General features: G+C 39.8%; 7 protein-coding genes and 1 pseudogene across 9 annotated transcripts; 4 read left to right on the top strand and 4 right to left on the bottom strand.

The window, feature by feature from the left end:
• Positions 1–1,082: 1,082 nt before the first annotated feature.
• LOC116264984 (U-box domain-containing protein 4) lies at positions 1,083–4,023 on the top strand. Its single transcript, XM_031645478.1, has 2 exons — positions 1,083–1,554; positions 2,952–4,023. Exons 1-2 carry the CDS (start codon positions 1,286–1,288, stop codon positions 3,757–3,759), a joined length of 1,077 nt encoding a protein of 358 aa, XP_031501338.1. The 5' UTR covers positions 1,083–1,285; the 3' UTR covers positions 3,760–4,023.
• Positions 4,024–10,380: 6,357 nt separating this feature from the next.
• LOC116264677 (protein ACTIVITY OF BC1 COMPLEX KINASE 1, chloroplastic) lies at positions 10,381–17,063 on the bottom strand. 2 transcript variants are annotated; one of them, XM_031645020.2, is made up of 15 exons: positions 16,794–17,063; positions 15,487–15,895; positions 15,152–15,358; positions 14,943–15,032; positions 14,652–14,798; positions 14,387–14,551; positions 14,077–14,217; positions 13,755–13,934; positions 12,793–12,988; positions 12,146–12,273; positions 11,869–11,940; positions 11,377–11,489; positions 11,160–11,307; positions 10,978–11,047; positions 10,381–10,892 (listed from the first exon to the last, which is right to left on the bottom strand). In XM_031645020.2, exons 2-15 carry the CDS (start codon positions 15,868–15,870, stop codon positions 10,828–10,830), a joined length of 2,106 nt encoding a protein of 701 aa, XP_031500880.1. In that variant the 5' UTR covers positions 15,871–15,895; positions 16,794–17,063; the 3' UTR covers positions 10,381–10,827. The 2 variants fall into 2 exon arrangements, with proteins under 2 accessions (XP_031500880.1, XP_031500881.1); XM_031645021.2 differs by having other exon boundaries at positions 15,487–15,887.
• A 9,041-nt stretch (positions 17,064–26,104) lies between these two features.
• LOC116264219 (protein WVD2-like 7) lies at positions 26,105–31,429 on the top strand. Of its 2 annotated transcripts, none has more exons than XM_031644317.2 (10): positions 26,105–26,577; positions 27,750–27,812; positions 28,038–28,721; positions 28,872–29,252; positions 29,356–29,399; positions 29,498–29,596; positions 29,697–29,769; positions 29,856–29,927; positions 30,673–30,783; positions 30,863–31,429. In XM_031644317.2, the coding sequence occupies exons 2-10, from the start codon at positions 27,759–27,761 to the stop codon at positions 31,304–31,306; spliced, it is 1,962 nt and encodes a 653-aa protein (XP_031500177.1). In that variant the 5' UTR covers positions 26,105–26,577; positions 27,750–27,758; the 3' UTR covers positions 31,307–31,429. The 2 variants fall into 2 exon arrangements, with proteins under 2 accessions (XP_031500177.1, XP_031500178.1); XM_031644318.2 differs by lacking the exon at positions 26,105–26,577 and adding an exon at positions 26,620–26,703.
• Positions 31,430–35,315: 3,886 nt separating this feature from the next.
• LOC116264221 (rust resistance kinase Lr10-like) lies at positions 35,316–41,286 on the bottom strand. Its single transcript, XM_031644320.2, has 2 exons — positions 40,851–41,286; positions 35,316–35,923 (listed from the first exon to the last, which is right to left on the bottom strand). Exons 1-2 carry the CDS (start codon positions 41,284–41,286, stop codon positions 35,409–35,411), a joined length of 951 nt encoding a protein of 316 aa, XP_031500180.2. The 3' UTR covers positions 35,316–35,408.
• An 862-nt stretch (positions 41,287–42,148) lies between these two features.
• LOC116264220 (rust resistance kinase Lr10-like) lies at positions 42,149–46,097 on the top strand. Its single transcript, XM_050080362.1, has 4 exons — positions 42,149–42,377; positions 44,645–44,662; positions 44,763–44,819; positions 44,918–46,097. Exons 1-4 carry the CDS (start codon positions 42,149–42,151, stop codon positions 46,084–46,086), a joined length of 1,473 nt encoding a protein of 490 aa, XP_049936319.1. The 3' UTR covers positions 46,087–46,097.
• Positions 46,098–57,026: 10,929 nt separating this feature from the next.
• Positions 57,027–60,084, top strand: LOC116263780 (rust resistance kinase Lr10-like; annotated as a pseudogene).
• Positions 60,085–63,428: 3,344 nt separating this feature from the next.
• LOC116264349 (rust resistance kinase Lr10-like) lies at positions 63,429–64,419 on the bottom strand. The gene has a single exon (XM_031644492.2). It carries the CDS (start codon positions 64,312–64,314, stop codon positions 63,430–63,432), a length of 885 nt encoding a protein of 294 aa, XP_031500352.1. The 5' UTR covers positions 64,315–64,419; the 3' UTR covers position 63,429.
• A 646-nt stretch (positions 64,420–65,065) lies between these two features.
• Positions 65,066–65,605, bottom strand: LOC116263576 (putative RING-H2 finger protein ATL21A). Its single transcript, XM_031643313.1, has one exon. The coding sequence runs from the start codon at positions 65,603–65,605 to the stop codon at positions 65,066–65,068; it is 540 nt and encodes a 179-aa protein (XP_031499173.1).
• Positions 65,606–70,500: the final 4,895 nt, after the last annotated feature.

Genomic DNA, 70,500 nt, shown 5'->3' with positions numbered 1-70,500 from the left:
TCTGATGATTCATTAGATATTGATGATGCAATGTAAGTTATGGGCACATATTTATGTGCTTAGTACTATCACATTTTGCCCCAAGAGAAAAAACAAAACAAGGGGAAGATCTAGAAATTTATAACTTTAGATTCACCAAATACCAACCCACTAGTTATGTCTCCTAACTGCTCTGCAGAAAAGTTGGAGAGAGGGAGAGAGCCATTCTTAGGTGCAGCAGAATACATTCTTCCCCCATGTGGAAGGAATGTGGCAGCCGCTTCTGATCAGAGACGATGAGGAGGAGTATGCTCACAAGCACTATGAACGGGTCAGGAATGCACAGGCCCATTCGGGTGGGTCCAGAACCTTTCTCTTGGGTTGGGTCCACTTTACTTTTCTGGGTTGGACTTGGATCCAGATTAGTTATATCCAATTTGGGCAGCTACCACTGACCGGGCAACAGGCCAACAGTGGAACGGGTAGGGATCCAGATCTAATTAACGTGTTGGATCCAGGTTTAATTATTGTTAAAAAGAGGTCAGCCACCAAACCATAGTACCAAACTGTCACCAACTTTTTATCTCCTCGTATCTTAAATCTCGGTCATTTTGACAATGATTTTTCTTTTTTTTATATTGAAAAAAATAATATTTTTTAATTATATAATGTATTTTTTGTATTTGAATTCAGTTTAGTCTTACCCGGATCTAAAAGTCAAACTATCGGCTCACAAGAAAATCCTCATTTTACCCCTGAAAGCAAGGCCAACGACCCAAACAGGTTTGGATCTCACAGAGTTCGGGTTTGTTTTATCAAATAAAGAATAATTTTGAAGGAACAATTTCGGATTCCAACTCGGACTCCCCAAGGAATTTTTCATTTTTGAACTCAAAGTCCAATTCTAGATATAAGCTCAACCCGACCCGTTTATAGGATTGAAGGAGCCAGACCGGAGCCGAGCCAACTCCGTTCGCCGAAGAAGAAGCCGAGAGCTTCGGCGAATATGATAACGCATCGCCGTTACCGTTACTTGACGTCACCTTCAACCTTCATCTGTTCCGGGGCACACGATTACAAAAGCCGGCCGTTAGTGGGTAAGACTTCTCATCCGTGTTCGTCTAACAGAGGCGGCAGGCAGACCCGGAGGGAGCGAGTCGACAGAGAAGAAGAAGAAGAAGAAGAAGAAGGATCGAACCCAACTGAGCTTGGAAGCCTCTCTACGATTCGGGATCAACTCTAGCTTTCTAGAATTGAGTCCGGCTGCGAGTGTTCCAGCTCGTTCTGTTCCCCTCTCTGGGTTCCTATGGCGTCGGACGACGAATTTACCGGGGAGGACCACCGGCGGACTGTCGTTCGGGAGACGGTGGACCTGGCAATCTCCGGCGAGCCGGAGATGGAGGTCCGGGCGGCGAGGGAGATCCGGCGACTGACGAAGACTTCGGCGAGGTACCGTCGGTTGTTTGCGGAGGCGGGAGTGATTGAGACGCTCGTGAGGATGCTCGCCTTGCCGATGGACGGCTCCAAGGAGGCCGCTCTCCTTGCGCTTCTGAATCTCGCCGTCAAGGACGAGAGGTGCGATTCTTCTTTATCCTCCTGATCATTCTGTTTGCTCATCGTTGTTTTGTTTCCCGTGGAATTGTTGGAGAGGACTGGACATCATTTTCTTTGCAGAGGAGACGCGAAATTAGTTTTTAATTGAAGTAAACAAATCTATAGGACTGATTCTTAGCTTCAATACGGAGGCAAATATGCCTTTAATCGTCCTGCTTTTGTTTTTTTTTTTTTAGTTCTGCTGGCTTTGTTTTTCTTCTGCTTTCATTGATTTTGATTTTCTTCCCTACTCTCGTTTTTCCATTTCCGGATTGGCAAATCCACCATTGCTGCTCTGCGACTTCAAAACGTGTTTTAATCCGTTATTTTTCACGGGAAATTGATAATTTCGATACCTTTTTGAGCAAGGAATCGGAGTTCCAGCTCAAGTAAGCATGTTGATTTGGGTATTGGGTTCCCAGGGAAGGGAAATGAAGATGTCGGCCTGAATTCAAACGCGGCAGCTGAACTTTTCCGGAGTCGAGATTCTGGCAACTGATTTCACGCTGAAACGACTCGGGGCCTAAATCATATCGCCTTTTAAAGTTCTGGCATAGAATCCGCTACGGCATGCTGCTCTGGGTACCTACTACAATGACTAGTAACATTTGTTACTGCCGGTTCCTGCGTATCGGATCCAACCGAAACGATGCAGGGGCGACACCAACAAATATCAGCCAATATGCCAAAGTAACCGATTCAGACTATATTAGCTAGTCCTCTTTTTACTAAACAAAAACAATTATATGTTTTTCCAAATTTTTAGTATAAAAATTAATTTTGAAGCTACTGACTCAGCGTCATATGAAATAGAACTGTTTTACATGTTCAGTAAAAAGATACTGGTTCTTCAATCTATTAGAAGCATCTGCAGAAATATTTGAGCATGGTCATCTTATCCAACAAAAATGGGTAGCTAATTGGATCTTCTTGCCTTTTTCTTGAAAAACTTGTTCTGGTCTCAGCTTCGAGAACCGAATGCTACAAAGGAACGAGACATTTTGGGTTTTGTCCGCCTTCGGCCGCCATCTTGGGGTCCGTTTATTTCAAGTGCCTTAAATGCTAATCCACGACAGACGGCCTACTCAGGCCTTTCAGGGAGGTCCCTTTCTCGTGCACACGCGTCTCGTTGCAACTTGCAAGGCCGAAAGCATAAGGATATTTCTTTTTTGTGTTGGATGAAGAAATCGATCTGCGGGGGTTTTTGCTAAGAGACAACTAACGTGACGTAAATTCTGCCGGGCGGTGGCAAATTCTCCCACGTTCATTGAACCTGTGGTTTTGGTCTGGCGAGAGAGGGAGGGAGAGATGATTTTTGGCTTCTGATACAGGCTCTCTGACACGGTTTCTTATTTTTTGTTTTGTTTTTTTTTTTGCAGAAACAAGATGGCAATCGTAGACGCAGGAGCGCTTGAACCGATAATTGGTTTCTTGAAGTCAGAGAGCTCAAATTTAAGGGAGTACGCTACTGCTGCGCTCCTCACTCTCTCTGCCTCCACCACCACCAAGCCCATAATCGCTGCCTATGGAGCCATTCCCCTGTTGGTTCAGATGCTACAAAGTGGTAGCCAACAGGCCAAGAGTGACGCCCTCATGGCACTCTGCAACCTCTCAACGTATCCTGATAACCTGCACAAGATCCTCTCGTCTAAACCTATCCCCCCTCTTATTAGCATGCTGAAAGCCATCAAGAAATCCTCAAAAGCAGCTGAAAAGTGCAGTGGCCTGCTGGAATCTTTGTCGGAATTTGAAGAGGGCAGGATGGCAATCATGGAAGAAGAAGGTGGGTTGCTAACGATGGTGGAGCTCATCGAAGACGGGTCTTTCCGAAGCAGGGAAAGTTCTGTCGGGGCTCTCTTGAAGATGTGTGAGAGAGATGGATGCGGATTCAGGGAGGCCATACTGAACGAAGGGGTCATTCCTGGTCTTCTTCAGATGACAGTTCTGGGGAAGCCAAGGTCACAAAGGAAAGCAAGGTTGCTTCTTGGGTGGCTGAGGAACTCCACTGCTGAATGTTTGAAGGAGGAGGAGAGCTATGTTGGGTGCCAATTCAGCAAGGAGGAGGAAAGTGATAAAGCACGGAAGATGCTGGCTGAGATGGTACAAGTGAGCATGGAGCAGAGTCTAAGGCATCTGCAGCTGAGGGCCTTAGTTGGCCCTCCCAGCGAGCTGCATCTGGCTAATTGAGATTCGAGAAGTGTGTATTCTGCTTTTCTTTCTCTTGATCTTTTCCTTTTATTCTCGATGCTGTTTCTGAGAACCAGAGGGAGAACGAATGTCATGCCAGTCCGGGCCTTTAATTGGTACCAGGTGACTGGTTGGTTAGTTTGTCAATAATGTTTGCATTCAATCGCTTAGCTTTCTGTATAATATAGTTTTTACATTGAACCTCTTGTGAAAGCTCTGGCTATTACAGATGAATGGAAAAGAAGCACAACTGGTTTTTCTTCATTATTGGCATCTGTACAAAATATTAATTCTGGGAGCTGGGAGAAAACGAAAGTGAGACTCTCATGTGGACCGTGCCGGTACAATGCTGTCTCAATTGAAAACATTGTTGTTAAATACGAACAGTAGAAGTTTACATTCATGAATTCTTATGTCTCTGAAATAATATCAAGCTTAAAATCTGTATCCCATCTCTGAATGTATTTGTGGCGCGCAGAGTGCTCGCGGTTGTGATTTTGGTATTTTTCCTAATCAAGCTGGTTCTCTCCTTCGTTCCCATGTCTGGTGTGCACACAACTTAAGCACCAAATGATTTCTAATTTTCTATTTGCAACAAATAGCAACCATTTCTTGATAGCGGCAATCCAAGGCAAGATAAATGAATCGTGAGACTACGTAAACTACTTACTTCTTTGTCGTTTAAACCTTTTGAGAACTCAAGTCTTGGTAGCGCGGTGATCCACATGAAAATTCTAATTCATCTTGGATATTTTACACGATCTTGGAAAATTGTTTTTTTGTCCGACAGCCTTCATGAATTTTCAAGGAGCTCCAAGGCAACCCCACCGAAAGTGGAACTTCATATTCTAATGGCAGCATTCAAGCAAGTACGTCATGATGGAGTTATAGTTGCGTATGCCAATGTTTTCTAGTATGTGTTAAAGCTGTAACGGATATCACCATACCGGTTTCAAGGATACAAAACAAAGTCTGTGTTTCTATACATCAGTAGAGATGATTCATCAACAGCACGAATATAATGATTTGGAGCTGACAGGGGAAAGAAGAGCCCCTTACCGGAGGAAGAGAGGGTAACCCAGGTGGTGAAGCGGCCGATGAAAGAAAGCACAGGAAGCAAAAAGGTGAGGAATATGCTCAATATCAGGGCTATCCCTTGTCATGCCTTTGCTAGCTTCAATAATTTTTGGCTTGCTTTCTTCGATTGGTGGTTATATGAGTTCAACGATGGGGAGATCAAGCTTGGACCAGTGTTTACGCTCGGGCTCTTGTTCCTCAGTCTTCATGATGCTTCATGTTAGTCAGAACTTCAAACCATAAAAGAACAAATTTTGTATAATATTGGACAAATAAACAAACATGTAAAATGACTTCATTCTTATATCACAATCAAAAAGATGCAAAAAAATTCACAGAAAAGATTACATCCAAAATCGAATGACGGATGACTAAAACGACCCTAAGACTGTCATGAACCGACCCTAAAAACCTCGCTAACAGATTTCTAAAGGATAGGCAAATGGTATGTATCTCATTTTGAATTGAAGCTAAGGTACCCAAGAAAATACATCTAAAAAATATCTTCAGGATCAAAAGTTATAGCCCTTCAAAAACATGGTTTTGTCCTGTTTTTTCTCGAAAAGAGTTGCAGAAAAACAGGGTTTAGAAAAATCCGACTTTGACCCATCAAATCAAGTCTAAAATCCACCAAATTAGGACAGTATATAAAAAACCTTTAAATTGATATAGAAATTGCTTCCCAAACATAAGCCAAAGGAAGGGACAGAACTCTGCTAGCCACTGCTAACTAGAAAAGTGTTAGCCACTGCTAACTGGACTGGCCTACACTCACTCACGACTAGTTCCCAATTAGGGTTGGAGGGCCAAAGACTCAACTAATACACGGTTGTCCCTCAATTTGACTCACTGACCGTATTTACCTATTTATAGATATATCTACTACGTTAATGGACCGACCCGGCATGTGGCTAACAATTAGCTCTCCCCTTTGAGAAACACCTGTTCAAGTGTGTCTGGGAACTTGGAAGCGGTTGTATTGGAAAAGGGTCATGTTCAGAAGTGGAGGTCTTGGAAAAGGGCCATGATCAGCATAACACCAGATCTGCACAGGAGTCCTGCTCTTCCAGTAATGAATAGAAGGGATGCATTTTAATCGGATGCTAAACAGGAGCCCTGCTCTACGCAATGAGCAGATGACTAGTGGGGAGAACTCTGAGAGATTCACATTCAAAAGGCACTTGGAGATTCATATTCAAAAGACACCAACACCAATTAAGGCCCTGGAACACTCTGTCTCATGTGCATGGACACATCTACATGCTGCCAGAGAGGCAACAGCAACAGCTCCGGGCTTTCCCATTTTGAATACGCCCTTAAAATGTGGACCAAGTTCCTCCCATCTCAAGAGAACTTGATCCTTGTGTCTTACAGAAATAATAATGCATGACTAGTGTCAGGTGCCACTTCAAGGATGCCCTCCCCTACTTGGTGGCAGGCAGTATCTTTAAATAAAACCAAGAATTCATGAAGTTTTTGCAGTGTCCAAGTATTTCCTTTCTTTAGTAGCACTAAAATGACAGCATCTGAGGAGCATGGGAATTATATGGCAAATCTCTTGGTCATTCCCTACTAGTAAATGTAACTTGGTTTGGAGCATGGGAGTACTGTAACTATTAACTTGCAGATCTGCAATATTATTTCTGGCATATTCCAAGATTCTCCCTTATTAAACCTTTGAACGAATTAGGAGATTCGGCATCACTCGTTGATTCCGCATGACCCCCTTGCACTACACCATTTGCAGCCTTATACTGACCTAAATTTCGTTCAAATTTGTCATATCCATGAACACCGGGATTAGATTTTAGTGGATGAGTGGTCGTTCCAATCCCCATAACTATCCTTCCTGCCCCAGATTGATGGACACTAGGGAAGGGACCTGAAAAACCAGTATGGCTGTGTATGTATATACATGTACGATTATACTGCTAACATCCTAAGTTCATACCTGCCAAAGATGACCATCTGCTGTCATGCGAGTGGAGTCGACAGATATTTGAGAGACGGAGTCTAGGCAACATATCTAAAATCAGAAAGAGTTTGTAGCAAGATAGTGCAGGCAAGAAAAGCAACTGATTGCAAACTGTAAAATGAATTATCATGAAGCCTAATTCCCACATAAAGTTCTCAACATACTAAGGAGAGAGAATGTGTTGCATGCAAACAATACTAACATATGAACAAAAAAAAAGACGGATAATGGGTACCCTTAATTCTGGAAGCTAAACAAACAATTATGCATGCTGATGGAACTTAACTATTACCTTGATGATGAGATGGGAATGCATGTTGCATCGACGTTTGGTCTTAGATTAAGTTGATGGTCACATCGTGAGAACGTTACGAAGTAGCAGGAATCATTTACATGAAATGATGCACCCCTATTTGTCCAAATAAATGCGACTCTAGGAAATTATGTCCAAATTTATCCTAGTAACAGAGATGTTCAATGTCCAAACACCCTTTCACATATTTAGCATGGTAGGTTTCCACTGGTGTAATCTATTGGAACATGTACTTCATTGAGCACTTAGAGAGTTGGAGGTCGTCTACATGTGGAATATAAGAAAGTCATCCAGTAATTTCTTTCCGTTACGGTCATGAATTATGACTTCTTCAATGTACCAATTGAATTCAACCAGACATTTTAAGGTCAACAACTTCTGAAAGAATCCTAGAAACTTAAAAAATAAATATATGTGATGGTTAGCCTTGGGAATTTTAAAGAAAGATACTTTTTTTTTTTCGTGATGAATATAAAGAAACCAATGCAGTTGGTAATAGAACCCAGGGCAATCCAGAGGTGCTTCGGACAGATGAACTCGCTTAAGTTAAGGAATTAAGCTTGAGCTAAGCAAGCACTTCTCAGCTAAACCCAAATCTGCTCATGAAAAGAAAATGGATAGAAGGCATGGCCTCATATTGTCATAAGTAGAAAGCTACTTCAATCATACTAAAAGTCAAGTTTTTAATGAACGGCTCGGCTAATCTCAAGCCGAGGTTAATGAAAGGCTTGGCTAAGGTCAAGCCAAACTTCGGCTCTAGCTGAACGGAGCTGAGTTTGAGCCAAGCCAAGCTGAGATTTGGCATATATATGGCGCTCGAGTATAGTTCGAGAGGAGCCAACTCTGCTTTTGATGCAAGATGAAATCATACCCAAATCTTGTAATTGAATCTAGTTAGATTTTTAGTACTTGTAAATGGGTCCAGATCCACAATCCATCCCTTTTTCTATAAAACAGGACATTGGGTCATTTTGTAAGGGGTCATCAATTGAAAGAAATGAAGTGTTGGTTAGTTTTCTTATGTTCTTCTTGTTCCTTTGATCGTTTACTTGAGTTTTAGTTAGTTTTAGTTTAGTTTTAGCTTAGACTTAAATGCAGCTGGATTAAGATCAGTTAATCTTAATTCTTCTTGCATCATTATACCTAGCAGGAAGTGGAGAGAAAAACCAAATGTAACGTAAACCCTCATGATCCCAATAACATGGCAGGAATTATGAAAGGATTAGTCCTTCCAATAAAGTGGCAATCACGGCGGCGTCCGGAGTTGCAATATCTTCCAGAAAATGGTGCCATTGGACTCGGCCATATCATTAACATGAGTATCAAAAACTAACCAGCATATTCACCGTTCAGGTAATGAAATCAATGAGGGTGATCTAGTAAGTAAACCCACATCGCGTGTGCCCGCGTCCTCTTCTGAATCGCGGTGATATGGGCTGAAATCAACATATATCCGTTGCAAATAAGTTCTCTTGTAGAAAACAGATGGCCAACATGAAGTGGTTATTTTTACTACAACAAAATAGTGATATTTATAAGGGATTCTTAACCATTATTTGCCACCAGGTGACTGGTTGGTCAATTTGTGAATAATATATGCATTCAATCGCGTAGCTTTCTGCAATATAATTTCGACATTGAACCTCTTGTCAAGGTTCTGGTTATTACACATACATGGAAAAGAATCATAACTGGTTTTTCTTCATTGTTAGTGTCTGTACAAATACGAATCGTGGAGCTGGGATTCTGTCTCATTTGGTCATTGTTGTTCTAACAGTTAAATGCGAACAGTAGAAGTTTGCTTACATTCATGAATTCTTATGACATCGGACATAATCTCAAGTTGCTGTATCCCATCTCTGAATGTGTTTGTGGCGCGCATGAGTGCTCGCGCTTGTGATTGGCAGTTTTCCTAATCAAGCTGATTCTCCACTTCGTTCCCATGTCGGGTGTGCCACGCTATTTGAGTAAGCACCAAAATGGTTTCTAATTTCCTATTTGCAACAAATAGCAATCACTTCATGATAACGGCAATCCAAGGTAAGACAAATGAATTGTGAAAGTTCATAAATATTTTCTTTTTCATCAAAACTTTTTGAGATCCCAAGTCTAATTGGAAGCCCAGTGATACCACATGAAAATTCCAATTCTTCTTGTTTTTTGTTCTCCAACTTTCATGTACCTTCAAGGAGATCCAAGACAACAAACCCCACTGAAAATAAACCTTGATATTCTAATGGCAGCATTCAACCGAGTACGTCATCATGCAGTTAAAGTTATAGCTGCATAACCATGTTATAAGAGCCAATATTTTCTAGTATGTGTTCAAGCTTATCACAATACCAGTTGCAAGGATACAAAACAAAGTGTGTGTTTCTCCTCCCTCATCTCCCTATCACCCTCCGTTTGTGGCTTCTCTCGCCTTGGTTTCTTTTGTTCGATTTTTGTACATCGATGACAGCATGTCACCCGTTATCTATAATGCATCTTCCCATTGTTTTGCCCATGTTAATTACCGGACATCCGATGTCGCGATATTTAGCTATATATATATTATGTACTGATTACTGTTTCTGGTGGTGGATTTGGGTTATGTGTGCGTGTGTTTCATATATGTACACACACATACGGTCTCCAAGATACCATTTCACCAACATAAAAAAAATTGCAATTGTTTCTAGCAGCTGCTGAACTAGCAATGTATATCTAGGATAAGCAGTACGGTTGTCGACGTTAGAAGCCCACAAAAATTGGGTGGTTTAGATTCATGGCTGTGTAAGTGGTTTTGCATAGTAGCAGCATTCCCTTTCCGTCAAAACTTTCAGCAGAAAAATAATAGATTGCCAAAAAAACATACAACGGCCAAATTAGGAGAAATTATACCTTAGTAGAGACAAAAATATTAGCAAACATACAAGTCCCGACTCAAACACATTGCAGATTTGTGTTTTCGATACCTACTCAGATTCAGTCAAATCCCTGATGAGGTCAAGACGGGGTAGAGAAGGGAGACACAGTCTTGGTACTGGCACCTTTAATGGATATCTGAAATGCCCGGTTTGGGGGCCTCAGAGCTACCGCCAGTTTCTAGCTTCTCGGTACCAGGATTCATAAGCTATCTGGAAGTTCAAGGCGGACGAAGAGTTGGAAAGAAGAAAGGGAAAACTAGCTAATCTGCACTTTCAAGAGCACAATAAACTGGACAATTGGAACCTTCCCGAAAAACTTTATAATCATAAAACAATGTGGACTCATATAAAGCAACAAGAGGATACATGTATAAGAATGATTAGATACAAAAGTATCGTGTGAATTACATATTATACAAAATTTACATTTTAAAAATGATCGCCCAAGGAAGCACGTATACAAGAATATAATGCATTTCCGCATAAATATCTAATAGCTAGAAATGTGCGACGGGGACGTTGGAATATTCCATCACACAAACATGCAGCCTGTAGAATCTTCGTGTTGATGCATCAAAAATAAATGCAACTAGTACATTGCATCTTCTTGATGGTGCATGGCGTCAAACTAGTTCAGTGGATGCGGCGCAACAGATTGTTCCAGAAAGGCACGAGGTTGTGTGTCATAGATGGCAGGATTTCCTCCCTCTTTAGATATAAAGCACAAGCAAGCAAAGCACTTGTCCGCCAAGCAATAGCAAAGAAATTAATTACCATTGTAGTTTCAAACTGAATCAACGGTCAGACAGAACAGATTCACTCCAGGAAAGCATGAGGTCACGTGTTACAGCAGGCAATTCTGTAATTGGGAAAGTCATATTACCATAATAAGCCAATGCAAAGCCATCACGTTCAGAAAAAAGCTGCAAATAAACTGCCTCTACCTTGCAAGACTTGAAGTGCTACAGTCGGTATATCTATTTCATCCTCCACCAATCTATAGACATCCACTAGCTGCAGTTGTGATGAGTTGTCAAAACAAATAGACAGTAGAAAAAGGACTAGTCTCTGTCTCCAAATGCAAATAACAATTCCTGGATTTCAAGCAGAAGCTGTTCATACGTACCTCTTGGATGTGAAGCCTGGAGTCTTCAGTCAAAGCCAGAAGAAGTTGTCGTCGAATACCAGAATCGATCATAAACATCTTTGCCCCATCCTTGATTGTATCAGTTAGATCTAGTTTTTTTTCAACTTGCACATCTCTTGAACTTCGCCTGAAGCATATTCAGCATCAGTCTAGGACAAATTTCAAGAAACAGATCAGATCCAGTGAAGCTACATACATGTTCCTCGTTTGCAATGCAGGATTGCTGTTCATTTTAGCAACATTCTCCTTCGCTAAAGTTATGAGATTCTCAAGCCGTTTCCATTGAAATGCTCCATCTTTAAACAGAACCTGCAGAAAGCATGTCGCAGGTGAGCAAGAAATAACTAGCTCTGAGTCATGAACAAGAGCAAAGATACACTTATCCTTGTATATTGATCATTCGCCAGCCAAAAGAAGAAAAAAGAAGGTGCACCAATTGCCTTTTGCAGAAGAAAATACATAGTTCAAAAATTTTCATTGTTAAAGCCCAAGATATTTGAGAGGCCAGGTGTATCCACCTTCCTGGCTGTCGTCGTGTAACAACAACTATAAGCTCTTTCTGCTTCCAGTTTTTATTCTTTTTACTATCTGATACTATATATTCTGCTTTCATAAACTCAGTCGTATTATTCATACAGTAGCTTGATAAAAAAAGCCACATATAACAGACAGCTTCATATTAAAGTACCTGAATAAGGCGCTCACGAAGAGCAGGATTTGGGTCTGTTAAAAGACGTTTTGCCACGTAAGGATATGCAACCTGCAAAAGCTTCCTAAACTCAATAACATGCAAAAGGGAAATGAATAGTCAAATACTCAAGGAGCTATACTTCGAAGAAGCACCAACAAAAATTCAGGAAACCGAAAAAAAGTGTTGCATCACAAGATTTCAAGAAAATTTGAATTAAACTTTTGGCATTGCTTCATCTGAAAATTTGAAGCATTCAGAGAATAAATATACTTACCTCGAGAAATTTAAAATCTGGTTTTAGTGTAAAGCAAATGCCTTCCTGAGTCAACAAGGAGCGAATGACAAGAGAAAATCTTTCTGGGATTCGTATTGGATACTGATAAACGAGTTGGTTAAATTTACCTGCAAAATATACAATAGAAATGCATAACCAGTAAGGCTCATGGTCATGAAAATTTGAGAAGACATCCCCCAGTCAATATTTCACACGCAACTTTTCTGAAAATAATAATGGCCCATGCATTGACTTTGTTAATAATGCACAGCCAACTTTACTATCAATTCACTTGAAAATTCTCTTGAACAATAATTGTTCTCAATAACCAGAAACATTTTTAGTTTTGGTATTTCCAACTCTACTTTATTACACCATCAACTACAGGTGCGCACTAAGGATCCAGCGTTCATTGGATCATTAAAAGAGTGAATACATTTTTAATTAACATGACCCAAACAAAGTCTAGAGAGAATTTGGGTCCTCTACACAAGTGGATATGCTAATCCAATATTCATATGCAATTACTCCATTGCATGATATATCTAGGGAAAATTGCATACTTCACAGACATCATAGCCCAAGTCCTTACATAAAATGATACACCATACACAGTTGTCAGCCTCTAGCACAGTGAAAGTTATTACCAGTTACACTGCGGAAATTGAAATCAGCAAGGCCTTTTCCTGCAGAGTTCTGCCAAATCGCTTCCAAGGCTGGTACAATAGGAGAAACATCGGTTCCACTAGCAAGGAAGCCAAGCCTGGTAAAATCATTTGCCATTTCAACATAATCTTCATTTACAGCATGGACAACAGCATCGATCAATATTTGCTTGTTTTGCTGAAAAAAGGAATGAAAAAAGATGAGATAGAAAATAAGATACAAATCTTTCAAGACCAAAAATTTGCATTTGGTTGACACATCCCAGTACATGAGATAAAGGATCCTGGGGCTCTATTTCTACCAGTCAACATCACATAGACATGAACACGAGTCTAGGAAATGATATCGCCACAGTTGGCATCTCTGCAAATTTTTTAACAATAAATTCTAGGATTTAACTATTAATAACATAGCAAAATGAACCACGTTGAAAATTGAAACACGATGGAATCAATGCAAATTCTAAATGAAAGAAAGAACAAAAAACTATAAAGGATAACCCTGATTATGAACTGATAAGTTATTTGCACAATTCCCAGCAAAGGTATGACTGGGTGCATGGAACATCCAGTGCCATTTTTGTTAATATAGGATCCATATGCTAGAATAAGAACCCATGAGAAATAGGCTGCACATGCCAACTCAAGGCTATCCGTTGGCCACAAGATTTCAACATATCAAGTCCTCTGCACAAGATAATATCTAAAGCCCAAATAATGGAAAAATGAAAAGCAAAGTGACCAAATTATTGAAAATGAAATTGAATTACATTGATTAGGAACTCAATCTGTTCAGAAAAAGATAGAGGTTACAACTGCAAAAAAGTATTCAAACAAGTCACTCTAAGAATTGGGTTACAACTGCAAAGTTAGAAAAGTCTCTCTAGTGTTTGTGAAACTGAAACATTTATTCTGACAGCATGTACATTAATAAAATAACTCACCTGGCTGAGCACAGCAACATTCCCAAAATCTACATAAGCAATGCGACCATCACGCATTGCAAAAATATTTCCAGGATGTGGATCACCATGAAACAGCCCAAATTCTAGCAATTGCCTCAATGCAGCACTTACACCAACAGTTAAGAAACCGTTTACATCTATGCCTGCTTCTTTGATAGCCTAGTTGTGTATTAAGCAAATACATCGGGTCAGCTCATATGTAGAAAACATGGTGAAATGGATATTGTCAATTTATTATTTTAATGCTGAACTACACACATGCTGCAGTAAAATATTGGACAAATTAAAAGAGCATGGTAACCTGTGGATTTGTACATCGTATTCCATCAATCCACTCCATTACTAACACGCGCTCACCAGAAAGCTCCTTATAAACCTTAGGGATCTTAACTGTGGGATCATTTTTGAAGTTCTCCAGAAAATCCTCGAGGTTTCTAGCTTCCTGCATTGCAGGACAAGAAAGACAGGAAGATCGTGTAATATGATTATTTACATTGTGAGCAGAAAGAAAGAAAGAAAAGTACAAACTAGCACACTGGTCCCACTTTTTTTTTTGCCAAAGATTATATCCTTTTAATAAAATACAATGTTAAAAAGCTGCAAAAGTTTACCAATGTGTAATCAAGCTCCTCCAGCAGTTTCTCACCAAATTCGTCAACTATAAGTTCAGCATTACACCCAAGTTTCTGGAGACTTATCCCATTCAAAAATGAAGCTAAAGTTCTAAACAAGAAAAGATCACGATAAATTATTGGTTCAATACCGGGCCTTTGAACCTACAAGCAGAACAAAGGAAGCTCAATAAGCATGGATAGTACATGAAACACAAGCTCAACAAGTCTACCATGAATCAGACTATAAGATATAGTCTGTTACCTTAACTGCCACATCTTCGCCAGAGCTGCGAAGTGTAGCCCGATAAACTTGGCCCAAGCTAGCTGCCGCTATTGTCTCTGCTGAGATCTTGCTGAAAACCTTCTCAAGAGGCTGCCCCAGTTCCTCTTCAATAATAGAAAAAGCTTCCTGCAGGTCATAGATTTACACTAAGATGACCACTTTGAGATGGAAACTGTTAAATGAAGTGTGTCATGAACCCCTATAATCCTATTAGCAATAAAACCTCTTTCCTTTTCCAACTTCCTTTTCTAGCAGACAGAAAAAACAGACCTGATTGGGAAATGGTGGTACATCATCTTGGAGAATGCAAAGCTCATTCATATAATCTTCTCGTATTATATCAGGTCGATTTGCCAGAACCTATAAAATTGTAATCAACAAGTGAGCTTCCAATGTTAATCCAGCTGTCAAAAACTTTTCGTAAAAGAAAAAGGAAACTTAGGATGTAATTGTTGATGATTAGGAATAAGCAATTTAACCTGACCAGCCTTAATAAAAGAGGGCCCCAGCTGACACAAAAGTTTACGAAGCTGCCTTGCCCGAAATTGAACAACTTCCTGATCCTGTCCTAGCACGAAGTCATACACGAGACCAGACCAATACAAACCCAAATTCCAAACTATCTCCACCCCACGACCAATCAGAGATAATATTCCCCCTCTTGATTCTAATACCTTATTCCGCACCTGGAAATGTTTGAGTTAGTGGTAACCTAAAAACAACTTAACAAGGACATTCTCCACCAATGATCACAAAATTAACATTATCAACAAAAAACAGAAGAGCTGTAAAGAAACAAAAGAGAACCACATACTGTTTCAGGTGTGTATTTGCGAAAAGGGATGCAAACACCACGCTCAAAATCAAGTTGTTCCAGAGCATTGCTTGCTTTTTCAATTTGACCGTTATCCTTCTCACCCCTTCTTCTCAATATCACTGCCTTTTGCTCACTTGAGATACGTAAAGATGGAGATTTTGAAACTGACAATTGAAATCCTACAATATGCTTCCCTCTAGATAATGAAAACCTTCCTTTAAGAAACTGTTGTTTTTCCAATTTCAAGTGTCGGTGCCTTTGATCCGAAGTAGCTGGTTGACAGTGTTTACCATAGGGTGCCAAATGTATGCAAGGAAAATCCCCACTTCTAGATTTGCAAGGTGATGCTGCACTTAACTGACGAACCAGAAGAACTTCCATTTGCCAGGAAAAATTATCTGAGCACCTAATAGAATGAACGGAGTTACAATGCTTGACTAGATTAAAGAACAAGGTCAATGGAATAAGGTTATCTCCCAAAATTTATTCTAAAGAAAAGGAACGCCAGAAAGATTGCCCAAATGATTAACTAAATAAAATTCATAGAGAGAAACCTAGAACCTGAATTAGAACATACCATTTTATCTGAAATCCAGTTATACGGAAATTTCATCCATTCTGATCTACAAGGTAACTAATTTAGCTGTTTGCAGTTCGGTCATAGAAAGAAAAAGGCCCAAACATGCCATTTTGAGAAACGAAAAGCATAAGCAGGAAGCAACTTCTGAATAAACCACACCAAACAGGAACAACTTTTGCCAATAGGTAAGATATGAAATATATAAGCAATAACCAGGAGTGTTTGGGCTAATTTTAATAGTTAGCAAGTATCAATAACAGGAACAGTCGCTTGAAGTTGATTTTATTAACTGAAGCACACAGCAGCTTTTCATAATCTTACATGCAAACTTCTTTGTGGTTACGAATCCAAAGGCACACCTTTCGTGTGGAAGGAGACGAAAGGCCGAACCGACATTGATCACGCAAACCAACAATGAAGCAAATGGGAATAACGTTGAAGAAAGAGACATGATTCGGAGAAACATTTCCAAAACAAGTCTTAGCCGAGGAAACTCAAATTCAAACTAAACCCAAAACCTTAAAGCACAAAATTATCGAGTCTGAAGTCTGAATTTAGAAGCAAGCTGACAGAGACCATGAAAAACCATACAACAAGAGAGGGCAAGAGACACCACCGTCAATGAAATCAAAGAATTCGTATTGAGATGAAAGAAGAAGCAGCAGAGTGATACTCTTCAAGGGTGGAGAATCGAAAGCGAAAGAATGAAAGAAGAAGCACAAACCTTTACTTTCTCCTCACAGGAAGATGGTACAATCCTTGTCTAAGCAGCGGGGAGAGGAAGAGATGATGCTACTGCTCCGTCTCTGTGTTTGTGCGCGCGGCGCGCGCGAGAGTACCCCAGCCACATGAGAGAAGAAAAGAGATGTGGACGTTGAAATAGCCTCAAATCCAAGCCTCACGAACGTGGGGAGAATTTCGTTCCGATCGGCAACATGTCGAACTTACGTGTAATATGAAGCCACAGGCCCACAGTTTCTCTGATTGAAAAAGCAACATCCAAGTGTGCCATCTATCTTCTTGCTTTGTTATTATTGTCCCTCTTTTGTGGAGGGCAATGGCGGCAACCCCAGAAGCCACACACTCCGAATCTTTTCAATCCCTTTGACTCTCTCTCTCTCTCGAGAGAGAGAGGTGGACTTGTAATCAAAAAGGCCTGGGTTCGACTCCCAGTGTGGTCGCCGCTTGTCTCTTCATATTATAATATCTTGGAAAGTTAGTTCTTAGGCAGGGTCGGGCTAAATGACATGGGTGTGAGTACAGCGTCGGGTAAGCAATAATGTCAAAAAATATGAGTATAGGAATACAATAGGGTAATATATATTTATATATATAGATGTGTGTGTGTGCAAAATACCATAAAAATTTCAAAATAAAACAAAATTTAAATAAATGAATAATATAAATAAAGACAACAGATAGTAATGACCAATAAATTTCAAAAACACAATGAAACTAAGTTAAAACAATCGGTTTTGATCCAAAAAGAACTTCAATTACCTTCATTTTTATGTTCAAGTACCTTTTATTGAAGTACTCGTGTGATTTCCTTTTTAATTAAATTTTAAAAAATTATAAAAAGTAAAAACGATTTTCAAACTGTTTCTTATGACGCTATCATGTTTCTTTTTCATTGTTTTCTTTGATTGTATACGATGGCCATGCTTTTAGAGAAATTGGTAAAAAGCAAACACATAGGTCAGAATAAAAACCAAGCCCTTTAATTCTCTGCTAAAAGCTTATTTTAAATCAAATTAACATCGTAATATATTTACAAAAATTATTATGATGCAAAATATGTTTTGATTCAAGTTATTTTTATGAAAAATATCTATTATCAAAACGTTGATGCTATGAAGGCCATTCATTTTTTCTTATTATAAAAAACACTATTAAAGTCTAACAAACGAAAATATCAGTAAGGTCAGATTGTAAATAAATTAAATAGCTAATTCATGCTTTGAACATAGGTACCTATTACGAGCTTTGAAAAGCAAGCCGCACGGACTTGAGCACGCATTTCAAATTAATTTTAAAAAGGCCGAAAGCTTGTAATTCATTGCCACAAATCCTGCAGATTGAGCAAATTCAATGTGCTAGAGTGGAGAAAACGTAGCTCCAGATCCTTAGACTCATGTATTTTTTGCCAATGTCATCTGCAGACTCGAGTCCTCATGCTCCGGTAAAATATGAAAGCAACGGCTAAGTCCCATGTGAGGCAGACCAAGCAGGTCGGATAATTAAGAGTGAAAATGATGCTCACGAAATAGACAGAGAGAAAGAAAAAGAGGTAGATAGATGGACATAGCGAAAGAGACGGAGAGATTCAAACTTCTGATTCCATCCTTTCAAGTTGGCTTCTTCCTTTTGCAAGTATGTCTCCCATGTTCTTTTTTTTCTGCAGCTCCGGACTTGAGTGCAATCTGTCCAAGTTCTCTGAGTAGGATGGGAGCTTACGATCGGCACATGTTGGTTACGGAGGTTGCATAAAGTGCTGCAACTCTATGGTGGTCTCTGCACTTGCCATCTGTTCATATCCATAGCCATATACAAGCAGAGCATGAATGAATATCGAAGGCATGAAGACAAAGAATAGCAACCAACCTTTTGAGCTAGCTTCTCCAGTAGGTTCCATGCATCAGCGAGCTCTTGAGAATAGAACCTCCTTATTAAGATACCTACAGTGTTGCAGATGCATGAACTCAATAATCGATAACTTTTTTCGTCGCCTTCTTGGAGATCTGTGAAGAAGATTTATTATTATGGAGGCTTTGTTCGCCATCATTTAGTGGCGATAGCTGAAAAAAATGGGTTGGAAGGACAGAAGTAATTTCTTCTTTTCCGAAACTTATGCTGCATTTTCCATTGCTTTTTTGCTTTTTCTGGTTTTCTATATCTATTATGAGTTTCAAATGTCGAGTTTTTCCATGCGGCTTTTGAGAGTAAGAGGATGTCGAAATCTGGAGCATTAGTTCTTGCGACGCCGTTTGCAGGGAAGATCGAGAAGGAGTTGGAGTTTCTGCGTTGATCAATATATTACTGTTTCTTTACCTTTTTTTTGTTTTTCTTGGCTTCCAACTAGATTACTTGTTATTCTAAAATCAATTACTGGTGGATAATCTGGTGTTAGCACATCATGGATTTGCCTCATCCTTTTCTTTTGATGCTACTTGTTAGATGCTCTGTCTCTTGTGCTTCTGCTTTTATTTTGCTTTTCCTTCTTATACGATGTCTGCTTACTTTTTTTTTTTATAAAATTTTACAATCATGATGAGTGAAGCTCTTATGTTTTGCATGTTCTGACGACATGTCCTTGGCATCTGTAAACAAAGTCCCTTGGTGAAAAATCAGCTGCTTTTGTGAGTTGTGTTCCTCCCTTTTGTTAAGAAGACTCATGTCAGTTTAAACAATATGCAGTCATGGCAAAACAGAGGCTATTTTCTTATAAGAAAAGTGTCTCTTATATATAGGAAATTATTAAAAATTTTAGAAATTATTAAAAATTTCTTACTAGTTTTAACACATGAGAAAAGTTACAACTCACTAAATGTATATCCTTTTATATTTGATAAAAAAGAAAAGAAGGGCACTAATCAATAATAACTCTTTTCACCTAAGCAAAGAAGTTGTCAACACTCCAAGTCAGGGGTGGCGGCAAGGGCCATGGCCCTCCTCAGGTTTAAAAATAAAAAATTTACGTATAAATTTGGAAAAGTTTATTTTAAGTATATAAGTTTTGAAAAATTATATTTCGACCCTTTTAAAATTTTGAAACTACAGTTCAGTCTCTACAATTATTCATATAAGTTGGTACAAACTTATATAGGAGTCTTCATAGTTGCCATTGCTCAAGCTTTTAAGCTTTCGAAACAAGCTTAGGTTTTGGGACCTGTGTAAGGCCATGACTAAGACTTGTAAATTGAGGAGGGCAGATTTAATGCCAAAAGATACAAATTGGAGGTTTGTCCTGCTCTTCCTTCTATGTTGTCACAATTGGTTTATTATAATTTGAATCGGCGACTAATCAATTTTGATGGGTATGAAGATCTTCCACCCGAACCAATGAATGCAGTTTCAACTTATTTCAGTGTCAGATGGATCAATCTTGGAAATCTATTTGAGAAGTAAATGGTAAATCCTGTCAACTTATGCTTCACCATTTTTATTGTGGAGCCAAAGCCGTTTTGTTCTATGCTATTGCTCCATAAGGTTCAACCAACAATTTGAATTGGTTTATCCTGCTTAATCAAAAGTAGAAAGAAAAGTCGAACTGGATTTTAATGGAATAATGGTTTTCGAGAATCCTTTTTGTCGCTTGCAGTCTTATTCAACAAAGAAACCTCTACTGCTTCTCATGGCAAGCCATGAACCTGAGGAAGCTTTATGCTAGCTATCTTTCTGGATAGAAACTGGATATCCTCATTCTTTTAGCATCCTCCCTAGAACTCTTCACCTTAACTCAGGAAACGCCTCCGGTCTGGGGATATCAGGGCTATTAAGGTGATGTACATGTGCAGTAAAGCAAGACTCAAAGCCAAACTCCCCTACTGCTGTGCTGCATATGCGAATTCTAAGCTCTGCAGAGTTATCAGGTGACAACAGAAAACTTTCTGAGGCATAAATGTAGAGTTCATACAACAAATCCGACTTGAATAACATAGATAGAGAACTCTCTCTGTCACTATATATATATATATATATATATATATATATTACGCGTAATGAAAGCCTTATAGAAGTCTTAAATGACAGTGGCTTCCTTCTTGATTGTCTTCCATGTTCCAAGATTCCACACATTTGCTTGTCCAGTGTCTGGTTATTTCCGGAAATTCCATTTCTATTTAGATGTTTCTACGACCGCATGGAAAGACATCACTCCAGACCTCTGTTTTTGACAGGCTGAATCCAACTTCCTTTCTGTAACAGGACAAAGAATTTTGGAATCTTTTTTAATGGCAGCGTTATGTTAGTGCACGTTGTACCTTTGTAGCTCAAATTTCTTTTTGCACCCTCATCTATTACAAATTGTATTATTACTAGCTCTTTTTTCTTCAATGTATTTTTTAAACTCTTCTGCATAAAGATGTTAGTAATTCAATGCCCACAAATTCCTTTTTACCTCTTTGAACCGGTAGACATCTTTCAACCGGCATTCCATCATCCTAAGCAAGTTTTCTCTTTTCTTGAAGCAATAGCTCTATCGATCATCTTGGTTTATGAAAGAGCTATTCTAGGTGAGCATGTAGAATAATTAATTTACAGGAACTTTATGCCTTTTGTCAAATTAATGTGAAAAAGTGTTATTAAAAATCTGCCTGCGGAAACATATTGAAGGACATCTATAAATTCCAAAGATACATGTGACATATTTCATCTGGAATCTATCAAGGACATCTATGAATCAAGAAACTAGTCAAAAGATCAATGTTAGTTTCACACTCGTCGTGCATGAAAATAACATCTCGTATGAAACTTAAACGTGAACTATTGTGTCCGCATCGTAACAATTTTAATGAAAAAGCTTGAGCTTTGAAATGCCTTTCAGAAAAAGCGTCCCACTGCTTTACACATCGGGCAGAAAAAGATTCTGAATGAAACTCGTCCTATATCGTACGCAGTCAGGTTTCAGTACATAACATGCTTACCATGATTCATCTTGCCCCAAAAAAGCGATAAAAAACAAAAAAAAAAAACATAGACCAACTTTAAAGTAATTACTTATTTTATTAATTACGATCTGCTTAATGCTCTATTCATACGTAGATATTTGATAGTTTCAGTAAAAATTTTGAACAATAGCAAATAGAGATCCTTATTGAAATATCTATAAAAAAAACATGCTTCATTATCATGTTTTGTAGAAAAGTGCGTTACTAGCCATAAATTCACGCTAACGTAGCAAGGAGTATAAAATAAATATTAGATATACATTCCTAGATATTTATTATATGATCGGGACTAGCCGTTATAGCTTGAAGGCATTATATTCTATTGCATATATGTGTGTTTGCAGAGGGATGAAGCATGTAAGAACTGAACGTCCGTAAGACGATCGGAATGAGTTGTCACATGACTGACAGTATCGCAGTTGAATAATGCGTGGATAAACTTCTGTTCTCGTTCTCATCCCTTCTGTTCTGGGGCTGAGGGATGAGATGAGATATCGATGGCTTCCCACATGCAAAAACAAAGAGGGACCCATGTTAGGTGGACTGCTAGAGAGGCTGATAAACAAGAGGGCTTCACATGGGTAGGGCCTCGTTTGAAGGGTCATGCATGAATATTTTATTACTACATGGCCTTTAATTTCTTGTTCTCTTTCAGAAAAAGAGAGAAAGATGTTGATAACGATGTGCTGGGTTTATCTTGTAGCGTGTGGCCTGAGTAGATTCCAAAGCTTTCTGCACTCACACATAGATATCGAAGACATTTTCTCTTTGACATTTGAAGGTGCATATGATCATCTGTAGCACTTTTACTGCACACGCAGACATATAATCGCAGAAGATTTCCGGTCATTTAGATACTGATCTGTGATCTCTCACTAGATTGAACATGGTGATTGACGCCTAAAGGAGTTCTGGCTAAGCAATACAAACACCATGGCTGCCATTAAGGAGATGATAGGCCCACCGCCATTAAAGAAACATGATGAAAGAAAGGCCACACTTAAACAAGTGCTTGGGATCGATCACCGAGACTGCTCACGTGATGATTCCAGAAGGATAGTCCTCCTTTTGTTTTCATCGGTAGTCGCTTTTATATGAGAAAATCTCCATTTAATTTAATAATGGAGGTCTCCTCTATCCATCGCCACTTGGGAGTGCAACAGACACGTCCTATCAACTTAATGACATTTATAACGCACCCCATGATCAGAGATGAGTGGAGTCTTCGTGGGCAGCGCTTCATTATCTTAAGCTTCAGTTTGCAGCAGGATTCGGCACATGGAGCGACGTCAGTCAAGCTTAATTTTTACCACTGGTGAAGGAAACCAATCAAAACTCATGACAGGAAGGAAACGATGCTTGCTACTGTCTACAAACTATAGTCTAAGTTTCATCTGATCATTCAATATATATATATATATAGTTTGCACTTCACCTCTTACAATGTTACTGCGCAGAAGTGGAAACAACTCTCAGATTAAGGCAGTAAGCCGAACAGATATCCAAGAATAGATGTGGAAATTTAAACAAGGGTGCGACTCAAATTCAAGTTCCTACTGGTGTTTGGAAAACAATTTCCTTGCATAAAACTTATTCAAAAGCAGAAGTTGATTCATAAAAACGTAAGCAATAATGAACATCACTTATCATGTATGTCTATCGGATTCTTTTTGGATATCAACAGCTTGAACCTACGACTCTATACTACTGGTGTTTAAAAACATTTTCTTTTTACAGAATTTATTTAAATGATAACATGATTCATAAAAAAAAATGAGCAATAATGAGCAGCACTCATTATGTATATTAGTTTTTTTTTTCTAAAATTTAAAATTTTATACTAATGTCCCATAACAACAATTAATCCCGATCCAAATTGATACTACTCCTAAACCATAGGATTATGACCCGCAACCTTGCCCCAAATTCCTTTTGGTATGGTCTCGTACAACAGTACAATGGCCCCCTCTTTCTAGTAGGGATAGACTTGGCATCCGGCCGGCCCGGCCCGGCCCAGCCCAATAAGAGTCGGGCAGGGGCCCTGTACCCCGGCTTAGGTGGGAGGATTTGGGCTCTGACTTCACTAATTTGTACTATAATAACATTATTTTTTTCCTAGTAAAGGGGAGTAGAAAAGAAAAATATAATGTAAAAAAGATTGAAGGCCCATCCGATAAAGTTCATGGTTGGAGGAAGATGCAGTTGATCACGAGGCTTCAAAATTTTGAAGCTCAACCAATTTCACGATCAGAGTTGTCCAAGATCACGAACTCTGTGGCACATCACGTGATGCATATGACACCCAAAAACCCAACAAGCAAGATAAGTACAAAGTGGGAGAGAAAAAGGAACACGCCAAGAAGCAGCGAAACCGAATCACTTACTGCCATTTTGTACTGAACCCTCTCATCTCGTGGTTAACTTCTTTTTACCCCGACTCAGAAAAGTATGAAGAAAATTTGTCATTCGGGGTTCGATCATTTGACTTAAATTAAAAAAAATATTGTAACAATCAAACTCACTGGTTTTGATACCACTTAGCAGCTCGACCCACTCAGGCTTTTGGTTTGACGGATCTCAATTTCAAAAAGATTAATAACGAAGATAATCATCTATTTAATAACTCTTTTTATAAGTTATTGAAAATCTTTCATAATATTCAATACAAAACTAAACTTTTATGGTGTTACAAATATTTCATTTTTTATTGTAAGTGATCTTAATCATGGAGATGATCGATTATCTTTGTTAATCGAAAACATAAAATTTAGAAACGATAGAAGATTTTGCTTCGTTTTTTTTCAGTCATGAATCTCGGAAGAATACTTAATATGATCATATCAAATTCTTTTTTAAACAAAAGGAAGATATTTTCTGAGGTCAAGTGAAAAAGTTCGACCTCAAGAAAATATTTTTGATGAGCGCCGAGAAAGAGGATGAAACGGGCGCCACTCTTTGCCGATCCATGAACCCTTTTGGATCCTTTTTGTCACCAAGTGTGGGAAACTTCCCATTCACCGTCCCGTCAGTATGGGGACCCTCACCGGTTTCGGATCCCGTGCCCCAGCGTACGGATCCATAATCCACTGTGTGTCAGGGGGTTTGTTTGTTTTTCTTTTTAACTCATGGGATCCTCCTTTTTTGTTCGGGTGCAATTGGCCAAAGTAACTCGGATCTGCCACGTGAGTACCGCCTCTGGAACCCCGTGCTCGCCAGTGGGTCCAGATCTGGATTTTTCTGGATCCGATTCCGTTGGACCTAAGGCCTAGGTGTCGTCCTCTATCATCTAGCTTCCATCGGGACCGGGCACAAGCAAGAGTCCCATGTTTACCAAAACCTTTTCCGATCAATCTGAATGAATTCAGTTAAAGTGGTCTGTTTACTAAAAGTCATGCTAATTAAGTACTACAAAGTCATGCTTCCTATCTTTTCTTTATAAATATGAATATTTTTAAGCACGTCATTCTAAGCAATTGGTTTCTATTACCTTTGATATTACTCAATATGCATGGGAATCATATAATTCGAAACCCATTCTTGTAAGTTAACATAATCATGAATCAGCTGAGACCCTCCCTATATGATGATATGTAATAATTTAGTTCAATTAGCTTAATTCTATGGTGTTATTATGTAACATCCGATTCACCAAACACCATGAACCTCATTTTAACCAATTGAGCCCGGACTTTTGAAAGCTAAATCTGAACTTCAGATCAAAAAAATGGAAAAAGGAGTGTTCTTGATGACAGGAAGCAATGTAATTGGAGTTCAAATGCAAAACTGTTTTATGCTAGTTGGAAAATTGTACAACTATGGCTTCAAAAGTTGTCATCAACTCAACTGATAATGGTTGATTGAAGATGATAATTGTGACAATGATCAGAAGAAATGATGTGAAATTTTGTACACAGACAACTGGATCTTGCACCAATCGGTGGCTCAATTGAAAAAGTCTGATCTGATAGCGACCCGGCTACTACCAACCCGACATCTTAACCCACAAAGTGGGTCCAGTTCCAGCCATCTCGATACGGGTCCAAAGTCCAAAACCAATTGACAGCTTTAGCCCACGTAACCCCGCCGTCCTCCCGCGCCACCGGTTCGACTTCGACTCGGCCGAGTTTCTCAAGTTGAGATGGAGTCAAAACGGCTTTGAGTGAGAGGATCCGACCATGCGGCTGCGATCCGACGGGGATGAACGTGCCACGGAAGCCACGTGGAAGAAAGTGCGCTGTTGGATGCTAGCTGTCGAAGCATCGCTCCCTTTCCTTGCAATCGACGGTATCCGAGACGGCCACCTCGTCTACCACGGATGGGGAGTCCTCCGATGGTGAAGGGAGACTTGAGAGGGAGAGAGAACGAGCGGTGAAGCAAAGAAAGGAGACTGTGAATCTGATGACCGCAAAAAAAGGAGACCGTGACAAAAAGGTGATCGGAGAGTGGGGGAGAGAGAGAAGGTGTGTGTGTGTGTGAGTGAGCTTTCATTTTGTTTATAATTTGGTATAGAAGACTCACGTCAGCCTGTTTTACAGTGGAGAGAAGACAAGCAGAAGCAATCAATTTACCTCCCTCTCTCCCTCTTCTCTGTCTCTCTCTCTCTCTCTCTCTGGGTCGTGTCAATTATGGAAGTATCTTTTAGGATCTGAGTTGAGTCCTTTGGGCTCTGATGCTTCTCTGTCTTGGGCATTTTGGAATGAGGATTGAGAGATTTGGTTGAGCATGGTTGGCTGTTTTTGAGTCTCGCAAGTGAGCTTTTCTCGTGGGGAGATCAGACATTTCAAATGGGTATCTTGTTTAACTCCTTTTCGGGATCGGTGGTAGTGAGTTCTTGAGCAGGTAAAGTTTCTTTTGGCCCCATGGTGATTTATGGCGAATAATGCTAGTGATGCTGTTGGTTAGAGAAATATTTCATTGGGGAGGGTGGTCTTTTCTTAGACGAGTTGCGGGCGTTGATTTATAGATGTAATTTTTTGTTCTTCAATGTATTGATTATTGCCTTCTTTCTTTGAGTCTTTATCTCATGAATGCGTTAGGTGTTGATCTTTGCTGAACTTTTGATCTGATAAAGATTTGCTTGAAATCATCTAAGCTTCCGTTCACTTTAATTGGATAAATTTGCTTCTTGTTCGTTTTTATCAGCATGTTGCGTTTCTCTCTCGTTCTCTCTTTCTTTTCTTCTCTACCGTTTTCCATGATGATTTAGAACGGTGGCACCTGTGGCAGTTAGATCTGATATTTTTTTTGGTCTTCTTAAGCTTACTGCATTTATTAATGAACTCTGCGGAATCCTTCACGATGAGCTTTACGTTTTCCGTTCTATGAAATTGATGACCTCTTTATGATTTCGTGACACCACTTTAGTTTGGACATCCTAGTTTTTGCTATCTGTTGTTTCCCCCTTTTATTTTTTATTTATGTTTCTTCATAGCTTTGTGGTTTCTTTAAGTGTTGCAGCTTGCAGTTTGGTTGTCCTGAAACGCATTTTCTTTTCGATCCATGTCGTCGCTCTGTATGTTATTGAAGAGTGCCTTCATTTAAAGCCTGGAACATCCTAAAGACCTATACTCGTAAACAGAATTTATCATGCTTTAGGGAATGGGATAAAGAATGTTCTGGATGTGTTCATGCTTCTGGATAAATGAAGTAAATGGAAGTTTGCACTATCCTAACAGCATGTGGCGTCCAATGTTCTGATCTCTCAGGGTAAATAACTACTTACAGGATATACTGTCTGCAACAAAGTCGCGTGACAGAATGTGTTAGTAGTTTAGAGTTTCCATCATACTGTTCACTGTCAACAAACATCATGACAGGACACAACTGCTGTAGATTATAATCCATTCATATGCTCGAATTCAATTGTTTGGAGGGCAAAACTACTTTTTTTCTTCTGTTAGCGATGATGCTTTTCAGTGTGGTTGATAAATGGAATGGAAAAACAAAGATCTTGAATCCTTTTCCATCTTTCTAGTTCTTCCTTCACACTGAAAATTTACTGCTTCCTGCAGATAACTATTATGAGAGACATGGCGGGAGAAATCGAAAATCCTCTTGTTTGTGAAGACGGTTTTGTAAGTTCTATTTTTAGGCTATGTTTTTAGAAAATATTTTTCTTGCGCTAGTTTCCTTTTGCCAGAAGGTGAAAGAAAATAGTCTTCTGAAATCATAACATTTTCACCAATATTTCTGTCCCTTCAGAATTTCATTTCTCTTCATGTTCAAGACCGTAATCATTTTCACATCTCTTTGGGGCTTTTAATAATGTAAGAGGCTATAATGTTCAATGTGTCTTACAGATTCCATCTGACTCCATTTCATTCGGGAGATTTGAAGTGGAGTCCTTATCATGGGAGAGGAGGTCCTCCTTCACACACAATCGATATCTTGAAGAAGTTGAGAAATATGCAAAGCCTGGTTCAGTCACTCAGAAGAAAGCGTACTTTGAAGCACATTTTAAAAGGAAGGCTCTAAGACGCCTAGCTGCTGCAGATTGCCAAAATGAAACAGATGACAGATCAAGTGAATGTGGTGATCCTGAACACATGAACTGTATGGAAGATTTCAAAGATTTGGATGATGTTCGGCATGCTCACTTTGATCAAACACCTGACATGTCAGATGAAGAGAAGTTCAATTATAGTTCTTCACATCATTTGGAACTGACACGTAAGAAAGAGGAAGAAAACGTTTCTGAGGATTTACATGCAAAATCTCATCCTATGAACACCTGTTTCGACTTTATGCTGGAGGAAAAGGTCCAGTCCACAGCTGCTCCTCCACCAATCCACCATGTTCAGGTGGAACCTGACCCTCTCTTGTCTATTGAAGATAATAGAGATAAAGGAAGTGAGAATGTACACTCCTTCAAACCACAAGACGTGGCTGAATTAGTTGAAATGTCAGGTTCTTCAAAGGACCCTAGTGAGAATGTGGAGACTTGTATTATAAGTACAAAGGAAATGAAGAAATCTTCCTTCAAGGTAAAATCTGCTTGCACCATGATAGTGATCTTGTTTCTATCACCAAATTTTGATCTTGGATTACCTGACATGGATTGCTTCCATGAAAGCCCTATTAGCATTTTGAGCTAACTGCAATGGATTGACACACTTTGGAATGTTGATCCCCAGGGAGAAGACAGTGTTGGACGGACTAGCAGTAATTTGAAAATCAAGCAAAGATTGGCTGCGAACCGAAATGTTTTGGGTAACTGGTCGAAGGTTGCCAGCAGAAAGCCTTCAGAGGAAGCCATTCCGAGAAAGGCTGTAGAGAAAATTTCCAAAACTTCAATGAAAGAGAGGAAGAAGACAGAATTATCCACTGTCCGTACAAGAAATGGAGTTGACTCGGTAAAGGTGGTGCCTTCCAACTGCAATAGCAAAAGGCAGCATTCAGGCACCTGTGACTCTGAGAGGAGATGTTCTACGTCAGGAATTTCAAAGGAGAAAACTTCACCAGCAAGGATATCCACCATACAGAAACCCACACCATCAAGAAATTTGAAAGCAAAGGTAGGTACCTGGAAGATTTTATGCTTGCTGCTAGGCAGGCATATCTTGGTCAAGAAATAGTTTTATGGTAAATATCTTGAAACCCATGCCTCTTTTGGTGCAGACTACTGAATTTACGAAGGCAAAAGTGAACCAAGATGATCGAAGGTAACTTTTCCTACACCTATTTGCATCATTTTTGTTGACATCCATATTCTAATTATAACTTGTGTAAAACTGGAAATAAGCCGCTCTTTGATAATCAGATGTAACCAAGATAAAGATGTCAGAGACAAGAAAGTTCGTGATGTTGGTCAACATGCTGCTCTAAAGGGGGTTATGGATGTTCACATGTCTACAAACAGGTCAAAGATTTTCTTGGTTTCCTCTTGCTTATTGCTAAATATTTGTCTTTTTTGTTTATTGTTCTCCTTTTATTCACCCACGGAGAATTTTTTATTTCAGGCTTAAGCTGGAAACTAAAACAAATGCCATTTTTAACTTCAAAAGTGATCAAAGGGCCGAGAAAAGAAAAGAGGCAAGGAATTAATTGGATTTTTAATTAATATTTTTGGTTTGAAGGTGATTCTCCGATGATAATGACAGCATATTTCATGCGCACAGTTCTACCTGAGGTTGGAGGAAAAGCTTCATGCAAAAGAGGTTGAGACGAACCAGATTCAGGCAAGAAACCAGGTAGTGATAATACCTGCATACGTAATTCAGACAGCAAGAAGTTGAGTTCTTTAAGTTCGAACTGGTTTTCCAATTTGTCACCAAGTGCAAAACAGGGAGATGCAACAAAGACTTTCTTTGTTATTACACAGTAGGCTGTTTTCGCTTATCTGAAGAGGAAGAGTTAATCCGTGGGATTACTATATCTTCTGCATGACAAATACTGTTGAACACATTTTATTCTGATTTTGTGGCGTCATGGCCATGTTCATTTGCGTTCGTTCGCTAAGAAGATCATCTTTATGTATTCAGTTTCTTAGGAATGTTCCTAACCTAAGCAGAAGATGGAAAGTTTCATAAGAAAAATTTGGTATCAATTCTCTGTTCTCTTGTGATTGGTTTATGAATTCTTTTGAAAGATATGAATCCATTTCATATTATCAACGTATGTGGTGATGCCATCTTCTTATTTGGAGACTTGAGTCTTTCTGGTCAACCTCAGGCTATAACCTGTGTAGTAGTATTAATAGCCACTTACATAGCTCTTCGGGTTCGGGAGTCTTTATTTACAACCATTCTTTCTGATACGAGGCAATGAACTTGCAATTGCTCTAAGGGTCTCACTTTCATAAGTTACCTCTGCGACCTTAATTGACTTAACCAGGACTGTATTTGAAACGGCAAGACTTAACCAGGACCGTAATTACTATACAATGTACTCAGCTGCTTGTATATATCTATTTTGATTTTCTTTCCCTTTGTTCAGGAAGAGACGGAAGCAGAGATTAAGCAATTCAGGAAGAGTCTCAACTTCAAAGCAACTCCAATGCCTGCCTTCTATCTTGGTGCTGCACCAAGGCCCGCAGATTTGAAAAAGGTAGGGTGTCTTCATGAAATCCTTTCTTGAAGTGATTCTCCTTTATCTCTATCTGATTAAATGCGAGTCATTTTTTCAGGGTCCTGTAACTCGATCACAATCTCCAAGCCTAAAGAAGAAGCCTACAAGCAGCTCTGTAAGTTCTGCTTCACAGGAGAACTCCACTCTTCATTCGGCCTTGCTGACCTCTGGAACAGTTGATACTTGTACGAAACCGTTTGATGAGGAAAGTTGTGAGAAAGATTGTTTAGACATCGCTAGTGCAACCATTAGGAACGAGACAGAGGATGGTGCTAAAGGCTATTTGCTAAATAGGAAATCTGAGAGCAGCCAGAAAGATAGAGTGAAGTCTAGCCATCATTACCAACAGCAGCATCATCATCACCAAGTGCATGGAACTGCACCAAAAGGGGATAAGGCAAAGTCGCGAACGTTGAGGGGTGGAACCAAGGCAATTAATCATGGTGTTAGGGGACGTTCTGGTATGATTCCTTTGGTTGCAGATGTCGCTGTTGCTTCATAGATATGAGATAACTGCATTTTTACGTTGTCGCTTGTCATCTGGCTTAAATTTGTTTATCTAATAAGCTATATTTTGTAAAAGCTCAAAAGAGAATAAATAAGAACAATATTAACGTGGTTCAAACCTTGTCGATCTAACTTACGGCTTACATCCACGATCTCTGCAGGTTCTATAATGTTAAGTAGGGATACATTTGGTTAGATATTCTTGCCTACATAGTAGTTGATTTTTAGTTTTGGACTTGGCAAGTGTATTTCTTCTTTCTTTACCATGCACATCACCATTTGTGCCCTACATCATGAGAGATCTTATCGTGATCCCTTAACATGCTTCGGGAAGCGAGTCTCCATTGGGATGAGACTAAGCTTGTCTCCAAGTAATTTGAACCGAGGTCCTGGTAGAGCCTTTGTTAAAATGTCTGCAAGCCCTTCATTCAAAGGGATGAATTGAATTTGAATATCTTTTTTGTGATTTGTGAAAATCAACTTTTGTATGTTTTGTTATTTGGTTCAAGATATGCTGTACCCTAATTATCGCATCATATATTCTTATCACATCATATTTTTAGGGTGAAGGAAATGGGCACATGAAACTCTTAAAAGACTTGATGCAACCAACTAATTTGAGCAAATACTTCCACCCTAGCTTTATGTTCAGCCTCCTTACTACACTTGGTCACAGTTCGTTTGGATGAACTCCATAAACAGTTTATTGTTTAAATAAACTCCATCTAATATGATAATCACTAACAAAGTTTAGGTACCCACTAGTGGATTGATGATCATTTGGACACTTTGCTCATTCCACCTCGCCAAGCCCAGACAACTTAAACTAACTTGTTAATAATATGAAAACAATGATCAAATGCTCTTAAGGTGTTGCAAGCGGTGTAGGCTCAATCTTTTTCAGTCGGGTCATCCATAAATTGGCAAACTTTATTTACCGCAAAAACAATGTTAGGTCCTTTAAGTTGGCAAACTTTATTGAAGTTCCCAGAAATTCTTTATCATTCACCACTCGTGCAACCCAGCCATATGTGGGCACAGATTTTAGCGATGTGTCATGTGAAATAACCATTTAACAAAGTACAACACGATCAAAATAACATTCCATCACTATGTTGTTGAGAAGGGGGAAGCATCGCATGATGTTAAAAGATAAATAAAGTGAGTGCGAATGTATAATCATCCTGAAACATGTCCATGTATCCTTAGATAAGTAAGTCATGCTTCTACTTGGAAAGCATAAGTATGTTAAACGAAATCATCATACGTACACGCGTCATGTCACGCTCATTAAGGCATGCATAAATTAACATGACTCCCCACTAAGGTGGTATGTGCAAGCATGCATGAATGGTATATGTAGGCAGATGCCAATAAGTTGACTCACAAATAATTGGTACATATAAAATGTGTGCATTTTGGCCATGTTGCCCTTTAGAATGGGCTGGCCGGGCGAAATGGGTAAAAAATGACCCTTGACCATGTCATCTAACATTTTTATATTGTGAAAATGCCTAAACGCTCTTTTAGGGCAATTGGTTTTTTTCTTGGAAATAATTATTGAATTGATCAAAACAACGGGGTAATTGTTGAATTTTTAAGTTTTATGTGTTGGAGGGTTGGGAGAGGAAGGGACAAACTCCACTGTAACTAGCTCTCTTCTCCCCTCCCTTCATTCTGTTCATCCCCTTTTTCTCTCCCTCCTTGGCCTTCAAGGAGAACTCCCTTAGATAAGTCTTTCTCACTTCCTTTTTTTCTTCATTTTATTTTGCTTTCCTTTATTTAATCTTCACTTTTATTATAATCATTATTTATTTCTCAAACATGCTTAGATTATGCTATATTTAATTTAATGTCATTAGGCCTCAAAGAGGCTAGGTATGCCCCTCTCTCTGTAAGCTTAGTTGTTTTAATAAAATAATGCATACACCACGCTTCATTAAAGTTTCAAAAAGGATCGATCCCTAATCGTGGTTCTAATATTGGATAAGAGAATTAATGATTGTCTTCTAAGCTGTGATGAAACACTGCTTGGATTAAACATGTTGTATATCATTTAATAAAAAAAATATAGTTGTTAATTTTCAACTTTGATGATAATTAAAACAGTTAACCATGGTACTAATCTTGGTTAAGGGAATAAATAATTATCTTCACAAGGCTTCAATTAAATTCAGTTAGGTTTCATTTCCTTGTCAATTTGATAATATAGCTAGGGTAAGGTAATGCGTGCCTCTCTTTTCTTCACCTTTATTTGAAGTTGTTAATTTTCAATTTCACCTTTATGCGTGTGCCATTTTTTATTTTAGTATTAAATCCACTCACACACAACATGTTTAATTAAGATTTGAAGATGACCAATCTCTTAACGGTGGTACTAACTTTGGTTTATGAATGAATAAGCATCCTACAAACTTTCAAATTCATTCATTTAGAAGAGGCATGCATTGATCTTAAAATAAACCGTTTAGTTCACTGAAGGACACAATTCACCATTAGTTAGAATTTAAGTGGGATGGATTTAGTATTATATCATAAGTACTTACTTGTGTATAAGAGCAATCTGATTTTGCGTAAACTCTAGTTGGGTACAATGTTTTATAAATAGTATCCATGTTTTTTTAAAAGAATTTTAAGAACACAAGCATTTCAAAAAAACAAGGTTTTCTATAAACCTCAAAGATTTAGATAATTAAGATGCCCCAAAACTTAAGCCCCAAACGCCAAAACAGTGACCTACTTTCCAACCTTAACCTAAAGAGTCATAAAATTTTAGTACAAAACCTTGGGTTTTTAAAAAACATTAAACTGCAATTAATCAAGTGAAAAATTTTAAAACATGTCGCAAGTACAAGCCATAAACCTAATTAAACATTTGAAAATTCAAACCAAAAGAGAAGATGTCACATCTAAGTCCTAAAATCCCCAAATAAATATTTTTAGGAATCTTAACATTTAAAATGATCACTCAATCAACATCTAAAAGCCACAAATCATTCACAATAAGTTTATAACTTGAACCTAATAACAACTCAAGCCAAAAATTCCAAACTTGAAAGTATCTCAAACTTTGACAACTTAAAACCCTAAACATTATTTTGAGGAAATTGCTACCGGCCTCTACCGGGTCCGAACCACCATGCCCATAGCCTCCTTGCAAAATAAGGCAAAGAGACGTGCCGATTTGGATTTTGGAGCCTTTTCTGATCGTATGACTTGATAAAAGTAGGCAGATTCTTCGTCATGGTAATATTAAAGTTATACAACTTTCATATTCAGTGGATAATCCATGGTAGCGGCACGAATTTTAAAATCACGTTTTATTTTCACCGATTAAAGGCTTGTTTGGGTTGAACAAAGCAGAGGAAACGAAAGAGGGAAATAAAATGATGAAGATAAACTGCGTTTGGAGAGGAAGGGAAGAGAAATAAAAGTACGTCTCCATTCCCTTCATAAGTGAATAAACGAGCAGGTCTCTCATTTGATTCCCGTGGATGTTATGGTCCTGTGTCTTAAGGCGGTAGCGCGCGACATCCAAGTTGAAGGATGTCCCATTTTATCACAGACACCGACGCAGCTCAAGACCCCTGAAACAGGGGGAATGGGAGCCCTTCGGGTTTTGCTTCGGACGGTGGAATTGATCCTCTCGCTAGCTCACTGCAACAAAAATGATGGATCTCATTGCAACAAAACTTTAGTTGGAAATTACAAAAAAGTAAAAAGATTATAAAAAATATTTTAAAAAACTTACTTAAATGCGCCATCTGCTTGTTAAGGCTTGTATAAGCTGCGCACTCAACTGCGACTCACTCGTCAATTCATCCAGAGAGAGTTGCATCCACCTTTTACACACCGCCTTAACAGAGGAGGTGTGATATTTTGGTAAATTAAAACAAAGATGTCTTTTAACAGAGGAGGTGTGATATTTTGGCAAGTGTACCTCACGGAGAGGACACAATAATTCTGATGTGCCATGCGATAATATTCTTTGTTTTGCGGCATACATATTGATTACAAGTAGGAGTACAATTAGTTGTGAATTAACTTCGACCTCTCGTAATAATCATCCAAGGAGACATTTCCAACAAGAGGTTACGTTATCTGGTGCTTGAGACAAATGGGTTTGGAGGAGTTTCCAGCATCTCGGTTGTCCCTTCCAACATCTGCACAACCTTTTTCATATTGGGGCGATCCACAGGGTTCACTTGTATACACCACAGTGCCACAATTACCAACTTCTTAGCTATTTCATCTTCTTCCTCCGCGGCAGCCCCAAGCTCTTGTTGCATATTCACACGGTTATAAATCCATTCCGGGAAGTAAACTTGGCTCGTGTGCTCCACATTCACATCCACATTCTTTCGCTTTCCAACCATCTCTAGCAGCAGCATTCCGAAGCTATAAACATCTGACTTGTATGATACATTCCCAAAGTTTCGAGACACTACTTCCGGTGCAATGTAACCCACCGTGCCTCTAGCAGCCGCCATGGACACAATACTTTGATCCTTTGAGCAGAACTTTGCCAAACCAAAATCAGAGATCTTTGGCGTGAATTTGTGGTCCAGAAGAATATTGTGGGGCTTGATGTCGAAATGAAGGATGCGTTGATGAAAAATTGAAATAAAACAGAATTTGAATAGAGCTAAGGAAAGAGAAGAGAAGACAATTTACGTGGTTCGGCTATTGTAGCCTACGTCCACGGTAAGAGATCAATCTTTCTTCTTCATTAATTGAATTACAATCATGCTCTACTATATAAAGTAGAGGCTAAAGACGTTAAGAGAGAAGGAGTTGCCAAAAGTAAAGGAAGCGTTTATTCAACGTTCACAAGAATTAATAAGGCTCCTTCCTTATTCAATCAATCAATGAATGGAGCAAAAGATCTCTCAATGTCTCTTTTAATTTTATCACTTCCCCTCAAGTGGGGAGTAGATGTTATGACATCCCCACTTGTCGATTGCTAGTTGGAGTTTTGCTTTTGTGACTCCTTTAGTTAGGGCATCTCAACTCCACTTATGTGAAGAGTTCTGATATCTCCAGATTCAATCTTTTCTCTAACATAGTGACAGTCAATCTCTATGTGCTTGGTCCTTTCATGAAAGACTGGATTGGTCGAAATATAGATAGCAGCTTGATTGTCACAGAACATGTGCATAGGCTTTGAAACTTCAAGACCCAGTTCTTCAATCACGTTCTTAGTCCATACAAGTTCACTTGTTCCTGCGGCCATCGCTCGATATTCTGCTTCGGCACTGGATCTAGCTACTATTTTCTGCTTCTTGCATTTCCATGCTACTAGATTACCACCAACAAAAACACAATATCCTGTAGTTGATTTTCTGTCGTTGATATCTCCTGCCCAGTCTGCATCTGTGAATGCTACTATGTCTAAGTTTCGGTTCCTTTTGTACAAGAGTCCCTGTCCTGGAGAGCCTTTGATGTATCGAAGAATGCGATCAGCAGCTTTCATGTGTGATCCTCTTAGGCTTTGCATGTACCTGCTAATCACATTCACAACAAATGAAATGTCAGGTCTAGTGACAGATAAATAAATGAGCTTACCAACTAGACGTTGAAATACTTTCCTGTTGACCTCTGGTTCATCCTCACATGGCCCCAGTTTGAGATTTGTTTCAAACGGAGTGTCGGCGGGACGAGCATTCATCTTCCCAGTCTCTTTTAATATGTCAAGTGCATATTTTCTTTGACAGAGAAAGACGCCTTTGTGTGATTGGGCTATTTCAATTCTGAGAAAGTACTTGAGTTTTCCCAAATCTTTTATGTCAAATGTGGTTCTCAAGTAGTGTTTGAGATTGTGTATGCCTTCAACATCATCACCTGTCACTACTATATCATCCACATAAATCAACACGACAGTGGTGAGTTCCTTGTGTTTCTTTATGAAGAGCGTGTTGTCAGAGTGACATCTACGGTATCCAAAATTTTTCAAGGCCAAGCTTAATTTCATGTACCACGCTTTAGGAGATTGTTTCAGACCATAGATAGCTTTGTTGAGTTTGCATACATAATTTTTCCCTTCATTTGGATGTCCTGGAAGAAGTGCCATGTAAATTTCTTCACTAAGTTCACCTTGCAAGAAGGCATTCTTCACATCTAGTTGATGAAGTCCCCAATTCAGGTTAGAGGCCAAAGATAAGAGAATCCTCAAAGTGTTCATTTTCGCCACAGGATCAAAGGTTTCGTCATAGTCAAGTCCCTTTGTTTGAGTAAATCCCTTGGCTACTAGACGTGCTTTATATCTTTCTAGTGAGCCGTCACTCTTGTATTTGACTCTATAGTGCCATTTGCAGCCAACAACGCTTGTGTTCTTTGGTTTTGCAACTATCTCCCAAGTCTTGTTGCGTTTTAGGGCCTCTAATTCTTCATCCTTTGCCTTTCTCCAATTTGAGTCCTTCTCAGCTTCTTGAAAAGTTTGAGGCTCACGAATTTTATCAAGACTCTTTATGAAATTGACATGTTGGGCAGAAATCTTATCATAAGAGATAAAATTGCTGATGTGATAGTAACTGCTGGAATAAGTCTCATATTCGGCTAGATGAGAGGGCAATCTACGAGTTCTCTCAGATCTTCTAAGTTCCTGGTTTGAGGATTCGTCACCATCGGTTGTAATAACAGGTTCTTGATTTTCTGTGTGACTCCCAATTTCTTGAAGAGTTTCTCTAGTGACCTGCTCATCACTTATGGTGAAAAATAAATCATCAAAATCATGCAAGTTAGGAGATTTAGACTCCCCCTGTCCTATATCACAATTATTGACTCCAAAGTAGGATTGTTTCTCATTGAAATGAACATCACGAGATATATGAGTTTTCTTGGAAATAGGATCAAAACATACATACCCCTTACTTTGTGAGTTGTAGCCGACAAAATGCATTTGGTTGAACGATGACTAAGTTTGTCTCTTTTTGCATAATGCAGCCACACATAAACCACACAACCAAACACACGCAAATGATCCAGTTTTGGTTCATGCCCTGTAAGTTTACCAATAAGACTAGCATAATTAAGATGCTTACTGGGAGTTCTATTGATCACGTAGCAAGCAGAAGAGATAGCATATTTCCAATAATTTTTAGGCACATTCATTTGGAATAACATGCTCCTAGCAACTTCTAATAGATGTCTATTCTTTCTTTCGGACACGCCATTTTGTTGAGGTGTGTCAACACATGATGTTTGATGTTGTATGCCATGCCCGTCTAAGAAGGTTTTAAAACTTGAGTTTTTGAACTCAGTACCGTTATCAGACCTCAAGCATTTTATTTTACAATTGTACTGAACTTCAATCATCTTATAAAAAATTTGAAAATGAGAGAGAGCTTCAGATTTGTTTTTCATAAAATAAACCCAAGTAGATCTGAAAAAATCGTCAATAAACATAATATAATATCTAAATCCATCCAAAGAATCTACAGGCGCAGGGCCCCAAACATCAGAGTGAATAAGATCAAATGGTTTTTCACTAATAGAATCAGATAAAGAGAACTTAGGTCTGATCATTCTAGCAAACTTGCAAATATCACATGTATGATTATCAAAACAATACTTGGGAAAAAGATAATTTAACGTTCGAGAAGATGGATGACCCATCCGTTGATGCCAAATCTCTCCCTCATTCAAAGACGTCACATTCAGAACTTGATCAGGAGCTTTAATTTGGTAGAGTCCATTCACTAGGCGCCCCTCATCAATCATCGTCTGAGTCTTCCGATCCTGAAATACAACGTTAGTAGCAGAAAAAACCACATTGCAGTCTAATTCTTTAGTAATTTTTGCTACCGACAATAGATTAAACTTAAGTTCTGGCATAACAAGAATCTCACTAGTATAATTTTTGTTAAAAAAGTCTATTCCTCCTTTTCCTTTGACAGCAATGGGCGCTCCGTTGGCTGCAGCAACAGGCCCAATGCCGTCAATAGAGTAAGGGGAATAGAGATGAGTGGACTGGTTAGCCATGTGATCAGTGGCTCCTGAGTCGACTATCCAATGAGAGCTGAAATCAAAACAAGAGATGAAGGCCATACCTTTAGCATGATCAGAGGTGCTGATGGAGATACCTGCAGTTTTTTTCAACTTGGAGTTCCTTTATCATTTCAGCAAGAGTCTCCAATGTGATGGGCTTGTCTGACGAAGAAGTCATAAGGCTGGTCTGATTATATTCCTTCTCTATGTTCCCACTAACATTGTTGTGCTTCTTAAACGTCCCATTTGAGGTGGACTTGGAGGTATGACTTATACCTCTAGGAGGTTTTTCATGAATGAACCAGCATGTATCACGTGAATGGCCAATTTTTTTACAATGTGAGCATTTAAGATTTCTGCCTTCATCACGTTTACCCCTGAAATTTCTGCTATTTGTACCATGAAAGTTCACAGCAAATGCAGCCTTTTCATCAATCAACACATCTTGATCATTGTAGTTCAAAGTGCCCATAGCTTTTCTTCTTGACTCTTCTCGTATAAGAAGGGCACAAACTGAACTTAGCGAAGGTAGCTCATGCGCCATGAGAATTTGACTACGAAGATTCTCGTAGTCATTTGAAAGTCCAGCAAGAATTTCAAATATGCGCTCTTGTTCACGTTGCTTCTTGGCTGTAGAAAGATCGGTAGTCAAAGGAGCATGAACATCTATCTCATCCCAAATTCCTTTGAAGGTGCCAATATATTCATTAATAGGGGCAGTCCCCTTTTTTAGACTTCCTTTTGTTTGAGATAGTTGGTACATACGAGCAATATTATATTGTTCGCCATAAAGATCTTTGGTGGCTTGCCACACCTCCTCTGCGGTGTCTAGAAAATTAAAACAGGCTGCTATCTTGGGCTCCATCGAATTGATGAGCCAAGACGCAACAGTGTCGTTGATTGATCGCCACTCACTATATTTCGAATCATTGAGTGGTGGTCTCTTTGTGGTACCATCAATGTATCCAAGTTTAGATTTTCCACTAAGGAATCGAGTGACTGCCTTAGACCAAGGTAAATAATTGAGACCGTCAAGCAAGGTATTAGTAATCTTGAGATTGGGATTACCTTGCTCGTGCACGACAAGCCTATGCAAAAATCCATCGCTGCCTTGTAAAATAGTGTGTTGTTCATTATCATGTCTTGCTCCCCCTTCCTGCTCCATAGGTTCCTTCTTGTTTGGAGATATTTTTCTGCCTCAAGATGAAGTCTGCCTCAGGATGAAGGTTTACTGCTCTGATACCATGAAGAATTGAAATAAAACAGAATTTGAATAGAGCTAAGGAAAGAGAAGAGAAGACAATTTACGTGGTTCGGCTATTGTAGCCTACGTCCACGGAGAGAGATCAATCTTTCTTCTTCATTAATTGAATTACAATCATGCTCTACTATATAAAGTAGAGGCTAAAGACTTTAAGAGAGAAGGAGTTGCCAAAATTAAAGGAAACGTTTATTCAACGTTCACAAGAATTAATAAGGCTCCTTCCTTATTCAATCAATCAATGAATGGGGCAAAAGATCTCTCAACGTCTCTTTTAATTTTATCAGTTGATTGCAGCCTTGGTGCAAGTACTCGATGCCTCGAGCTACGCCCACAGCAATTTCATGCAATTTGCCCCATCGCAAGTCGCAGGGCTTTGATTTCGAGGAGAAAATAATTTTTTCCAATGAGCCATTGGGCATGAATTCATAGACGAGAGCTCGCTTAAATCGTTCTGAGCAAAAACCAAGAAGTCTGACCACATGAACATGGTGAACCCTCCCAATGGTGGCCACTTCATTGAGGAACTCATCTCCGTTACTTTTGGAGGTCTCGATTGTTTTAACGGCAACAGGAAGCCGATTGGGCAGCCTTCCTCTGTAAACCCTTCCAAACCCTCCCTCTCCTAACTTTTCTAGGAAATTGTTGGTCATCCTCTTCAGGTCTGCGTAAGAGTATCTCTTGGGGTTGAGAGATTGGTAGTTGTCCAAAAACGTTTCCACCTCCATTATACTAAGTAAAGCGTCGTGCTATGGCATCAGTGATACTGAGTCAATTAAGATGTACCAAATTTAAATGGTGTAATCATAAATTAATGACCATGATTTTTTGGCGAACTACAAGTCATAGAGGCATGGTTCAAAAAAAAATTACCTACTACGGCAGCGCTTCCGAGAAGCCCTGTGGACAATGAGAAAAAAAAAACAAGGAAATGAATTGACAACAGAAACATGTGAATTAACAGAACCAGAGAGAGAGAGAGAGAGAGAGAGAGAGAGAGAGAGAGAGAGGGAGAGAGGGAGATGACCTTTGTAGTTGAGAGGTGGAGGATTGAGACAGGCGGTGGCGTTGGTTGTGCGGTTGAGGCCGCACATCTGACCCTTCTGTTCACAGGATCCGCAGTTGAATGGAAGCTTCCATATCAGTGTCAGGAGACTCGTAATGTTGCGAGGGTCGTCTGCCCCGTCGGGACGACGGTCAAGGCTGGCCGTCTTTTCTAGCCTCTCACAAGAAGGAGGCTCGACGCGGAGGGGTTGATTGGATGCGGCCGCATAGATGTGAGTTTCGAATCTGCTACAATTGACGTAAACGAAACTGGTGTTAGAGTAACCCATTACTCGTAAGGTGGAGGCATCCGTCAAGCCGCAGTCGAAAAGCGAGAAGCTCGTAATTAGGCTCTCGTCGCGGCGAAAGGGGGAAGAAAAAGAGAGATTGAAGGGGGTGATGGTTCGGTTGACGAGGCATCCTTCGGGGTTGCCAATCTGCAGAGACTGAAGCTGATAGTCTATCGATTGCACATAAAAGTTGCCTTCGTAAGGGATATGAAGAATAGTCCTGTTGTCCGTAGAACAGGTGAGCTCGAAACCAGGGATGCCGCAGTTGGTCCGCCCGTCTGAAGGGATACCTGATCTCAGGACCCCCTTCTCCACACTTGGTTATTGGGCACTCTGCAAAAAGTCACCAGCAGTACTAGCATCTCCGACAGCTTCTGAGACCAAAACGAGTAGAAGAAGAATCTGCCATGGTATTACTGTGCTCATGACGATAGAGACAAGCAGAACAAGGAAGGCGGGAAGAGAATTGGAGGCAGACAACTCAGGTCCTCACTTAGTTCTATAACAACCCGACCTACTCGGGCTCGGGCCCTTGGTTCAATGGATCCCAACCCGCCCTCTAACAGTTTCAGTTTCAATCCTAAAAAGGTTTGGAACCAGGACAATCATCTCATTAGTGGCTTTCCTTTATAAGTCTTTAAAGATTCCTCATAATCTTCGATACAAGACTAAACTTCTAGGGTATTACAATCCACCCTCTTAAGGCACACGCGTCCACGCGTGTGGAACCCAGGTCCGAGTGTTAAAACTGCTCTGATACTACTATAACAACCCAACCCACTCTCGAGCTCGGGTTTCTGATTCAACGGATCCCAACCCACCCCTTAGTAGTTTCAGTTTCAATCCTAAAAAGGCTAGGAACCAGGATAATCATCTCATTAGTGGCCTTTCTTTATAAGTCCTTGAAGATTTCTCACAATCTTCAATACATGACTAAACTTTTGTGATGTTACAAGTTCAGTCGCCCAAATTGCAAAGGTACAGCCCTTTGTTTTGACTCATCAAAGAACTGTGTTGAGGAATGGAAATACAAACTAGAAAGAGTTCGTTTGGATGGATGAAAGCAGAGGGAAGGAAAACAGGGACACAAAATGATCAAGGATGATCGTGTTTGGTTGGAAAAGAAAGGGACGGAGAGAGAGAAAAGTACATTTCCAGCAAATGAAAAGATTTGAAGAGAAAGAAGAATTTATCAAAAATAACAATCATAACCCCACGGTTTTTGCTAATCTCTCCCTGATATCTTCTATAGATGGAGGCACCGACTGCACAGCCCCTCTCCTTGGTGGTCGATATCTCTGTTTTGTGTTGTTTTTGCTATACGTAACTCTTAATAAATGTCAAGGGCATTCCAAAGAATAAGTCAAAAGCTTTTAATTAGTCGGCCAATTTGGACCACAGAGTGGTGCTCCTCCTGCTAGTTAACCACCTCCACAATCTTCCCATCACTTTTCATCTTCTGCTCTGCTCTCGCGCTCGCAACGCAGCGGGGAGGTGATGTGGCTTCAGTTGTTTGCAGCCATCGCCTCCTTTCAAGTCATCTATGTGCTTCACTTAGGGTACGATAGGTTTCATGATGGATATCAAGAGACGGACAACAGAACATGCTGCCCATCGTTCAACTGCGGGAAATTTAAGTTTTCATACCCCTTCAAACTCCAAGGATCAAAATCCCCAGGCTTCCCGCTCATCTGCCAGGACAACACCACCCTTCTCCTCAACCTCACCCAGTATTACTTTCGATACCTACCTGATGAACCTGACATACCAATTAGGAAGTATGAGCACCCACAATTCTGGGGCATCTACCATGTTAAGAAAATCAACATCAGTCAAACGGACTGGGGAGACTGGAAGTGGAGAAACAAATACAATTACCCGAGTTGGATTCAAATTGCAGACCCAAAATTTGCGTCTAACTACTCCGCCAGCAGCATCTGGCTCAAACCTCGATATTCTATAGGAAGTGCCACGCTAGATTCTCTACTAGGATATGTCCCAAGACTTGTCACGTGGGTGAGGTGCAGGAAAACTAGAGGCGATGGGTAGCTGGACCCAGCAACTTACCTTCCTCTCCCCTGTCCAGACAACAATGCCTCCTCCTCCTCCTCTTCAGTACTGTGGCGTTCTTACCTTCTTTTGAATACCTCTATGACAGTAGAACAACTCGACTGCTCCTGCCAGATCGTTGCTACTACGTTGATCTCATACGATGATAATGGCGACCTGGAAGGCCTTAATCTGACAGCCATCTCGAGTCAGCTACAGATGGGTTTTCGACTGTATTTGAATTCTCTGTGTGATTTCTGCGACCAGAAGATCGATGGAGGTTGCCTTCTGTTTTGTCTTCGTAAGCAGTCATTTCCCTATTCTCTGCATTTCCTTGGGCATATTTTTGTTGAATCATTCCGTAGCACGTTCCCCATACATACGATCACTGGGTTCGAGGTGGATGGTGGATTGGTTACCTCCGGATTTTAGGAGACACCTAACTGAAGCTTGGAAGTTGGATCTGATGATCTCATCTACCAGCGATTAATTTGTCAAAAATCTACATAGAACGGCCTAAGAAGAACGAAGCCCACCATCTCCATGCCATAGTGAACCTTCCTTTCTATTAATGAAATCCCCTCACAAATCAGAAATGATCTATAAAACGATTCTCAGCCCCCAAAACTGTGGCCTTAAATATTGGAGTCCTTATCACTGCTAGCATTTACTGAGTTTTAAATATTTGTGCCTTTCTGTGCAGCTTACACAACACCAATTGGTAAATTCTCCGAAGTCCAAAGCGTTCTTCTCCATATTAGGTTGCAACTTTTAAATTTTGGCATGCACAACAGCATTGACTTTCTTTATTTTTGCGTTAGATATTTGGCGAATGGCACGGAAACAGCTTATCTGGATAGCAGAATTTGGAGCCATAGGTCAGTTAGTATATATATATATATACACGCTCTCATTTGAATTTTGACTTTTAGTACTGCGGGTCACGTTTTGTTACTGTTGTCTTTATTGTTGTCAGTCTTTGGCATTGTGCCAAGAATTTTGGATGTATTAGTTCTTGCCGGATTGCTGATATACAAACTTAAGAAGAAATATTATCCATCAGACAAGGTAGAGAAGTTGCTCCAGAAATGCCAAATTCTCATGCCAACACGGTATTCATATCCAAAAATCAAGATAATAACAAGACACTTCAGGGAGAAACTGGGTCAGGGAGGTTTTGGCGCCGTCTTCAAAGGCAGCCTATTTGACGGTCGTGCTGTTGCAGTGAAGTTATTGGGGGGGGGGGGGGAAGCCAAGGGCGGTGGACAGGATTTCATCAATGAGGTTGCTACCATTGGTAGGATTCATCATGTCAACATAATTCGTCTAGTTGGTTTCTGTTCGGAGGGCAGCACAGGGGCTCTCCTCTATGAATTCATGCCCAATGGGTCTCTAGACAAGTACATATTTCTTGTTAATAATCCCACTAATCATCTGCTTAGCTGGGAAATGCTATATAAAATAGCGTTAGGCATCGCACGCGGAATAGAATATCTCCACCGAGGATGTGACATGTGTATCTTACATTTTGATATCAAGCCCCACAATGTTTTGCTCGATGAGTACTTTTGTCCGAAGATTTCAGATTTTGGCCTGGCGAAGCTTTCTCCAACGCAGAACACTATGACCCTCAGTGGTTACAGAGGGACCATAGGTTACATAGCTCCAGAACAGGTCTCTAGAAACTTTGGTGGGGTTTCCTATAAGTCCGATGTGTATAGTTTTGGAATATTGCTGCTGCAAGTGGTTGAACAAACAAGGAAGCCGGTTGTGTTTGCGCCTGCTGGTTCTAGCCAAACTTACTTTCCCACATGGATTTATGATCGGCTGAGTGAGGGAGATAATGTAGGAATTGGCGAAGCCACAGAGATTGAAGAGGAAATTGTGAATAAGTTAGCGCTTGTTGGTTTGTGTTGCATACAAATGATGCCAGCAAACCGTCCATCAATGAGCCAAGTTATTGAGATGCTGGAAGGAAGCTCAGACACCCTACAACTGCCTCCCAGGCCCTTTTTAATGTTGGCTGATGAAATGCCAAATAAAGAATGTTCCAATAAACTATCAGCATGCCAAAGTGATGTGGAAGAAGGAACCTTTTATTCGGAAAGTAATTGCTCTGCAGGTTTTAGTAGTGGTGCCATATAATATATATGGTGAACCTCGAAATTAGACTACTGTTTGTGTATGGTATACATTGAACTTGTTGTAAGGAAAGACGTTGGGCATGTCTACGCTAGTATGTTAATATGCTTTCTAGTATTTCCTATTTTGAAGCCTATACTACTATCTTGGTGTCAACACCTTCCTATTCCCAGTATAGTTTTGGAATATTGCTGCTACAACAAGAACAGGGATGTGCTTGCATTTGGTTCTAGTCAAATTTACTTCCCTGACTCCATTTATGATCGATTGCCCTGACTCCATTTATGATCGATTGAGTGAGGGTGAGGATGTAGAAATTAGTGAAACAACTGATATTGAAGAAGAAATCATTAAAAAGTTAGCATTTGTCGGTTTGTGCTGCTGATACAGATGGTGTCAGCAAACCATCCCTCCATTTGCCAAGTTATGGAGATGCTATAAGGAAGCTCAGATGCCCTGTTGCAGCCCCTTTTCATGTTCTCAAATGAAATGTGTCATAAGAATGTTCCATACTATCAATATGCCAAAGTGATGTGGCAGAAGTTACTTATTTATGGGAAAATATAAGGTCTAAAAGCTCTAGTTGTGGTGGCACATGATACGGTGAACTTAGGTTAGATTTTGCGTGTGCTTAGTGCTTTGGACTTACTGTGTTATTGGGGATGGCGATGAAAATATGTCAGCACTTTCTTGCGTTTCCTATTGAAATGCCTATCAGCTCCCTTTCATTCTAAAATGCATCATTAGATGTGGTCGTTGATGTTATTTTAAGAAAATTCATTCTTTTAATATGCTAGTTTGTGCCTGCCTATGTCGACTAACATGTGGTGTGTGACATAAGGAATGGTTTGGCAGTAGAAACACTATATAAATGATCCATAAATCTGTTCTTATATTTGTACAAATATACAAGATATTCAAATAGTGTCCTTGCAGCCAAATAACCTAAAATGGTGTAGTTTCATGAAGAACATTTTATATTTATTTCATGCTATTCGTGCGTCATTATGGTTATGACGAAAATACCCCTAATTTACATAGAAAAAGAAAATTTTTTGTGAAGACAAAAGTGAAAATAAAAAAAATAAGAAGACTATAAAGGACATTTCTTCTAAAAAATTACCACAAATATCTCCCTGCTCTTAGTGCCTATGGGTTGGGTGCACACTGCAATCTGAATTCAAAAACCAAAACAAGGAGAATGGTATCTTGGTTAATTAAAGGAAATGAAAGAAACAAAGTCCAAAAAAATTAAAGGTACGAGTTGGGTAGCGCAAGCGAAAGCCTTTTTAGGACAATCATGGTGTGAACATGATTTCTATGGTGGCCTCTTTGTGGAGATCAACATACATTATAATGAATTCAATATTACTTTGGCTGATAACTAAATCGGCTCTGGAAATATAAAACCAGTGTATAAGCATTTATGGGAACCTACCTCCATTTTTTTGTTAATAAATGGTTGGGGAGCCCACCTCCCTGGCAGGTCCTTATTGGAATTTAGCACTACAGTAACCGCGCTTGTTACAATGGCTTCAAGATTGAACGCCCAACGAAAGTTGAAGAAACCTCACATACCTGTTCGTTGATAAGTATCCCGACTCTTTGCTTACCATGAGTTCAGGGTTTTTATCAAATCATTGAATGTGATGTACAAGAATCTGACGGAGCAAGTGGAAAAATTCTAAGTGCAATTGAGAAGAAAAATTAAGAAAAGTTAACATAGTTTCCACTAAATTAAGACTAATATTTCAGGGTCAAAGGAATCTTCCTGCTTTTTTAAGCATTTTGATGCTTGTGATAACTGTGTCGCTGGTGTAAAACTGCAAGAAATGAGGAAATTGTTATTGTTTTACTGCAGTGGAGATAAAAGAAGGTTTACTGCCACTCTCCATCCGAAAGGATATCTAAGTCTAGCTAGATTTCGCTTCCCCCGCTTTATCTTTTTTTAGTTGTCAAAAGAAAAAGTTGTAGATGCAAATGCCAGTCTGCACTTATCAATGCTTGATTTTTCTATCATAGATAGAGACGTCCCAGCAACATTTTCCGAAGTCACTTTCCCAAGGTTGATTAATTCAATAATTCTACCCATCAACGTGGTTTTTCTTTCCAATCACGCATTCAGACAATGAATGGATTGAACTTCGCGGAAGATGGAAGGTTTGATTTTACACCATGAAAACCAAGTTGTTGTTTGGCAAGGAGTAGAAAAATTGAGTCTTCTTTGTCGCCAGTCAGCCACAAGAGACTTTCATGCAAGCTGGCAATGTACTTCAGTCGTGAGGATACCGCCACATAGCTTTAATTGGGTAGACCACTCAGTCACAGATGAGACTTTCGTCCGGGTTGGCATTGTACGTCGGATACGACTTTAATTGTTAGACCAGAAAATGTGGTCAAATAATTCATTGATCGTCTCTATATCTCCAATTTATGTGATCAGGAAGGCAGTCCCATTTGGAAACGACTTGAGCGGAGACTGCCCTGAAAAAGTTTAATTTCTTGATCGACTAACCCCTAGTGTCAACTGTTTACTTCGATCGGGTTCCAGAACTTCCCTAATATTTCTGGTCTGATTAAGTGTATTTAATTTTTCGTCATTGTTGTTTAACACAAGGTGCTGCAGAATTTCACTTGTCTTGCACAGCTGCTTTGCCGGTTGAATTGTTGATTGAAGCTCAGTTTTGACTTGGTCGGTCGCGAGTAGACAATGAGGTTTCACATGGTGGGCGAAGATCAATAATGCAATGCATATGCCCATCTTATCCACGGGTCTTACGATGCTACGCGATTGAGCAATCACTCCAACGGAGCTCCTTCCCTCTTTCCACTCAATTACTCTTTCCCCTGTGAGTAGGGTCGGAGAAAAGAAGCTCCTGCAGCTGCAAGGAAGGCCAGAAACAGGTGTCCCAGCAAACGTGTTGGCCTTCCCCCAAGTAAACCCCACCTCAAATCTCTTGAAACCCACTTCCTTCTGCTCTTTCTCTCTCTCTCTCTCCCAGGTCGGATTACTCTATCTAAGCACTGCCTTGCGTCGGTTCCTCTCCATGTTTTGACTGTCTTTCGGCCTCCTGTGGCTGTTTTGCATAGGTTTGATAAGCTTATTCGTAAGTTTGTTTGGGATGGTGATCGACCTTCAGATCGCATTGCGCATTGGGATGTGGTTGCCTTTCCACGTTTTCTTGGGGGTGCTGGGGTTACCAACCTTAGTCGGGCTTGCGAGTCTTCTCTGTGTTCTTGGTGGTGGCGGTTCGCAACTGAACATTCTCTCATCACCCAATTCATTAGTTCAAAATTCGACCTGCCTTCCCCTAGCGTCTGGCATAGTTCTATCTCTCACACCTCTTCCTCTCACTTTTGGTGCGACATGCTTTCTGTCCTTCCTCTTTTCTTTCACCTTGCTGACCTCTCATCATCCACGTCTCCATCCTGGCTTCTTTCACTTATCCGTGAGTTCACTTTTTCTTCTTGCTACCTGGCCTCCTTTGGTCCTTCTGTCGCGTCACTCCCTCCCCGGTCTCTTTGGTCTTTTGGCCCATCTCCTCGTGCCATTGCTTTTGTGTGGTTTCTTCTGACGGGCTATATCAACACTTTTGACCACCTACAGTGTCTTGGCATTAGTTTGGCTAACCAGTGTCCCTTATGTCTTGTCGTGACTGAGTCTCGGGTCCACCTTTTTACTTCTTGCCCTTTTTTTCTCTATTGTCCTTGCTTCTACTTGGCCTTCCTTTGTTAGTAGTCTTCCAAACCCACCATCCATTCGTCTTCTTTTGATCTTTTGTCCTTCCCCCCACCTGACTGTTTCTTGGGGTCATGTCTGGAGGCCGTGGCTCATTTCAGCTTGGTGGCACATTTGGGTGGAGCGCAACAACAGGGTCTTCAGGGCACCTACTCTTCGCCAGATTCTGTGGCTCGTCTTGTGCAAGGGGATGTCCAGTTTGCCATTCGGTTGAAGCGCCGCTGCCCGTCTACGGTTGGATGACTGTACTGCTCTGTCTTTCCTCTTCTCTCTTATTTTTCTGTGCATTGTATTGTATATTTCTTCTTCCTGCTTCTGTTTTTGCGGTTTATTTTTGTGCGGATTGTTTTTGTATTTAGGGGACCTCTTGTCCCCAAATTTTGTTATATATTCCCATTTTATCGGCTCTCTCTCTCTCTCTCTCTTTGGTTTTTTACTTTAAAAGCTTCAGCATTCCACAATATAATATCGATGTACTTGTCCATATGTGGTTAGTTTTTACAATGAAGTGATTTAAAATTTGTCACAAAAAACTTCAGCTCTTGGGAAATTTTGAGAAATGAGTTTATGTGACACTGTGAAAGATAATCCTACATTGAGGAATCTTTAATTATTTATAAGAAATGCTCGTTGAACGATTAATTGTTGCGGTTCTCATCCTTCTAAAGGCTGCAACCGAACTTGTTAAAAGGTGGGTTCACAAATGAGGAGCACCAACCCGGTCGTATACTGGGTTGTTATATTGATATCAGAGTCAGTTCTAGATTGATGTAAGATATGAACCATAACTATCTGTCGTCCATCATATGGTTTGGAGAAAATTCTAGACCCCAACATTGTGCATTGAATTACAGGACCCCGTGATGTTCGCAATCTGATTCCAATCTATTTTACAACTTGAGATCATACTCTATAACTTTTAGGTGGGTAAAAGTGGTTTAATCTAATATAGCTAGTTTCAACATATGTCAGTCAGACTTGGAATCACCCGATTATCGCCTAAAAGAATATGTAATATGGCATCTTATAATGTGGAATTGGATATTGGTATCTGACACACAAATGAAGTCTCAGGACTGTGGATTCATAATGTATTGGTGAGACATGCAAATGAGTTTGCTTATGTGTGCATTCGTAATATTGCGAGTGATGCCATGAACATTTTTGTCTTTAATTATGCTAAAAAGTCGTGAAACGGTCTTCTTAGTCGTGAGATAAAATTAATGAAGGCAGGAATCAAGGATTGCTTGGGCCAAATTCTACCGGTAGAGGTCGAAGCTGGGCAAAGAATATAACTAATGATCGTCTTATGGTATTTGACATTTGAATTTGTTTTTTTTAATTTCCGGGTTTTGTATATTCCAATCTTCATACATTTAATCAAGCAGGCTAGTGATTTCCATGATTTGAATCACACAATATCGTGTCATATTTCTGTTCTCTTAATTTCTCCTTCACCGTATCACGTCTTGAGAAATGATGGTTATTCGCTTCATTTCTTGATGGCTTCTCCTCAGGCTCCTCCATACATACATTTAATCAGTTGAATAACAAGATAAGGTTAGCTTCTCAGTTCCAGAGATTGCTTTGATTTTGTTGACAACACTGACGCTCATGGGACAGGAGATTGCCCGTAACATGTTATCATGTAGAGAAGATTTGGTGGTCTTCTCATTGGAGATGCTTTCATGAAACAACCAAAAGTTTCCTAAAGGAGTTCGTCAATGGAATAAGAATATGGCCTTAAGCAAGCATCGAGTGTATGTTTTGATCATTTCAACAATCTTTCACACGAGAAAAGGTTTAACAGGCAATAATACCGATCCATCTAAGTTGACGTTTCATGCTCATTCTCTTACTTCTTTGTTCATGTTGATGATGGCTTGTAAATGGAAGCACTTGTCCCATTCTGGAAGAACCCTTCATGGATTTGAAAACAAACTTTCCTGTGAAAGATCTTAGCAGACTTGTAGGAATTGAGGCTCTTTTCAACAAAGAAAAAATGTTTGTGTAAACTAAATGTGGCAAATAAGTTCCGCAAAGTACTGGGGGATTGCAAACTTATGGCGATGAGTGTGATACATAAGAGAAAGCAGAATAGAGATGAGGGAGAGTATTTTGAAGATCCTTACCTGTACTAGAGTTTTATGGTCAATATCTTAAAAGCCACGCCTCTTTTGGTGCAGAATTTACGAAGGCAAAAGTGAACCAAGATGATGGAAGCTAAGTTCCCCTACACCTATTTGCATCATTTTTGATGACTTTGATATTCTAATTATAACTTGTGTAAAACTTAAAATAAGCCGCTCTTTGATAATCAGATGTAACTACAGGAAAAAGAAGAAGTAGAAAAACAGAGTTGGGCTAGATTCCCTGGTTTGCTTTTGGAAGGCGCTGGCTAGGGTACTCTCACCATCAACCTTAAGTTAGAGATAAGCTAGGCCTTTATATTTCGCCTCCCAAGATTTCCCAAATCCCAGCATCGGTTACGACGAGAGAGATTCTTTGCAAGCTCATAAATGGTAACAAATTAAACTTTGATTTTGTTTAATAAAATCCTTTTATTTGGAAATCAGTTTTTTAATTTAATCTTGTAATGGCAAGTGGGCCCTCTTGAAATTATGTGATGAAGGATAGAGCTCAGGACCACTATCCAACAATTCTTGCCTACATAATTAGCTTATTTTCAGCTTCTGATTAGACAACAGCGTCTCTTATTTTTTTTATCATGTACAACACCATTTTTGCTAAGTACATTATGAGAGATTTTATTGTTATCTCTTAACGTAACATATTTCATTTGTGGTGAAGAAATAATTGACCTTTTTCAATGGTTCCTGCAGTTAATAGTGCAAAGTATCGATGTATTGCAATGGAATCCTTTTAAAAATGAAATCAAATCGTATCTTAGGAAAAATTAGACTATAGTCTCGGTCTATATTTTTGCTACTAGTCGGTCTTTCTCTCGTGTGCATGTCAGTACAATAGGGAGGGATCGGTTGATTGATATTTTTCTCATTCTTCAGGTACCTTACTGTTCTATAAAATTTTCAATGAAAAACAAGAGTTTAAATTGGAAGCCAATAGGCCTCTCTCGCACCCTTCCTCTGTCTTTCTCTTGTCCCAAGGGGCGTAGCGTGCAGAGGTCCTTAGACATGCCAAGCTTTTATTGCAAAATAGTGGATACTGCCAAACTGCGAGCTTTGAAGAGCCAACACTTTTTCAGGACGAGAACATGAAGACATCTTTGCGAGCTCGTGCCATGACGCCTCTTAATTTTTCATTTTTTTTTCCGGGGGGTTCACATAAACAGTGAACAAGGTTACGCATTGTCTAATTATCAATTCAGGAGAGAACTATCGATTATCAGAATTAAGATGTTATAGTACTTTTAGAAGAGTAACGATTAGTTGGTAGTATCTAACGATACTCCGATGATGATTCAAAGAAAGTAGTGAAAGGAGGGAAACTCAAATGGTTGCAAGACCCACTTGCCCGGCTAACACTGTCCATAAAAGGAAGTCATGAGTAGTTAAATACACCAGGTACAAGTGCTGACACTAAATATTCCGATGGCAATCAACGACGAACAGCTCTTTGTAACGTGGACGGCGGTATTTTGGTAACTTAAATCTTTTAACCATTTTGATACCGTGGTGGAGCGAGAAAACAAGAAATTACGAGGAAATGGTCTTATTGATGCAGCTCAAAGATTTACTGCCGCTTTCCTGGCCTTGCGATATTTGTCTAACAAAAAAGACGTCGTCGGAAGTGCTCCTTGCAAATAGACCACGTCAGTACATGAACGTCGACGATAATACAGCGGAGATTCACTTTTTTTGGGAGAGAAAAGGTAGTATAGAGACTCAAAAGGGAGGAGTATATGGTCCTCCTGTATCAGATATTTCTCTAGAAGCTGGTATGGTCTCTTCCATCATGTCAGATATACCAAATCTGCAGACGAATAAATAAGATAGGGAAAGCATCCGTTAACAAGATCAGTGAACTTAATCGGAAGGCCCTCTCTTTTGAAACAGCAGTCACACAACGTCCGGGTTGGGGCATAGTACGTTGGATACTGCCATATAACTTTAATTAGTGGACCAGAAATGTGGTCAGATTCCTTCATCGTCTCTGTAACGCCAACTTACGTAATCAGGACGGTAGTCCTGTGAGCCCATTTGAAAAAGACCAACTTACGTAGTCAGGACGTAGCGCTGTGAGTCCATTTGAAAAAGACCAACTTACGTAGTCAGGACGGTAGGGCTGTGAGTCCATTTGAAAAAGACCAACTTACGTAGTCAGGACGGTAGTCCTGTGAGTCCATTTGAAAAAGACCAACTCACGTAGTCAGGACGGTAGTCCTGTGAGTCCATTTGAAAAAGACCACTTCAACGGAGCGGAAAAAATATTGTGTGCCGTGGGAACGTTTACTTTCTTGATCGACTAACCCCTGGTGTGAACTGATTACTTCGATCGGCTTTCGGAACTACACTAAAATTTCTGGTCTGATTTTGGTACCCAGTTTCTTATGAAGCACGTCATATGAGTGGTTATAATTATGGAAACAAAAAAATATCTATTATTCTAGGACCATAAATAATAGATGAGGTAATAAGGATCAGCCTGGCCAAGTGATCGATGATGATAATTGTGAGAGAATTATATTTATCAAATCCATTCAAATTACACCATTCATTTATGAACCTCAAGGCACAAGGGCCATATAATAATCCAGCGAGGCATTTAGAACTAGTGATCATGTGGTACTTGAGACAAGGGGGTTTGGAGGCATTTCCACCGTCTTGTTGGTTCTTCCAACATCTGCACAACCCTCTTCATGTTCAGGCGATCCACGGGGTTTAGTTGTATTCACCAGTGCTACAATGACCAACTTTCTAGCTATTTTATCTCCTTTCTCCGTGACAACTACAATACTGCAATAATATGGCTTCCTACTGCTGGGTAACGTACTAGACCAGCTACTACTGCTGGCACGGCTTGATTGCAATCAACGACCAACAGCTCTTAGTAACGTAACAGCACCACGGTTGATAAGTCAGTGACGCATTAATACTCATTAATCTAACCAATTATAATACAGTTGGTACCTTACCAATTGTCTGACAAATTAATGATATTGCAGGTGCTATGACCAAGTTTTACATAGTTAAAAACCTGCAAAATGGCTAAAATTGAATAACTGTTCCTAAAAAATAGTCGCTACAGAAGCATTACCCATGGTTTATATTGCAACAGTGCTTAATCTTGCTTTAACAATGGTGTATGGCTCTTTCAAGGACGATTTTTTAACTTTCAGCCATTCAGAAACATCTAGAAACTAGTCGATTCAAACTATATATATATATGTGTGTGTGTCTGTGTGTAGAGTTGGAATTTGCTGGACGTTAGAAGAATATACCAAATAGCTAAAAGAAGTCGCCATAAGAGTTAAGAATCATTGCTACATTAAAAATTGTTGCTGAATCATAGACTATTGCTAAGAATGTTGCACAGTAAATATTGCTCTTCTGATGTCTATCTGCTCAGCGGTAGCTATATATTCATCCGCATGCGTAATCTTATTAGCTGTATAATCGGATGGCCCAGATTGATTTTTTTTTTTTTTAAAAAAAGCAAGAAATTAATGTCTCCCCTTACACCAGTTTTGCGCTCCTTCCTCAGAGGGGAGGCCGTTGTCTTTCATATATATATATTGCTGAAAGATGCCTAATCATAGGAAAAAGATTAAAGAAGAGTGTAGAAAGAAAGCAAGAAATGAATATATTCCTTCCTTGATTAAACATGTTGAACATACGACATTAATGGTGGATCTTCACGTGTCACAGTTATTGAGAATTTCTGTAATCCAATATCCAAAATGCTTGAAGAGTTGAGTTGGAGATGTTTGAAGAGAAGTATGGAAATCTTTCTTTCCATGAAGTGAGGGTTTATTTTGCGATACGTAAGATTCTAAGGGATCAGCAGGAGAAAATATTCTAAGAGCAGTCAAGATGAAAAATTATCATAATTAATTTCCTCTAGAGATGGACAATTTAGGGTTTCAGTTTTATGCCAATTCACAAGTTAATCATTTAAGCATTTTGATACTTACGGTAACTGTGTGGTGCAGCGAGACTGCGAGAAATTACAATCGAGGAAGCGGTCTTATTGAGGCAGCTCAAAGATTTTATTGCGGCTTTCTTAGCCTTCAGATTTTTGAACCACAGTGCACGGCTTTCTTTTAGTGCAGAAATGGTATGAAATGATCAAAATGTTCCCATTAAAATACATAAGAAAACTCTTTATAAGGATTGTAAAAAAAAAATCTTCTTACTATTTAGTCAAAAGCAAAACAAAATAGACGACGTCGGAAGTGCCAGCTGCAAAAAGACCAGGTCATCCCGTTTATTGAGAAATGGAGATTCACTTCTTTTGGGTTTCCTCCTTAATGTCGGATGTAACTTTTACCAACGCTGAGGACCAAGTCTGCAAACAAATATGAGATAGAGAAAGCATCCGTTTGCACAAGTTTACCTCACCTATGCATTCATGGCCAATCAATTTTCTCAAACAAAAGCTTCTTTCGACAACACACTACTAGTCGTTTTCAGCACGGACCCGAGTGACCGAGTCCTGGCCATTGCAGCTTCAGTCACATCTGCACTTGGGAAATTTTTCTAAGGTCATGTGCTAGTCATATGGCATAAAAGAAGAAAAAGATATTCCGGTTTGGACTAAATTTGTTTTTAAAAAACCATTATAAAACGTTTTCATTGCGGTTATGTTATGGTTAAGATGGGTCTTTTCTGGTCCACAAGTGCAAACGGATTGAACAAAAAAAATCAGGCATGGGATAGCTAAACAAAAGGTTACATGCGGCATTTTAGTAAAAATAAGTAGTAGGTGATTACATGCTGATTGCGAGTAGGAGTACAATTGTTGAGGCATGGAAATACAAACTAGGAAGAATTCGTTTGGATAAAGGATAATCGTGCTTGGTTAGAAAAGAAAGGAAGGGAAAGAGAGAAAAGTACATTTCCAGTCTCTTCATAAATGAAAAGATTTGAAGAGAAAGAAAATTTTACACATAATAAATGTCAAGGGCATTCCAAAGAAAAAGTCAAAAGCTCTTAATTAGCCCGCCAATTTGGACCAACTCTTAATAAACGTCAGGGGCATGCCAAAGAAAAAGTCGAAAGTTTAAATTAGTCGGCCAATTTGGACTACAGAGTGGTGTTCCTCCGGCTAATAAACCACCTCCACAATCTTGCCACCACTTTTCGTCTTCTGCTCTGCTCTGCTCTCACGCTCGCAAGGCAGAGGTGAGGTGATGTGGCTTCAGTTGTTTGCAGCCGTCGCCTCATTTCAAGTAATCTATGTTCTTAGCAGAGGGTACAGTAACAAGTGGTATTCTTATGATGGATCACAAGAGACGGACAAGAGAACATGCTGTCCATCGTTCAGCTGCGGGGAAGTGAAGGAGATTTCATACCCCTTCAAACTCCAAGGATCAAAATCCTAGGCTTCCCACTCATCTGCCAGGATAACACCACCCTTCTCCTCAACCTCACTGTGCATTACCCGGCACCACGCTTCCTCGGCATCTACCATGTTAAGAAAATCAACATCGGTACAACGGACTGGAGACACTACCTGTGGGGAGTCGATGGCAGGAACTGGATTCAAATTGCAGACCCAAATTTTGCTTCTAACGACTCTGCCAGCCGCGTCTGCCTGCAACCTCGCTATTCTATAACAGGTGCCATGCTCGAGTCTATTGCCACGTTCCGTTCTATAGGAGGTCGCGTGTTCGGTTTTGGATTCTTGGTAAATCCGAAACCTGTCACGTGGGTGAGGTGCAGGAAAACTAGAGGCGATGCGCAGCTGGACCCAGCAACTTACCTTCCTCTCCCCTGTCCAGACAACAACGCCTCCTCCTCCTCTTCAGTGCCGTGGCGTTCTTACCTTCTTTCGAATACCTCCATGACAGTAGAACAACTCGACCACTCCTGCCAGGTCGTTGCTGCTACGGCTATCTCATACAACAATAAGAGCGACCTTAATCTGACAGCCATCTCGAGTCAGCTGCAGATGGGTTTTCGAGTGGACTTACATTATCTGTGTGGTTTATGCGACAGCAAGATGGACGGAGGTTGCCCTCTGTTTTGCTTTGGTAAGCAGTCATTTCTCTATCCATTGGCTTTCCTTGGGCATATTTTTGTTGAGTCATTCCATAGCACGTCCCCCATACATACAATCACTAGGGTCGAGATGGATAGGGATTGGTGACCTCCGCATTGCACGCTGGTCTTCTTAACTACATAAGAGAAGACACCTAACTGAACCCTTGGATCTCATCTACCAGCGATTAATTTGTTAAAATTCTACATCGAACGGCCTAAGATCCCACCATTTCCACGCCCATAATGACGATTCCATCCGGTTAATGAAATCCCTCACAATCAGAAATGCTCCATACATGGTACAACGAATCTCAACCCCCAAAACTATGGCCTTAAATATTGTAGTCCTTATCACTGCTAGCATTTACTGAGTTCTAATTATTCGTGGCGTTCTGTGCAGATTACACACCACCAATCGGTAAATTCACCGACGTCCAAAGCGTTCTTCTCCATATCAGGTTGCAACTTTGACATTTTGGCATTCACAACAGCATTGACTTTTTTTATTTTTTGCGTTAGATATTTGGCGAATGGCACAGAAACAGCTTATCTGGATAGCAGAATTTGGAGCCATAGGTCAGTTGGTCTCTCTCTCTATATATATATATACACACACGCTCTGATTTGAAATTTTTCCTTTTAGTACTGCGGGTCATGTTTTGTCAATGTTGTCTTTTTTGTTACCAGTGTTCGGCATTGTGCCAAGAATTTTGGGCATATTAGTTCTTGCCGGATTGCTGATATACAAACTTAAGAACAAATATTCTCCATCAGACAATGTAGAGAAGTTGCTCCAGAAATGCCAAATTCTCATGCCAAGACGGTATTCATATCCAGAAATCAAGATAATAACAGGACACTTTAGGGAGAAACTGGGGCAGGGAGGTTTTGGCTCCGTTTTCAAAGGCAGCCTATTTGACGGTCGTACTGTTGCAGTGAAGTTATTGGGGAAAGCCAAGGGCGGTGGCCAGGATTTCATCAATGAGGTTTCTACAATTGGTAGAATTCATCATGTCAACATAGTTCGCCTACTTGGTTTCTGTTCGGAGGGCACGACGAGGGCTCTCATCTATGAATTCATGCCCAATGGATCTCTTGACAAGTACATATTTCTTCGTAATAATCTCAGAAATCATCTGCTTAGCTGGGAGATGATATATAAAATAGCGTTAGGCATCGCACGCGGGATAGAATATCTCCACCGAGGATGTGACATGTGTATCTTACATTTTGATATCAAGCCCCACAATGTTTTGCTCGATGAGTACTTTTGTCCCAAGATTTCAGATTTTGGGCCTGGCGAAGCTTTATCCAACGCAGAACACTATGACCCTCAGTGGTTACAGAGGGACCATAGGTTACATAGCTCCAGAACAGGTCTCTAGAAACTTTGGTGGGGTTTCCTATAAGTCCGATGTGTACAGTTTTGGAATATTGTTGCTGCAAATGGTTGAAAGAACAAGGGAGCAGGATATGTTTGCGCCTGCTTGTTCTAGTCAAACTTACTTTCCCGCTTGGATTTATGATCGGCTGAGTGAGGGACATGATGTAGGAATTGGTGAAGCCACAGAGATTGAAGAGGAAATTGTGAAGAAGTTAGCGCTTGTTGGTTTGTGTTGCATACAGATGATGCCAGCAAACCGTCCTTCAATGAGCCAAGTTATTGAGATGCTGGACGGAAGCTCAGAGACCCTGCAGCTGCCTCCCAGGTCCTTTTTGATGTTGCCTGATGAAATGCTAAACAAAGAATGTGCCAATAAACTATCAACATGCCAAAGCGATGTGGAAGAAGGTACTTTTTATTCCGAAAGCAAAAGCTCTGCAGGTTTTAGTAGTGGTGCCATATAATATATATGGTGAACCTCTAGCTTAAACTATTGTCTGTGTATGGTATACATTGAACTTGTTGTAAGGAAAGGCGTTGGGCATGTCTACGCCAGTATGTTGGTATGTTTTCCAGTATTTCCTATTTTGAATCCTACTACTATCAAGGTGTCAACACCTTCCTATTTCCAGTAGAGTTTTGTAATAGTGCTGCTACAAATGACTCGAAGAACAAAAACAGGGATGTGCTTCCATTTGGTTCTAGTCAAATTTACTTCCCTGACTCGATTTATGATCGACTGAGGTACAGGATGTAGAAATTAGTAAAACTACTGAGATTGAAGAAGAAATCATTAAAAAGTTAGCACTTGCCGGTTTGTGCTGCTGATACAGATGGTGTCAGCAAACCATCTCTCCTTGTGCGAAGTTATGGAGATGCTGAAAGGAAGCTCAGATGCCCTGCAGCTGCCTCCCAGCCTCTTTTCATGTCTCAAATGAAATTTGTCATAAAGAATGTTCCATACTATCAATATGCCAAATTGATGTAGCAGAAGTTACTTATTTATGGGAAAATAAAAGGTACGCAAGCTCCAATTGTGGTAGCATATGATACGGTGAACCTCGCGTACGTATTAGTACTTTGGACTTACTTTGTTGTTGGGGATGGCGATGAAAATATGTCAGCCCTTTCCTGCGTTTCCTATTGCCATGCCTGTCAGCTCCCTTTCGTTCTAAAATGCATCAATTAGACATGGCCGTTGATGTTATTTTAAGAAAATTCATCTTTTAATATGCTAGTTTGTGCTTGCATATGTCGGTGAACATGTGGTGCATGACTTAAAGGAATCGTTTGGCAGTAGAAACACTATAAATGATCCATAAATCTAATCTTATATTTGGACAGATTTATAAGGCATTCAAATGGTGTCCTTACAGCCAAATAACCCCTAAATGGTGTAGATTCACGGGACCACTTTATATTTATTTCATGCTATGCTGCATATTGGACACAACAAAACTCAAACAAGTTCAACCCAACCTGGTTATATGGGTCTGGTTTACAAAATTTTCGTGCGCCATTAAGTTATGATGGAAATACCCCTAATTCATATAGAAAAAGAAGACTTTTTGTGAAGACAAAAGTGGAAGTAAAAAAATAAGAAGACTATAAAGGACATTCCTTTTAAAAATTACCAAAAATGTCTCCCTGCTCTTACTGCCTATATGGGTTGGGTGCACACTGCAATCTGGATTCAAACACCAAAACAAGGAGAATGGTATCTTGGTTATCATGGAGTACATTGACATATCGAGAAGCGGCATGAAACAAAGTCCAAAAAAAATAAAGGAACAAGTTGGGTAGTGCAAGCCAAACCATTTTTCACAACAATCATCGTGTGAACATCTTTGTGGAGATCAACATACATTATAATGAATTGAATATTATTTTGGCTGATAACTAAAATGGGCAGCCTATTCCTTCCATCCCAAGTTTTTAAAAATTATCAAATTTTACTACATAATATTTCTAAAAAATAATTATTCGGCTCCTGGAAAATTAAAATCAGTGGATAAGCATTACCTCCTTGGCAGGTCCTTATTGGAATTTAACACTACAGTAATCGTGCTTGCTACAATGACTACAGGATTGAACGCCCAACAAAAGTTGCAGAAACCCCACATACATGTTCATTGATAAGTATCCCGACTCTTTGCTTACCGCGAATTTGTTATCAATCATTGAACGTGATGTACAAGTACCAGAATCTGATGGAGCAAGTGGAAAAATTCTAAGTGCAATTAAGAAGAAAAATTAACAAAAGTTGGCATAGTTTTCACTAAATTAAGACTAATATTTCGGGGTCACTGGAATATTACTGTTTTCTTAAGCATTTTGATACTTATGATATCTGTGTCGCTGGTGTAAATGAGTAAATTGTTATTGTTTTACGGTAGTTGGAGATAAAAGAGGGTTACTGCCACTCTCCTTCCGAAAGGGTATCCAAGTGTAGATAGACTTCGCTTCCCCTGCTCTATCCTTTTTTAACTGTCATAAGAAAAAATTGTATATGCAAATGCCGTCTGCGAGCATCAACTGTTTGATTTTTCTATAGAGTAAGTGAGCACGTCCATCGTGGACAGAGAGACATTTTCCAAAGCCACTTTTGAAACGTTGATTAATTCTACCCATCAACGTCATTTTTCTTTCCAATCACGCGTTCGTTCAGAGGGGCTGACAATTGTACGTTGGATATAACTTTAATTGTTAGACCAGAAAATGTGGTCAAATTCATTGATCGTCTCTGTATCTCCAATTTATGTGATCAGGGAAGCAGTCCTGTAAGTCCATTTGAAAACGACTAAACGGGAGACTTTGACGGGAGACTAGCCTGAAAAAGTTGGATTTCTTGATCGACCAACCCCTAGTGTGAACTGATTACTTCCATCTGGTTCCCGAATATTTCTGCTCTGATTAAGTGTATTTAATTTTCCATCATCATTGTCGAACGCAGAAACAAAGGATCCCCAAGGTGACGAGAGACTTATTAGTTTGTGCAATGAGCAATTCAAAGGTGTTCTCCGTTGAGTTTAGTGACGCGATTCTGGATTGGCTTTTCTTCCCCACAATTGCAATTCCAATTGCAGACAGATCTGACAGGCTCTCGCCTCTCGCTTACATCTTAGCGAAATAATATATATGGGTTCGGGGGCGGGGTGGGAGAGAGAGAGAGAGTTTGAATATGCTGGATGCTAGAAGAATTTGCCCAATAGCTAAAAAAATCGTCGTATAAGTTTAGATTATATATTGCTAAATTAAAATTTCTTGCCGAATCATAAACCATTGCTGAGAATTTTGCACAATAAATATTGCACTTGTGATGTCTAATTATATCCTGTATAATAGGATGGCCCAGATTGGAGGAAGGAGGTATCGTCCTTTCCCATGAAGAAATATATTTCGTCATTGAAAAAGGATTAAAGAAGAGTGGTCCATGTGGTATTCAACGTGATTGACGGGTGTGAGATACATCTGCACCTGGAAATTTCTACATCTGCTACTCAAATATATCAATGCATGTCGTACAATTTATGACATATATATGATATTCCGGTTAGGAATAATTTTATTTTTAAAAAATATGTCAGGCCCTGAAACATGTTCAGTTCGCCCAATAGCTTTCCTGGTGATGGAATGGGCAACTGCCCACTCAAGCATATGGAAACCTTTATAAAAGTTTTTTATTATGTGTTTGACTTATGTGGTAACCATATGTGGATTACCCACACCAAACTCATGTTATACCTAGTAGCTCTACATTCACCCAATCCACTGCAATAATAAAGTGAATCAATGCCCTCCTTCCAAAACCTTTTAGCTTCGCCGCTGAATCTGTCTATGCATATGTAAATTAAAGATTTCATAGTGAAATATGAAATTATGAGTACATGACAATTATCATATCCATCCAAATTATGGGTTAAAGTATTGATTACGAGTAGAGTACAATTATTTGTGAATTAACTTCCAGCCACAGGACTCTTGTAATAATCATCCAAGGAGACATTTTCAATGAGGGGGGGGGGGGGGGGGTTATGTTATGTGGTGCTTGAGACAAATGGGTTTGGAGGAGTTTCCAGCATCTCGGTTGTCCCTTCCAACATCTGCACAACCTTTTTCATATTGGGGCGATCCACAGGGTTCAGTTGTATACACCACAGTGCCACAATTACCAACTTCTTAGCTATTTCATCTTCTTCCTCCGCGGCAACTACTCCAGCCCCAAGCTCTTGTTGCGTATTCACACGGTTATAAATCCATTCCGGGAAGTAAACTTGGCTTGTGTGCTCCACATTCACATCGACATTCTTTCGCTTTCCCACCATCTCTAGCAGCAGCATTCCGAAGCTATAAACATCAGACTTATAGGATATGTTCCCAAAGTTTCTAGACACTACTTCCGGTGCAATGTAACCCGGAGTGCCTCTAGCAGCCGTCATGGACACAATGCTTTGATCCTTCGAGCAGAACTTTGCCAGACCAAAATCAGAGATCTTTGGCATGAATTTGTGGTCCAGCAGAATATTGTGGGGTTTGATGTCAAAGTGAAGGATGCGTTGATCACAGCCTTGGTGTAAGTATTCGATTCCTCGAGCTACGCCGACGGCAATTTCATGCAACTTGTCCCATCCCAATTCACAGGGCTGGGATTTTGAGGAGAAGATGAATTTCTCTAGGGAGCCATTGGGCATGAATTCATAGACGAGAGGTCGCTTAAATCGTTCATTGCAAAAACCAAGAAGTCTGACCACATGAACATGGTGAACCCTCCCAATGGTGGCCACTTCATTGAGGAACTCATCTCCGTTACTTTTGGAGGTCTCGATTGTTTTAACGGCAACAGGAAGCCGATTGGGCAGCCTTCCTCTGTAAACCCTTCCAAACCCTCCCTCTCCTAACTTTTCTCGGAAATTGTTGGTCATCCTCTTCAGGTCTGCGTAAGAGTATCTCTTGGGGTTGAGAGATTGGTAGTTGTCCAAAAACGTTTCCACCTCCAATTGGTCTAGTTCCCAATATCCTCCAAATTTGTGGTCAAAACAATAGAAAGCCGTTGCAAGTACTGCTGACAAGACGATGGTCGCCATAATTCCTTCATTCCAAAAGATGACAAGCAAAAGTGAGGGATCATCGAACATAATTGGCACCACAAAAACTGATACTATAATCCAAACAGTGTTAATTTTCATGATTTTTGTTTATCTGACAAGTCCTAATAAAGGGAACGAATTAAAGGAAATTTACCTACCATGGCAGCGCTGCTGAATCCCCCTATTTCAAAATTAAAAAGAAAACAAAGAAAGATGTGAATTGATAGCATATTATATATATATATATATATATATATATATATATATATATATATATATATATATATATATATATATATATATATATATATATATATATATATATATATATATATATATATATAGAGAGAGAGAGAGAGAGAGAGAGAGAGAGAGAGAGAGAGAGAGTGCGTGGCGACCTTGGTTAAGGTGGGGAGGCTTGAGACAGGCCGTCGCGTTGGTTGTGAGGTTGCGGCCGCACAGCTGACCCCCTTTGCAGGAACTGCAGTCGAAAGGAAGCTCCCATCTCAGTATCAAGAACGTTGTAAAATTTAAATCGTAAGTGGAATAGCTAGGAGAGTCGAGGCTGGCCGTCGTTTCCAGCCTGTTACAAAAAAGGAGGCTCGGTGGCGAGGGACTCATCAGAATTGACCGCATAGATGTGAGCTGATTCAAATGTGCTCAAGCAATCGACAAGGAAGGAAGCGCTGGTGTTAAGGTAACCCTGAATTGAGGAGGCATCAGCGGAACTGCAGTTGAAAAGTGAAAAGTTTGAAATTTCGTAGTATCGGCGAAACGGAGAAGAGGAGAGATTGAAGGGGATGATGGTTCGGTTGATCAGGCATCCTTGTGGGTCGCTAATCTGCAGTTGGTTGTGTCTATAGTCGATTGACTGCACATAAAAGTCGCCTTCGTAGGGTAGATTGATGACAGTCCTGTTGTCTGCAGTACATCTGATCTCAAACCCAGGGACGCCGCAGATGGATTGTTGGTTCACCTTCCTGAAGGGATACCTGATCTCAGGCCCCCCTTCTCTGCAATGGGCAATTGGGCACTCTGCAAAAAAGTCGCCGACAGTAGCATCTGCGGCAGCTTCTGATAACAAAGCAAGCATGAGAAGAATCTGCCATGCTATTGTTGTATTCATGATAGAGCTAACGATCAGAACGGGGAAGCTGATAGCACCAGTTAGGAGGGGAAGGGAGACCAAGCAAGTTCACGTGGTTCTGTTGCCCAAATTGCAAATTAAACAGTGTTTAGTATGCCAATCACACAGTTCAAAATGAAATATGATGCTACTGATGTCCTCAACATTATTTAAAATTTTGAAGACATCTATTTGAAGATCCATAAGGTTGTTGGTGAGAAAGAAATTCTAAAATAAACTAAAAGCCTTTTAAATTCAACCCTGATTGAGCACAGCAGACTTCAGTTGAGCCAGACTTGAAAGTATCATGACCTCAAGTTCATTAATTAATTCAAGTTCAAGTTGAGCATGAGCTAAACGCGACTCAAGGCACATTGGCGTTCGGAATCTTTAATAACTTTCGACATGTTTAAGTCCACAAAGCATATAGCCGGGGGCGCATTTTTTTTATTGAAACAAAGGTACTGCGATCCATTTTCTTTTTCAATATAAATGAAATTATTATTGCAGAGTTCACATCTACTTCAAGTATGAAGTTACTCTAACAGCTAATTTTAAAAAATTATGCCCGACTACTCGAAAAACAGCAGTACTTGAGACCAGAGCAGCAAATTCGTGATGAGTCTAAGGCTACATTTTGACAACAAATACACTCCTGCCTTATCCTCCAACGTTGTACTTTATGAACTTACAGATTTGCAAACCATTTGTAAGTGCTCTCAAGGATCAAACCATTTCACGCATCTGGGCTCAGTTAGAAATTTAAGATGACCCAGGAACTAAAAAATTTATGCAGTACAGATTCAGATCGGTGAAATAGATATTCCAAGGTGTAGCGCAATAATCAAATCATGTGTCCAAATTAAAATCCTTGAATAAAAAAAACCCTGAATCCAGATGTACAATCAAAGGGGTAAAAGGAAAGAAGCAGGAAAACGAGAGAGAAAGAGACTCACGCGGCGGCGACCCACGAAGATGTAGAGACGAAAGATAAAGATGAGGGGACGACGGCGGAGAAGAGCTATGCTACAGCAGGAGATGAGCTGCACAGGCCACACACACGCTTATCCTGCTCCTCATCCTGTTTCTAACGGGATCTCCCTTAATAAAGCAGACGGCCGGCGGGAGAAAGGGGGGAAACGGCGGGAAGAAAAAGTGATGAGAGGGGTCTTTTTGGCAAAACCTAGATGATGTAGAGAGGCATTGCGTCACTAAACAAAAGAAACAATCATATGCTACTTCTGTAACACAACACCCCAAGCCTCGTAGAACGGCAGAAGGATCTACAGAAACTCTTTTCTGCAACGCACCATAACTATGTGGTGAAGAATTTCACTAGTCTTGTCTTGTCTTGCACAGCTCCTTTGCCGGTTGAATCAGTTTTGACTTGGTCGGTCGCCAGTAGACAACGAGGTTTCACATGGTGGCCCAAGATCCTTACCTGTATGTGGTTAGTTTTTACAATGAAGTGATTTAAATTTTGTCAAAAAAAAAAACTTCAGTTCTTGTGAAAATTTGAGAAATGAGTATGTGTGACACTGTGAAAGATACTTCTACATCGAGAAATCTTTAATTATTTATAAGAAAAGCTCGTTGAGTGATTAATTGTTGTGGTTCTCATCCTTCTAAAGGCTGCAACCGAACTTACTAAAAAGGTGGGTTCGCAAATCAGGAGCACCAACCCGGTAGTATTCGGGGTTGCTATATTGATATTAGAGACAGTTCAATAAAATATATGGATTGTTGTAAGATATGGGCCATAAGTATTTGTCGTCCATCATATGATTTGGAGAAAATTATAGACCCCAACATTGTGCTTTGAATTACTAGACCCCGTGATGTTCGCAATCTGATTCCAATCGATTTTACAACTTGAGATCATACTCCATAACTTTTAGGCGGATAGAAGTGGTTTAATTTAATTTAGCTAATTTCAACATATGTCAGTCAGACTTGGATTCACCCGATTATCGCCTAAAAAAATATGTAACATGGCATGTTATAATGTGCAATTGGATATTGGTAGCTGACACGGCTTCATAATGTATTGGTGAGACATGCAAATGAATTTGCTTATGTGTGTATTCGTAATATTAAGAGTGATGCATTGTCTTTAATTATGCTAAAAGTCGTGAAATGGTCATCTTAGTCGTGAGGTAAAATTAATAAAGGCTGGAATCAAGGATTGCTTGCGCCAAATTCTACCGGTACAGGTCGAAGCTAAGTAAAGAATACAAACTAATGATCGTCTTGAATAACAAGATATGGTTAGCTTCTTAGATCCAGAGATTGCTTTGAATTTGTTGACAACACTGATGCTCATGCGATAGGAGATTCCCCGTAACATGTTATCATGTGGAGAAGATTTAATCATGGTATTCTCATTGGAGATGCTTTCATGAAACAATCAAAAGTTTCTTTAAGCAGTTCGTCAATGGAATAAGCATATAGCCTTAAGGAAGCATCGAGTGTGTGTTTCGATCATTTCAACAATCTTTCACACGAGAAAAGGTTTAACAGCAGTAATACCGATCCATCTATGTTGACCTTTCATGCACATTCTCTTATTTCTTTGTTCATGTTGATGATGGCTTGTACATGGAAGCACTTGTCCCATTCTGGAAGAACCCTTTATGGATTTGAAAACAAAATTTCTTGCGAAAGATCTTAGCAGACTTGTAGGAATCGAGCTTCTCTTCAACAAGGAAATAAGGTTTTTGTGTAAATTAAATGTGGCAAATAAGTTTCGCAAAGCCAATAGTGGGGAATTGCAAACTTATGGCGATAAGTGTGATACATAAGAGAAAGCAGAATAGAGACGAGGAAGAGTATTTTGAAGGTCCACGTTATCAGGAAGAGTATGACGGTTTGCTTGGAGTGTTGCAATATATTAGGACGCACGCGTTGTGATCTTCTGGTGTCAACCAGAATAGTGGATTTGTGCATATTCTACACATCAGCCATTTTCAATTCTTCAAGAAGGTAAACATGTACCGAGATATGCAAAGAGAGCGTCTGTCTTGGACTTCCATATCATTGGGTATAGCTATATGGAAATAAATCTGTGTTCCGTGAAGCAGATTTGAAAGACTAAGAAGAATGTCAAGCAGAAGCATTTGCTCATTTCTTGAGAGTACCATCTTATATTGCAAATATGATGAGTTGGTCTTATAGCTCAACAAGTGGGCTGAAACCCCACACTCTTCCTCATGTTGGGATAAAATGCGGATAAACACTAATCTACTAAAAAGGATTCAACAACGAAGTATAGTCCAAACCGATCATGCAAGAAGCAACAAAACAACGACCAAACAACCACAAATGCACGAGAAGATTTTTACGTGGAAAACCCCTCAAAACAATGAGGGTAAAAACCACGGGGCACTACGACCCAAAACTCAATCCACTATAATCAATGAGATAAGTTTTCCCACGAGGGGCTACACAAAGCCAACCCTCCAACAATAATATCTCACCAAAGCTAGATGAGAAAAACAAGGGAAAAATATCACCGATTGAATGCCCAAAGTGTGAATTAGGAGGAGATGCGTTCCGCCTCCTCGTTGGAATCGAATCTTGCTCTAGCCAAGTGTTCGCAACCTTCTCTTCCTCTTCTCCTCTTTCTTTTTTCTTCTCATTCTCTCCTCTCTTCTCCTCCTTTTCTCCTCTTGTTGTGCAGCCACGAAGAGAAGAGCACAAAAGAGAGCACACCTCTCTTTTCCCTAAAAACGAAACCCTAGAGAGAGAAAGAGAGAGACGTAAGAGGGATTGAGAGAGAGAGGGGGCACATCGCGTGCCCTCCTTTTCTTCCGCCCGTCACTTAAGTGACGGGCCGGATCGGGTCCACTTGAGGCTGGACCCGACCCAACAAGCTCCCCCTCCAGCCTCAAGTGATGGAACATTCCTGCAAAAAGAACAAAATTAATATACTGCCTTAAAGGCAGTCATCCCAACTAAGTCTCTACACATATCATGTTTCTCTTTAGGTAGAGACTTTGTCATCATATCTGCAGGATTATCATTTGTATGGATCTTATCAAGAACAAACTGCTTCGACTGTAGAACATCACGTATCCAATGATACCTCACGTCTATATGCTTTGACCTTGCATGAAAAGTAGAATTCTTTCTAAGGTGAATAGCACTCTGACTGTCACAGTAAAGCACATACTCGTCTTGACTAAACTGAAGTTCCTGCATGAACCTCTTCATCCATAGAAGCTCCTTGCTCGCCTCTGTAGCGGTAATAAACTCTGCTTCAGTAGTAGATAATGCTACACATTTCTAAAGTCTGGATTGCCAAGAAACTGCACCACCTGCATATGTCAATAAAAAACCAGATATAGATCTTCTCCTGTCAATGTCTCATGCCATGTCTGAATCTGTGTAGCCAACAAGAATAGATTTTTCTGCTCCAAAACAAAGTGAAAAACTGCTAGTTCCACGAAGGTATCTCAAAATCCATTTAACTGCTTCCCAGTGTTTCTTTCCTAGATTTGAGACAAACCGACTAACAACTCCAACTGAATAAGCAATATCAGTTCTAGTACATACCATAGCATATATCAGACTACCTGTGACTGAGGCATGGGGAATCTTCTCCATATATTCCTTTTTTGAATCTGTCCTTGGACTCTGCTTGTTGCTCAACTTGAAATGCGCTGCAAGAGGGGTGCTAACAGGCTTTGCCTTGTCTATGTGAAATCTTTGAAGTACTTTTTCAATGTACTTCTCCTAAGATAGCCATAGCTTCTTCGACGTCCTATCTCGCGTGATCTTTATACCCAAAATCTGACTAGCAGGTCCCAAGTCTTTCATAGCAAAAGACTTGCTCAACTCCTTTTTCAAGCTTGAAATTCTCGAGATATTATTGCCAACAATAAGCATGTCATCAA

This window comes from Nymphaea colorata, chromosome 11 (assembly GCF_008831285.2).
Source record: "Nymphaea colorata isolate Beijing-Zhang1983 chromosome 11, ASM883128v2, whole genome shotgun sequence".
Taxonomy (NCBI): Eukaryota; Viridiplantae; Streptophyta; class Magnoliopsida; order Nymphaeales; family Nymphaeaceae; genus Nymphaea; species Nymphaea colorata.
Note: the sequence above shows the minus strand (reverse complement) of the source record. Positions and strands in the feature narration are given on the sequence as shown.

Bases quoted from the DNA above. Each gene is read 5' to 3' on its own strand.
- LOC116264984 (XM_031645478.1), top strand. From the start codon at position 1,286: ATGGCGTCGGACGACGAATTTACCGGGGAGGACCACCGGCGGACTGTC. The intron at 1,555-2,951 runs GTGCGATTCTTC...TTTTTTTTGCAG, and splicing joins CTCGCCGTCAAGGACGAGAG to AAACAAGATGGCAATCGTAG.
- LOC116264677 (XM_031645020.2), bottom strand. From the start codon at position 15,870: ATGGAAGTTCTTCTGGTTCGTCAGTTAAGTGCAGCATCACCTTGCAAA. The intron at 15,359-15,486 runs GTATGTGGTTCT...AAACATTTCCAG, and splicing joins GCAAATACACACCTGAAACA to GTGCGGAATAAGGTATTAGA. The intron at 11,308-11,376 runs GTATGTAGCTTC...AATATGCTTCAG, and splicing joins GCATTGCAAACGAGGAACAT to GCGAAGTTCAAGAGATGTGC.
- LOC116264219 (XM_031644317.2), top strand. From the start codon at position 27,759: ATGAGAGACATGGCGGGAGAAATCGAAAATCCTCTTGTTTGTGAAGAC. The intron at 29,597-29,696 runs GTCAAAGATTTT...TTTTTATTTCAG, and splicing joins GTTCACATGTCTACAAACAG to GCTTAAGCTGGAAACTAAAA. The intron at 30,784-30,862 runs GTAGGGTGTCTT...TCATTTTTTCAG, and splicing joins GGCCCGCAGATTTGAAAAAG to GGTCCTGTAACTCGATCACA.
- LOC116264221 (XM_031644320.2), bottom strand. From the start codon at position 41,286: ATGGAGGTGGAAACGTTTTTGGACAACTACCAATCTCTCAACCCCAAG. The intron at 35,924-40,850 runs ATCAACTGATAA...TTTCAATTTTTC, and splicing joins GTACTTGCACCAAGGCTGCA to ATCAACGCATCCTTCATTTC.
- LOC116264220 (XM_050080362.1), top strand. From the start codon at position 42,149: ATGCCGCAGTTGGTCCGCCCGTCTGAAGGGATACCTGATCTCAGGACC. The intron at 44,820-44,917 runs GTCAGTTAGTAT...TATTGTTGTCAG, and splicing joins AGCAGAATTTGGAGCCATAG to TCTTTGGCATTGTGCCAAGA.
- LOC116264349 (XM_031644492.2), bottom strand. From the start codon at position 64,314: ATGACCAACAATTTCCGAGAAAAGTTAGGAGAGGGAGGGTTTGGAAGG.
- LOC116263576 (XM_031643313.1), bottom strand. From the start codon at position 65,605: ATGAATACAACAATAGCATGGCAGATTCTTCTCATGCTTGCTTTGTTA.